Source organism: Merops nubicus, unplaced genomic scaffold, assembly GCF_000691845.1.
Source record: "Merops nubicus isolate BGI_N331 unplaced genomic scaffold, ASM69184v1 scaffold1603, whole genome shotgun sequence".
Taxonomy (NCBI): Eukaryota; Metazoa; Chordata; class Aves; order Coraciiformes; family Meropidae; genus Merops; species Merops nubicus.
This window is the reverse complement of record NW_008596709.1, coordinates 1-55346: the sequence shown is the minus strand read 5'-3', so window position 1 is coordinate 55346 and position 55346 is coordinate 1. Positions and strand designations below refer to the sequence as shown.

The following is a 55346-nucleotide window of genomic DNA, read 5'->3' as shown; positions in this document are numbered from 1 at the left end:
TGTATGTGTCTGCATGGAACTGTCTACACCTAAACAGAAGTGGTTTTAAACTGGGATGGTGTCTCCTCCATAGCCTTGCTGATGGATTGTAGCTGCATGACCCTTGTAGGAGTGTCCCTTCTGAAAGTGGACAGTGGGAGCTGTGCAGCATTTCAGAGGAGTGTGGAGTGTGTGACCTTTAATGCCCTGGTCAGATCCCTGGGCTTTTGGTCCCTCCCCACAGGGGGAGGCTAGCACATGGGGTAGGGCAGGATGAGAGACCTTTTCCCAGCAGGATGCGAGCTGGTATGACTCCCAAACTGAGATGAATAATCAGACCCTTGGTTCTCATGAGACACATGACACTTCAAGGAAACAGGAGACATCATGTGAATTTTGGAGTCCTTAAGATAGTTTTCCAACAAAAAGGCCTTTTAAGAGCCAAATGGCCCAGTTGAATGAGATTAGTTATAGCCTGGAGCGCTGACAGGGGTGAGCTCTGCTCCATTCATCCCATCCCTCCATGCAGGGGCTTGGAATTGACTCTGTGGCTTGCACTGAGTTTGTCCATCCTCAGCTCTTCAGCCCAGCTTCCTCTGTAGTCCTCGCCTAATGAGCGATTGCTCTGATTGTTGTACCAGGCTCTGGAAGGCAGTTTATCTAGAAAGCTGTGGAGCAGGGAACAGCACTGAGGGAGACCCACCAGACCTGAGCCCAACAGAGATGCAGCTGGGCTGAATCCTTCTCCAGTGTCCCAGCTTGTATGAGCAGATGGTCTCCTGAAATCGGTCCTCTGGGACTGATCCTGGAGGGTGGAGAATTCCAAATGTTTTCTGATGTTGTATTTCATGTCTCTTAAAGAAAGGGAGGTAAGGATTATGTAGGGGAGGAAAGAGAGGTCTTCATAGGATGGCTTAGGTTGGAAGGGGCCCTAGAGATCATCTAATCCAACCTCCCTGCCATGGGCAGCAACTAGCCCAGGTTTCGCAAGGCCTCTTCCACCCTGGCCTTGAACACCTCCAGGGAGGGACATCCACAGCCTCTCTGGGCACTCTAGGCCAGAGTCTCACCACCCTCATACTGAAGAACTTCTTCTTAAGACCTAGTCTGAACCTACTCTCCTTCAGTTTAAAGCCTTTTCCCTTTGTCCTGTCACTGCACACTCTTTGTGAAAAGTCCCTCTCCAGCCTTCCTGTAGGTTCCCTTCAGGTATTAGTCTTCGTTCCCACCAGGGCAACTCTGACTTCAGGTCCTCCTGAAGTGGACAAGGAGTGTCTATATTTGCACTCATGGGAAAAGAGAATGTAGCTGTGAACGTGGTTTCTGTCATGCACTGCCCCGCGGGTCAGGCTGGCTGATGCTCTCTGCCACCACCTTCCTGGACGTTGCCCCTGCCATAACACTTCCCCTTTTTGCCGGGATGTCTTTGGATGTCTTTGGGGATCTTATTTTATTTTGGGACCTGCTTGAAGTGGCGCCTGAAACGGCTCTGCTTCCGTGACCCTGTGAAGAGCCCCTTGACCAACAGGCTGTGGTCCTGCAGCCTGAGAGGGCACAGCAAACTTGACCTGTAAGGAGACCTCGGCAGGCTTGGCCACTTCCTGACTGGTGAGAGTCCTCTGTGGTGGCTGAGCACCACGGCAGCTCCACCCTGCTGTGGATACCCTCCACAGCCAACCGGAGCAGCCGCGTGATGAGCAGAGGAGGGGCTGGGCTCCCTGAAGAGCCCCACCAGGCGAGCCGGGCAAGGGCTGAGGGGCTGGGCAGCTGCCAGGAGATCAGCACCCTCCAGGCAGGTCTTGAGCTCAAACGAAGCTCAGCTCAGCTCAGCTCAGCTCAGCTCAGCTCAGCTCAGCTCAGCAGGGGTTTCTCCCTGTCCTATGGTCTAGTACATCAGGTGTGTCACCTGCAGCGTGCTCCCCACTCTTGTTTGCAGATGTAGATGCTTCAGGGCTGGCAGGTACTCTGCAAGCAGGGGCAGAAGGTCTCTTGTGACCAGAGTACTAATGCTGGTGAGAATTTTATTCCTACATTTGTTCTGACTAATGAAACAAAGAGGGTCTCTAGAAGAGGATTTCCTATATTTCAGCTGCTCTATAGAAAGCCTCCAGTGTTTCCAATTTGTTAATGATGGGGGAATGCTGCTCCCAAGATAAGCTTTGCATTGAGTGAGTCTGGGAGAATCGAGGTGGAGACAAGGATCTTGAGAGCAGAACCTACCCACTCCCACCTGCATGCTTGAGGAGTCATGCTCCATCTTGTGCTGTTTGTGATGCAACGAATCATTCAAGCTGTGCTAAAAGCCCAGCCCAAATTCAGACGCAGAACATGAACCTGCCCATCTCCTTGTGGTTAGGACATACTCCTGTGAAGTTAGGGAGGGGGGTCCAAAACCCTGAGGCTGATGAAGGAAACTAATTCAAGCATCTCCTTTGCTGGGTGAGTTCCCCAGCTGCAGAGCAAGCATGCAAAAGGAGCAGGCTCTGTCCAAAGGGCCGATGGAGGAAGCACCCCTGCACCACCTCGCTGAGGAACACCAGCAGTTTGGTTAAACTTGGTCTTCACTACTGTTCTCTGCCTCTGCTGCAGGGTGGTAGTTTCCACATTAATCTCTGTCCTCTGAAACTTAATAAGTAACATTGGGTTTTGGTTCACTCTCTTGGATAAAGCAGTTCCCTCTTTTCCTTAACAAGGGCACTGCACGAGCAGGGAAAAGCCCATGTCTGTTATTGGCTCTGGAGTGCCATCAATGCTTGAGGGACATCTGTGCTGTCCAGAGAGGGTGTGGTTGTCTTCTCTAGAGATATTCAAAGCCCACCTAGGCGCATTCCTGTGCAACCCACTCTAGGTGAACCTGCTCTGTAGGGGGTTTGGACTACATGATCTCCAGAGGTCCCTTCTAACCCCTACCACTGTGGGATCCTTCCATCCTTTCTATGTGGGAGGAGGTGACCTATGACTGGTCTTTGCATGATACTGGTGCTGGTTCCTAACCCCTTCTGATGGTGGAGTCTGGAGGCCTGGGCTGCTCTGCCAGACAGGAGCCGACACCCCAGGCTCATCCTGCCGCATCACTCAAATTCTCTCTTCCTGGGTGGCAGGATCTACATTTGCAAAGTTCTCCCAAACCTCTCAAGGTTTGGCAGTTCTGCACACTAGCCCCTGAGGAACCAAGCAGAGCCCTGAGGGGGATACGCTATCCCTGAGAGGAACCAAGATTCCTTATCCCCAGCCAAGAGGCGCTTGGATTGGCACTCCTCGGGCACAGCGCCTGCCAGTGTCTCTGACACCGTTTATACCCACAGGAAAGGCTTCACATGGAACCTCTGGTCAGAGTCAAGCACCGTCTGTAGCACACCCTCATCAAAACATCAGCGTTGCCCATGGGCTCACAGGACCTCAGGACCGCTTCAGGTGCCACCAGCAGCTCAGGAGGATGTGAGCCGTGGCGTTGCAGTGACCACACCCTACGGCCCCGCTGCGGGCCGGGAGAGCCGAGACCCGGCACAGCGCGGTTCTTCCTGTCCTTCCCCAAACTCCAGGGAAGGTCATGGCCACTGCCAGGGCTGCAGGAGGCCGTGGTGCTCGGGGGACACGGGGCAGGGCTGTGCAGTGCCTGGCCAGCGGGCTCCAGCCCCCGGCACCTCGCTGCCCCTGGCAACCAGCCTCCCAACTCAAAGTGTTTGCAGCTGCTCTCAGCTTGACTGCCCTCAACAGCATGGCGGGAGTTGTCACCTCGCTGTCTGCCCCCTTTCCTAGTTACTAGTATGCACTGAACATGAGGGTCATGAAACAAAACTGATTGGCAGATGAACCTAAGTCCCACGCTACTGCATGGGGAGTGACGAGCATCTCTTCAAACGCCTGTGCCTCAAGGCAGAGGGAGGAAGAGCGACTAAATCAGTGCCCGGATCTCCATCAGCACTCTAAAGCATTGAGACATTATGACCCCAGAAACCTCCATCTTATCTTCCCCATCACACTCTGATGAAAAGCTACCAGTGGATCGAGCAGTCAGCCACAGAGGCAATAGTAACAGCTATGGTTGTTCTGTCCATAAGGGGACACTTAGGGGAGTTATTTTAACACCAAAAAGCAGACTCAGTTCCCCTGCCTACAGACAGGCCACTTTGCTCCACAACTTCAGCTAAAAATAGTCCTCTGAAAAAAATCCCAGGCAGCAGGAGAAACCAGAGTGGATCCAAGGATGGACAGAGAGCCGACAATCCCAGCTCCCCAATGCCCAGGAACTCACCCGGCGTCCAGCGGTGTACAAAGAAACTGTTGTACAGCTAAGGCCACAGCCTGACATCAGTAAAGATTTTTTGTAAGAGCATATGAAGGTTTAGCTGCTTGGAACAGGCCTCTGGGAACTTAATGATCTAATAACAAAGTTCTCCCATAACTGACTGGTTCCCATGACAAATGAGTTACCTTCTCAAAGCTGAGCGTCACAGGGAGCAGGCAAGTCATGTAACTGAGAGTGTAAAGAGTGACTGGTTTCCTACAGGAAAAACACAAGACCAGATGTATTTCACACAGTGTTATTCACACATTTTCATTTTGATTTTTACAGTATATACACGTGAAGGTTACATTATTCAATACGAGCCACCTGGAGTCAAACCTAATCAAACTGGTCCATAAACAATCTAGATCAAAAAACAATATTTGAGCAAAAACTCTTAATAGATCTACCCAAAGCCTAGAAGAGTTGAAAGGAAAACCAGGGATTTTCCATGTTCCTGGATGGATTTTATGCAAAATTGTTTTAAGAGAGCAAGATTATGCTGAAGATACTGAAAGCACTAAGGATGACAGTTACAGGACTGTTTAAATTCAGCCATGGCATGAGTGCTACAGGGATGAAGTACTGGGACACGATCAGCTTCTGCACCTCTCCAGGGGAATTTTGTGAACTGCCATGCAAGAATTACTTGGCAATTAGAATTGTGCTTGCTAAAAACAACGAGGCCTTCTATGTCAGGCACTAAACGACGGGTTCAGAAACTGGGTAGGCCAGAACAAGCTTTCCCATTTGCCTATTTATGAGCTAACGCTACCATCAGAAGGAGCAGCGCCTCAGACGTGTGCTCTCACATCTGTGTGAACCTGACAGGGACAGACACACGACGGAATTCTTTACACAAGTTCATGCCACTGCTCTTTTCCTTCCTGACGATCAGAGCCCTGCAGTAACAGCCTCCAGCCAATGCTCCAGACAATGTTTTCAAGCTACCTGGTCGATCACAACTTCAGGCTAAGCCATCCAAATGAACGTCTTACACAAAATACTTACTTCGACAACATACAAAGCACTTTCTTTATCTTTCAGAAACTGAATATACAAAGTAAGCTTTTTCCAAAATATTTCCATAGGCAAAGGATTAAAAAGGATTTTAATTATACACATATGGTCACAATTCTGCCTTAAAAAGATCATTGGGAAATGTACATAAGGCCGCTTGTAAATGTACATCGTCTTTATGGTACTGTTACAATGTCATATGTCCAGAGAAAAAAATTGACAGTATCATACATATTTGCTTCACGCTGGGAGAAGGCTATTCAAAAATACAGTACTCTTCTGTACAAAAAAGTCATGCCACATTTATTAAGATGGAAGAAGCATTGGTTTCTGCGATAACCAAATTTTTCAGTCCATTTCTTAACTATGCTCATTATCCCGACTTAAAATTTGAACAGACTGATTTCCCAAAGTGTCCATATTAACAGAATCGACAGCTATGTTATAAACAAAACATAACGTTTCTCACAATAGATAAAAAGAAAGCCAGTTCATATTTCTGAAACCATATAAAGATAGAATTTAAAAAAATCACTCTTGATTTGCTGAAATAAATTTACATTATACAACACTATATGCCAGGGGGAGAAAAGGGAACGGGGATATGAATATACACTAAAATGCAAATTTTTGTCCCAAAAAGGGGTAAACCAAATTACATTTACAGCATGAAGGTTTACAAATGTACATCTGTACAACCAAGGTAAGCATCACTACTAAATTAGCAGGGCTTGTAATAAACATCGAAATGAGAGATTTGTTGTCAAACTGTAAACTTACACCTATTAACTACACGTATACAATGCATATATTTATAGGAGGCAAAAAAGCTATCTGAATATTTAGTCAATCATGCTTAAATGTTGAGCTATCAAGTTTACTTTTCAGTGGCCCCTTTTCATCAATACCTATTTTTGCACCTACAGTGAGAAAGCAAAATAAATGCTCAACACTTTCAAATCCTTACAATTCTATATGCAAAATAAAAAAATACAAATCTCTACTTTTCCTGCCTTGTAAAACTGACTGTAAAGTTAATACAGGGTTCACTCCTTTTCCAACAGCGTCCTTTACTGAGGGAAGTACCACCACCATTTTAATCCCTCTACCTTGTACAACAATTAAATATATAAGTATATACAGCACTTTTTTCAATTTTTAATACATCGTTAGAGAAAAACCTCAGGGCACCGTGTTTAAAAAGCTGTATTCTCAGCCAGTGATGAAAGTTAGTCTATTAAAGTTTCCATCCTTTTGTTACTCCCTACTTTCATTTGCTGTGCCCTGTTTGTTTATTATTTTGGATAGTATGTTGTGAACCACCAAAATACAACTTAACTTTTCAACATGTTAAATAATGTTTATGCAGCTGATCGATTTTAATCTGGTATAAAAGACTTCACACGAAAGGGAAAAATAAGGATTAATTCTATATACAACTCTATAAACCTGTTGTGCTATGACGCTGGGTAGACCTACCAGATTGCAAGCCAGTGTATTAAAAGAATACTGTACTTTTTCCCTTTAAAAACTATTTCAGTGACTTTACAAGGTAAAAATTTACAAAATATGTGACAGCTATTTTGATACAATTACATCATATACAGGCATTCTGTGCTTTGCCAGCCGTCCAATCTGATAGGTCTCCGGATCAGGGCTGGAGATATTTTTTTTCTTTTTTTTTTTTAATAATTCACTCCCCAAAAATATACACAAGAATAACAATTTTACAAATGGAGAACAAAGTCAATAAATAGATTTAAAAAAATCAGAACATTTATAGTTAAGTTGTATGTTTTGATCATTCACAATTCTTTTTTTCTTCCATTTCCTTTTGTCTTTTACAGCATCCCATTTGGTGGTCCACCAATTGGCCCCAGATCAGCACTGTTCTTCAGGTAATACTTTTCCAGCTTGGCCAGAATGTGTTTGCCATAGGTATATTTACGCAGAGTTGTGATGTGGGGTCGAATCTGTAAGAAGAAATCAGTTATTTTTTTTTTCCCCTCCCTCAAAACATTTTAAGTAGGGATTACTACACTTTAAAAGTAATACGTAAATGAAGTCAGAAGCCTGTATTTCAGAATGTGGAAGTTTCTGGGACAAGGGAGGTAGCTGCTGGAGACTGGGAGCAGCAGAGCTCCAGCAGGAACATGCTGGGCCCTGCTCCCAACAGCCACAGGCAGTTATGGCAACGGCCCTTTTGTCCAGTCTGGCTGTTTTTACATAGAAAACGTGCCCATGTGTTAGGCTGTGTGGGAATCTCTTTTGGGGGAATTGCAGAATGGATTTATACCAGCAAACTAAAAAAGAGAAACTAGTATTTCTTCAGTTCGAGTAAAAAAGATGGCAGATAGTACATTTTTATAAGTCTTCTCATGGAAAAGCTGGCACAAAGAGAAGATATGAAACCCAACTTTTCCAACCTCTCCATAGATCTTTAGCTCAGTGCTCAGAGACCTAAATGTATTCTGCTTTCTCAACTGAATTTCATGTTTATACATCAATGTTCCAGGTTACAGAACTAGTGAGCTTCACCTCTAGAGGGAAAGGGAAGGCACGCTAGCAGAAAAATCAGTCCAGATAGTTACTCTCAGACCCCAGAAAAGGATACACAAGTATACCTTGTGCATTATTATCTTCCGCTGAGCGGGTTCAGCCATATCAATCATCTTCTGAACCACGTAGTTGGCATACTGGTCCTTCATCATGGTGTATAAGGCACTGTGAGGACCATCATTCTGGCAACAGACCTCATCAATAAGCAAAGCTCTTTCAGCACGAGAAGCGTGAGTTACACATTTTTCTACCACATTGCTGAAAAACAAGACAAATGCATTCTGTGACTCCAAATGTACCAGTAAGGAGCAGTGTTAAGTTTATCTCAACAGGTTAAGGGTCTCAGCGGCACTAAAGAGTGCACTGTGAATGCATCATTTAGAGTGACACATTTCCAGATCTACATTTTCTCCTGTTTCCAAATCTTGAGTTTGTCATGATTGAGAAAGTTAAAGGATTGCATGCTCCTACTCATGTAAAAAAAAAAAGTAATTTTCTACTATTTCTTATCTTGTAGGAGAGATTTTCCACTGGACCTACGGTAGATACACTGGACCTCAGGTTGCAGATATATTCTAGTGCATCTACTTTGGTTATGGGCCCTTTTAAGACACAACAGATAAAGCCAGATATGAGGCTTCCTGCTTTTTGAATAAAGGCACTTTTCAGGAGTGTGCCTAGATCAGAGATACTGTCAAATTTGTAGAGGAAGCCTCTGACCTTCCAGATACCTCAGAAGCTCAGAAGGGGCAGCAGCACTTGTAAGACCAAAAAGTGATTCTGGTCCTAAATTTGTGCTTTAGAAATTAAGCAAGTTCCAAGGAGAGGATTATGAACAGTTCTATTTCAGCAAAGTAAAATCCAGATAAACTTGCTAGTTTGTATACAATCATTTTTTAGAACAAATGCCTCTGTAATTCTACAGTGTGTTGCTGCTTAATAGTAATGCAAATACTAGTCTCACTAATCACCTAAAATGAATTCTGAGGTGTATTTTTCTTAGCAAAAGACAATCTATATTTCAGCAAAAAGTACTGAAGGATGAGTTTTAGGTTCTAATTTTAGAGTAGTTCAGGATTCCTACAATAGTCTTTGAGATGTCCTAATGCATAAAACTGTCAGGCTGAACCACCACTTTTAGAGGCTAAATCACCTTTTTATACTTGTGAATTGCTTGGCTGGACTGACAGCCTGTCAGGAAGTCCCAGCTTTTCATCACCTGCGTATTGAGTAAGTTCTAGGAGAGCTTTTCACCTGGCTCTGGGGACCCTCACATAGAATCATATAGGTTGGAAGGGACCTCCAAGATCATCAAGTCCAACCATTGAGCCATTAGGGCTCTAAAGTCCTCTGCTAAAACAGATCAGAATCTGTCAGGGTTGGAAGGGACCACAAGGGTCACCCAGTTCCAACCCCTCTGCCATGAGCAGGGACACCTCCCACTAGATCAGGCTGCCCAGAGCCTCATCCAGCCTGGCCTTAAGGACCCCCAGGGATGGGGCCTCAACCACCTCCCTGGGCAACCCATGCCAGGGTCTCACCACTCTCATGGGGAAGAACTTCTTCCTCACATCCAGCCTGAATCTGCCCACTTCCAGCTTTGCCCCATTCCCTCTACTTCTGTTGTTACTCGATATGGAGACTTGGAACCCATTCCCTGCACTTGTACAAGGCAAACGAAAACCAGCCCATAAACCCGTGGAATCTTTTTTGTTTTGCTACAGAAGAACATTTCCCCTTGCCCTTCCCCAAATCTAGCATAAAATTACCACTACCCTCCATCCCTATAAACCCAGGAAATTTCAGGAGCTGTACAACAGAAAAAAACCCATCATATCCTTTTTGTAACACAGTAAATAAATCCCATACTACAACTTCAAAATATACAAAGGCTGTGCAATACCTGGCAAATTTGTGCTGACTCAGAGCTAGAACTTTTCCTCTTATTTCTGACACTATTTTACTCTTGTCTTCAGGACGACCGTGCTCCAGTACATGTTGAATAACGTAATTTCCATATTGATCCTGAAAATAAGATGACTTCAATTTTCTTTTGCGTTCATACCAAGTAATCCATAGAGCTTTTATCTCTATAAACTTTCAAATTACTATTTGCACAGATATAAGGAAAAATACAATAGTGTCAACATTAGAGAAACAAAATGATGCAAAAAAATATTGCATCAAGAATCACTTAATGGACCACAAACTTTATGTGCAAAATGTAAAAATCAGCATTTTGCTAGGGTACCTTTTAACCTCTTAAAGAAAGAGGTCCTCAAAATTAAGATCATAATTCTTTAACAGCCGTAGTATCTCCCTGAACTTCAGTTCCCCAAGTCAATTATGCTTTAACTAGAGATTTGTATATACAAGAAAGCACTTAGAAATAGAGTGAGTATGTAGCAAAAGACAACTCTGGCCTTTCTCTGCGTGGAAATTCTGACTGACCACAGAGTCCCCTCCAGTATTTTAAACTGATTCCATTTCAAAGCCATTTGTAGCACTCAAGTCTGAGACCAAAACAGGAAACCACGTTGCATAAGGTCTTTGCCTTCTTTTAGAAAAGAAGCTCTTTTTGTGTAAGACTATGCAATGTTTTTACTTTCTACAATGTATTTGTGCTTAGACATTATTAGAAGTTATGTAAAGGACACCTGAGTGAATCAAGATAAACGACAAAGGCAATCTTTCCAATAAAATATATACTACTTCTGTGCATTTACAATGTATATTCGAAGCTACAGTCAAAAGTGTAAGAGAAAGGCTTTTTAGATCTTCTTTGCCTCCCAACTTCCAAATTCATTTTCATTAAAACTATGGAAGGAAAGAAAAACAAAAAATCAATATCTACAAAACTGAAAAGAGGCAAATGCATTTCAACTATTTCTTAAACTAAGAAATAGGAATAAATTATGACAACAACAACAAAAAAAATCTCTAAAATGCACTAAAAAATGAACATAGGCACTAACCTGCACTAGCTGTTCTGTGTGTTGATGCAGTTCTTCTAAGATGGGCAAAGTCTGCTCAGCAGTACAGTGTTCCAGGATACGCTGAATTACTCTACAGCCGTACGGATGAGTTGAAAGTACAAACACCTTCCAACAAGATTGCAAACTGAAGTTAAATCAACTGGAGTTTACAGATACAGTTACATTACCACATTCAAAATGGAACTGAACGTGCCAACTGCTTCTATTTAAAAGGTCTTGTCTGCCAGTAGCAGGATTCCATCCCCAGAAGTAGTGGGGAGAAGATGAAAATGCAGGTTTTGGTCTGTCAAGGACTCCAGTAATTACACAACTAAGAACCCAAGTTTTCATGACAATGTTTCTGGCCTGCTGAGGTGCAAAGGAAAGTGGGGAAGTAGGACCCTTAGTTAAGCACTGTCCATTCACCTTTTGAACTTTCCTTTTCACTTCGTACTCAATTTTCAAAGTTTAGGCTTTTGACATATAAACAAAGGAGTTCAATTATTGTGGCTGATTTTCACTAATCTATTTTCCAGCATATAAAACAGGATCCCTGTTACAGATTAAAGGTTTGTAAATAAGTATTCAAAACATATGGTAAAAAAATTGCTTATTTCTTTTGCTTCCTTCTCAAGAAGCCAGGTTTGTATTTCAGGAATTCATTCAGAAGATTTAAGAGTCAAATATTGATCAGAACTGAACACAGACTCTTAGACATTCGAGTAGACACAGATCCAAATGATGCAGGCAGGTGAAGAAGATACTGCACTTAGGCCAGGCAACAATACGTATTTTTAATTTGCCACTACAGATCAACTTATATTTTTACTATGGAATTACTTGGAGCTGAGGACAGAAGTCCAGTAAATAAACAGTCACATGTTAGTCAAGGGGCTCTATTGACAGTTTAGCAATTGCATCTCAGCTACCACATTCACGCTTTTTGAAGTAAAAAGACTTGACCCCAGAAACCTTGGTATGCCATTTACTACCATGTACAACAATAACTCAGGCTTTGCTGTTGTGTAAAATGTGAGAGAAGGATATTGCAGATTTTGTTAAGAAATACTTTTGGCCACCCATTAAAGTAAAATTTAGTAACACAGCCAAACTGGTAAGACTTTTTACAATTCTTAAGACTATAAAAACTACATGTTTGTCTCCGTATTAAAATCTTATTTAGCTGTAGCATATTCTCTTGCCTGCAGCACACTATCAATGTTATACTAATAGAATTTTTCTGGAAACAAAACAAACCCCCCAGTCTTAAATAAATACCTCCCCCTTTCACTTAACACTAGTCCATGTGTGAGGAATAGATTAGTATTTTTCTTCAAAGAAAGTATTTCCTTAATGATAGATGTTAACTGGGAAACACTGAAAGACAGGCTTGCAACAGAGTAAGAAAACTTAAATTTTAATGAAAAAAATATATGCTAGAGAGCAGATACTTTGCTATTACATCAAAAATGGCCATGTTAAAAGTTACAAAGGCCTGGCTTTAAGTCAAATACCTCAACTGGTATTTATAATACATCCAAACAGGTCTTTCTAGAACCTAATCTCCAACAGATTAATCTTTTTACAGCATGTTAACTGTCTCTTCAAAAGCTTTTCCGTTTTATCATCCCTTTTCAATCGTACTTAAAACAAGCTGACTGCAACGTGTCAAACACTATGCTGTATATGCAAATGATGGAAAAATCAAAGCAAGGCTCCAGAAGAGGAAATGAGCTGTTGACACTACCTGTCCTTTGAACGCGTCGATGATGAACTGGAGCGACTGGGGCTGAACACACTCGATACATTTTTGTACAACATGGTTTCCATTCTGATCTTTCACACATTTGAGAACGTGACCATCCAACTCTTTCACCATTTCATTCTGGAAAGAAAAGATTATCCTTATCTTTATAACTTTTTTTTTTCCTCAAAGGAATATTCCATTTCATCCAAACTGTCCAGTCTTCATGTTCACTGGTGGTTTACTGGTCTACCTCACCCATATTACTTAGAAAACTATTGGTCCCTAGGGCATTTCAGAATGAAAGGAACGATCAATCATTTAACAGATGGGTGCAATAAAAAAATAAATTTTAAAAAAAGTATTGCTCTAACTTACAATTACCTGCTGGTCAGGCGAGATCGACTCAAGTGCTTTCTGAATAACACGACAGCCATACATCTGTAGGGCTAAGGGCAGAACGTGACCCCGAATGCGTGTTGCTAGGGCTAACTTCTGATCCAGGCTTCCAAACTAAAGGAAAACAAATATGCTGTTAACAAATGAAGACATATTGCAGCATGCTGCAGTTTACCTGACAAAGTAAGTACTTTTGTGATGTATTACAGGTTTACCAGCAGCTTTTATATTCTAAATGCAACATTTTGTAATATTCTGCATTCCTGTCACATACCTGCTATCAAATGCAGACCTTGAAGGGCAACAGAAGAGACTGAGGTAGTTTATACTCCGTAGGAATTGGTAAGTGCAAGAATGCACTTACTTTGACAAATTATACCAAGCAAATGAATTACAGATTACTGTAATGTATTAATTAAAATCAGATTTTCTCTGCTCTCTCGGATTTGCACAGGTCAGCATCTCTTACATCTTGTATACAGGAAACAAGCCATGCAGGAAGGGGCAGGGGGGAAAAGATTTCAACCCCTGAAGTAGCTTCTTGGTAACTTCATGTGGCTTGAAGGATCACTCCTACCATGACCACTCTCAGAAATCTAGAAATACTTGGGCTTTGCAAAGCCAAATCAAAATGGGTTTGTATGCTGGTTGTATTAGAGTATAATCCACCAGTGTTTTTCAGTAGTAGCTAATTTCTGCCCATATTATTCCCTCTACAGTGCTACTACAACCTTCTGTGCCACTCCACGATGAGCAGAAGTCAGTCAAGCTTCACTTCCTAGTGATAAACAGAACCCTGTTTCCAAATCCCCACACAAGCTTCTGAGATGGCACAGCACAAGACGCCACACAGAAGCAATCATGTGGACAAAAAAACTGGGTGGCACCAGCAACACTGATGCAGCAGTGCTGAGAACAGTCAAACCCCCACACCCATAATCACAGAAGGCTCTGAGGAAAGCTCAAATAACTCCACCTTCCTACATTAAAATTGAACTAAATCCCTTACTACATCTAGGGCTTAGTGCACTTTTTTTCTCAAGAACTCTTCTCCAGAGTTAAGATGAAAACACTCAATTGACAAGGATTTTGTAACCATCCAACATAACATTATGGAAAAACAAACTGATGACCCTTGAGCACGATCAAGATCTTACATACGTCAGCCACACTCTTCAGAAAGTATTTTAATTTGGAAAAAAGATCAAGTAAAAAAAGTGAACACATTGTTCCACAGATTACTAATTAAAAACTACAGTCCTGTTTACAACAACCATTGTATTTCTTACTGGACGTTTTTCAGCTTCACCTTCTATTCACCTCGATACTTTGATAAGGTCTTTGATTTAAAGTACAATGTTAGATACCTTTCCTATGGGTAACTTCTTTCAGGACTCAAGTATTGACTTTTCTTCTCTCTGTAAGTCGAATCTTGGTGTTTTGTTTGTTTTTTAACTCCATAGTTTTTAACAAAACCCAAAATTATTTCAAATACTAGTTTTGGTAATATTGGATGTATCTTACAACATCCTTTCCTCAAAATTCTTCCGCCTCAATTCATTTTATGTGAGTTTCTCCATATAAAACACTGGATGAAGTTCACACAGCTGTTTATTTGGGTGCAAAAGCATTTTCCAGACCCACTCTTTATCAAGATGCAGTAACAAATAAGGAGTATCCCTCAACTCTTTAAGGTCCCCATCATCTGCTGAAAGGCTCTGTCAATTATGCTAGAAGGCTTGCAGAGGCTGAGCGTGCAGCCTGTACAACCACCAACCTTCACCACTGTATGCATTACCAGTGTAAAGAGAAACTGCCTGTCGTGGAGAAAAACAAGGGATACAGGATAGAAAACGTGCACAGTATGGTAAAAGTTCAGTAGAATTCTGTTATGATGTTAAGAAAAAAAGGTTGAATTTTATCAGATTTTACAGCATTTCATTTGCAGTTCTGTTTATACATTTAGTGTTACGCTTACCTCAAAGAACTTCTGTATTACATAGTTCCCAAACACGTCAGTCATCAGTTGATAGGCTGCTTGCAGGATCTCATTGAAGACCATCTGGCGCTCAGCAGGAGTGGCTCGCTCCAGCTTCTGCTGTATAAACCTGGGGGCGAGAAGGGACGTCACGCTTCACGCCAGCAACAGGGAACCTCTGCAAGCGCTGCTTCAGACACCTCAGAACTCTACAGCAAGTATTCAACACTTATAAAACTTATTAAAGTGAAAGTAGGGCCTTTGCATATAAAAGGAAACGTTTTAGTAAAATTATACCCAAAACCTTTCATTTGAAAAGGATTAAAGATGAAAAGAACAACAATAACCAGGTACCTGATGATGTATTCATGAAAAATGGTTTTACATTCCAGATGCCAGGTACTTTTTCTTAATCAACGCCTTTTTGATGCCTAAAGACTACAGTTTACAAGTCTAGTTATGAGGCTGTTTCTATACTGAGAACTTCTACAAGCAGCTACATTTACACTACTTTTATAATGAAATTTCCTAAAGAAGAGAAAGGTCAGTGTAAGAGCACGTGCTCCAGTTATTGGTGTGCTTTTCATTACGACGACTAGCAGCTCGTTCACATGTTTGATGTTAATATAACAGTATCAAACCAGTAAAATGTTATTCAGCTATTAACTTGACGATAATCATTACCTAGAACCATGCTGGTCTTGGGAAAATTCAACAATATGTCCAACAAGGTCTCTTAGTTGAAGATTAGGGAAACGATTGTTTCTGAAATCTTCCAGCAAGCGACTGCGTCCGGAGGGCATAATGTCAGACCTGCTGTAGCGGAGGCGGGAGGGAGGGAAGAGCTGGCTGCTGGAGCTAAAGAGGCTGGAGGTACTCGCTGCACTGCGGTACTTGGCTTCCGCGCCGGGCGCTGCAGAAATATAGCGACCACTACCATTTGTCAGTCCTCCTACAAGGAAGCAGCTCTGTCAGTACAGGTCGTAAGGAAAAGAAGCAACAGCAAAACACTAAGTGTGCTAGAACTACAGATACGCCCTGGAGCCAAAGAAAACAACAGTGTTGTCGTGCTATTTACCTCAATAGCTGGAGGAGTTGGACAGCTTTATCTTCCAATAAATAAAACCATTCTCCTCCTCACTTTTATTTTACGTGAAGGGCACCAGGAAAAGAAATGTCATTAGAAGAATATAACAAAGCAGGTAAAGTGAGCACCCACTCAGACTTACAGAAACTTTAGAATCAGGTGGGCCTTAGCTTAGTGAGCGGATTTCCACTTCACAAGTAATACTGACTTATACCCGTGTTAGTAGTCTCAAAGTTAGCCAATTGTTTCAAAATAGACCATGAAATCTGAACTACCCTTCAGTCCCTACTGAGGTACCTTTCCAATTTCTAGTGGGAGAGGAACTTTTTGGGGAGGCACACATGGTGTCTCTTTTCCTGTGGCATTTTGTGACTTCAGCATCCCAGGCTTTCATTTGGTACCTCTTGTAAATGCTAAATGTCACATTTCCAACCAGGTAACTAAGAATGCTCTACTTAACTCTAAAACAACCAAAAAAATATCAAACAAATTCCTTTTAGAAACATAAAGGCCTTTGCTTGCTGCAGAAATTCACTATTCTCACTACACTGTCTTTCCTTACTTTTGAAGAACCAAATTGCCTTCCTACATTTACTCCTTTTTGCTAGTGATTCCACCTACAGCTGTCATTTTGTGTCCCCTTGAACTCCCTTCTTCCCTCCACTGTACAACAGGCAGCAATTATCACAACAAGTATGCAAACAACACATCTTCCATAGCTGCAGTGTGATTTTAAAAGGGATACTTACTATTGCTATACTATAAACAGGAATAACCAAAAAAAAAAAACACACCTACAAGCCTCAGCTCCACTACTTAAAAAAAAACCCAAAACACCAAACCAAACAAAAACAAAGAAATCAAACAACCTAAAATTATCAAGTATGAATGGAACAGGGAAGCTTTTTGTTTCCCTCTCTAGAAAATGACACAGTAACCAAAAGGCCTTTCAAAGTCAACAGAAGAAATAGCTACATTTGAATTTAAACCACAATGCAGTATGTGCTGTTTGAATGGTGCTCTATTACAAAATTAATTAAAAAAAAAAAAAAAAAAGAAATCAGCTGACAGTGCCCCAGCCAAGCCTTCTTCTGTTTCCAAGTATTTATAAGGCCAGGCAACAACAGTGTTACAGTGGGCTGGTAATGTATTAATGGTATCTCTTTTGAAAGGTCAAATTGCAATACCAGAATCTGAGATGTTAGTGTTCCGCAAGACATACCAAGCATCACTTTTAATGTACTATATAAAACTATGCCCTAAAATAGAAATAATTAGTATCTATTTTATATAATTAAGTTTTCAAAATTCAGTGGTAAAAATCAGTAGAAGGGATGAGTAAATATATGCGCCAAAATACCTTTTAAGAACTACTAGGTTTTCTTTTAAATTAAAGCCTCCTTATTCTTTACAGCCAGAAAAAATCAAGTTTTTGTAACTATCATTCTTAATTTCCATTGACAATCACTATAACCAGAAAAGAGCCTGACAGTGATGATACTAACAGACAAAGAGAAAAAAGAACGCCAACATTCTGCAGGTGAAGCAGTATGCAGAGTGATGCTTTATAGTAATTTCTCTTCTAGAAATGACCTTCTGAAGAACAAGAAGTTATGGACCTGAAATTACTGTATTTCTCATCTGGATTATTTACATGCAGAAATGACATCCCAGCTTCCCTGTAAATGCTGTGCAGCAGCAGGATTTAATGCCACGAGAGGGCAGCAAAGCCCGTTCAGAAGGAAGCTTTATAGGCTATGTTCTTTTTGTAGCGTCTCTATTGCTCAATTCTGTGCCAGAAAGTAATAGCATAGTTTTGATTACATGCTCAAACTCTGCATGACTAGTTAGCACACACTATCATGGAACTGCACATGTCAATCAGGAATTGTTTCAGGTTTTTTGGTTTTGTTTTTTTTTTGGTAACTGAGCCTTCCTGCAAGTATCACTTAGAGGTGACAATTTATCCAGCAATTAGAAATTAAGAAACTCAGTAGCTTTTAATAAACATCCAATATATGTGTAGTAGAACTGCACGTCTACAATACATTTCAGACTCAGGATAATCAAGCCTTTCTTCACTCTAATTTGGGAACCTTCCATTTTAAGATGACTATACTACAACTGGGAGACTCCTGTGTAGCCTGTGAAACTGCTTCAGACAATCACGTTAGGCAGGATCATACTGTAGGAAGGCTGCAAACACACCCACTCTGCCTAGGAGAACCTGTCACACTTCAAAAGTGCACAGAAAGCTGAACCTTGTAGTGCCTTGGACGCTATCATAAAAAAAAAACCAGTAGTTAAATAGGTCATTAGCTTTTCTTCTCATTAACCTTTTATTATAGCAGCGGTGTTATAGCTCAGTGGCAACTTTGTAGGTGTGGAAAACCAGTAAAAACCCCAAAATAAAAGTATCTTGTCATAGATACTTACTATATGCAGATATACTCTTGTACACAGTGCACTATTTTCTCAAATATTGTACTTATTGCTTTCTCAGTCCAAGACTACCAGTGTATCAGAAAACTGAATTCTAGTAACCCAAATCTTCCCAGTTAACCTAGCGCGTCCCCGTGCTCTTTATGAACTCAGGACACTTCCTATACAGATCCTGATTCCAAACTAGAAATGTAACAGCCTGGGTCTTACAGATTATTTGGGGAACACACTCTACTGAATAAAGCACCTGCTCTAAACTGAAGGTTCAGTGCAAACACTGATGTTTTAGAAGACTGTTCTAAGGTGTCAGTACAGCCATGCAACCACAAACCACTGGGGAATAATGTGTGCAGCTCATTCTTCACATAAACACTTAGCTGTCACTTCTCATCTCCTAAAACAAAGATCTCTGGTGCAATGAATAATATTAAGTTATTTTACAGTTTAATTGAACCTAAATCCCTCTGGATGCTCTAGTCCATAGGGAAGAACAGGCACAGAGATATAAAGGGGATACAGACCATCTAAATCAGAGCCTTGCTAAGCCTCAAGGGCACAAAGCATGTTAAATTACTATCTCCTTAACACTGATAGCATATTTAATATAAAGGAGATGATGAAAAAATATTAATAACTAGATCTAGTCACATTTTGGTAGCATCAGTCTGTTAGTACGTATTATCAAATAACTTCTTCAGTCCTTTCTAACAAAGACATAAACCAGACTTACTGCACAATGACTTGTTTCAATCAGCCAGCAATATTATTTTCTAGTAAAACAGGTACAAGTCCATAAACACTTTAAACCATTTCTACAATGGATTTGTTCATCTCATCCTCAGCTAAAAATTCCATCTTCGTATGGAAAAGAGAATGAGCACGCATCTGCCCACGTACACGTGCATCTCCTGCGGCCTGGGCCTGCCCTGGCCAGGCCCCACAGAGCAGGCAGAGGGCAGAGCACCGCCCAGCTCCCCGCGCCGTGCTGCCAAGGGGCCTTCGCGCTTTCCCAGAGCGACCGCCGCTGAAGACAAAACATCAGACTCTGCTACTAACAAGCCTGCCTTGCAACACACAGAAAATAATTACCTCCAAAAGCCCAGATTTTAAAAATCCTACTCTACAGCAAATCCTTAAAATGCTGCAGCGTACCGTGAGAGCAAGCACCTCCAATCTAAAAGGATTTTTAATGACATCAGTAAAGTACTTCCCCTTGCAGTTTGTTGTCCCTGGGAGTGAAAGGGTAGTTCAAATTCATGACCTCACTGCTCCAACTGATTACAGTAAAGAAGCAGTTACAGACAACTGACAAATGCCTTCAAAACCAGGAAAATGATGCTAGAACAAAGTAATTAGCACATTCTTATTTTAGGATGTTGGATAAGAGTTGGTGAGAAGAGATAAAACCAGTAAAATATGACAAATTTCTTGTAAAAGGGAAATTGTTTTTTTAAGCTACAAATTGCAGCAGTGTCTGACAAAGGGGTTATAAAACCATGCACCCTTGCCCAGTATTGTGCTCTAGTGTTCTGGTGGCTGAACAGGAGCAATTGAGTTTGATGCCCATTTTAAAACAGGAGTTAAACTTGACTGAACCTGTTGATATAAGCAGGCAGGACAACAAGTTTTGAAGGTGGAGTGAGAGCTGCATTTGACAGGCATTATCAGAATACCAATGGAAACTGCATGTGGACATGAACTCACAATGTTGTTCTACTCTGAAAAGTGACTGTGTGATCATCATACCCTTCTTAAAATATATTCTCTGTGTGATTTCAGGTGTAACTTCTCATGTGTGAGAAAGCTTTGCCTTTTTATTTTCTGTATATGAGAACAAAAATGCTTCCAATAGTGGTTGATAAACACACCAGAATAAATTTAACAGGACAATTAACTGCAGAAATAGCATCCAACTTTTTGCAGTGGTGCACTTCGGATGTAACTGCACACAGATATGATGCAGGGTAAAGTGCAGGAAATGCCCAAACCAGAAAATTATTGGATTTTTGTGAAAGCAAAAGTCCAAAAGATCTCAATTTCTAAATTTCAGATTGATTTGGTCAGGTAGTAAAAAGTTGACCTGTAATCAAGGTGCGCTCCGTTTGGAAGATGAAGAGGTAAATACATCTGGAAGCCAACGTGGTTGTGTCAATTTTCAGAGTACAACTGCACATTCTGGCCTTTACACACTGATCTAGCACACGATTTTATAAAACTATTATGCTCAGTTCACACTGCCAAACAGTCCAAAATAGACTAAAATCAGTATTTAGCAATTTCTGCTGATAGAGGTAATCCTCTATACTGATTGCAGCTTATTTTCTCAGACCTGAAAAAATTCTTTTAACATTTATCAAATGGGAAACAACACAAAACTTTAAATGGTTTGAATTTTAGATAATGCCTTCCAAAATTTTGTTTAAGTATAGTTTTCAGTAAGATGAAAACTATTGTGAGAGTACTTTGAAAAGAAAGAAAGGAAAAGATTTCCATGATAACCCCATTGTCAGATGTTCAGAACTTTCTCAAAAGCCTCCATTTGGGCTGAAACTTTCCATGCTTGGTCTCAGCCCAAAGGTGTACTTTGTAGACCTGAAAAAGGAAAAAAGGTAAGTAAAAAAAATAAAACGTGCTGAAACATCCCCTTGCCCAGTTTTACTTTGGGTATTCAGCACTTAACCGTGAAGGAGATACTGAACTGTAAATGTAATATATTTAAATTACTTTTAACCTTGTTAACAAATCACTCATGCATTCCTCACCTGCTGAAGTGCATTTTGGTAGGCACTTCGAAATTTTTTCCTGTTTTATTTGCACTACAGAAGTACAGGGGATTAGGTTGCCTATTACATACACAAAACTGTGTACTGAACAGTTACTGGAGCAACAGGCAACTCAATCTTGAAACTACATCCAGTTTCTTTGTATGATTTTAGCATACAGATTAAATAACCACAAATATTTGCAGAAAAAAAAGGGAACGTTTATCAAGCAACCTCAAGTAAACATACTGTAAGTTCTGGTGGGGTTTCCTCTGACTTTTTATTCTTTTTTGAATTTTATTATTTTTTTTTTTTAAAGGTTGAGCTCCCATGTCATCTAACTCAAAAATTTTCTGAAATATTACTATCATCATTTCTTGAAAATCACATCTGATAAGAGAGCCACCACCGACAAACTCTTTGCTACTTCTTCCACAAATTAATTTTCTTTTTTCTACCAGCCCAATGATAAAGTGTTTTCTTCCTGGCAAAGAATTTGGGCCACGAGGTAGTAGGCTCACCAATTCAAAAATCCCCTTTCCATACGTTTTACACCGAGAGCCTTGCTCACCCTTCTGCTTCATGGTAAGGGGCAGCAGTGAAAGTCACTTCACTGCTAAACACATTATCATCTTCAATTGTCCTTAAAGTGGTAACACACTGAAGTAGGAACAAAAATAATGCACCTTTGCTTGTCATACTTAGAAACATAATACAAAAAGGACCAGTAAATCTTACTGGGCTCTCTACTGGGCTTCTGCAAGGGAAATGAATCAGTTGTTGGCCTGATCCTGCAAAAAGCTGAGTGCCCTCCACTGTCAAATCAACGAGCACTGCAGCATGCTCTTCACTTTTCAGGAATGGCCCCCTCTTCATTACAAAACTGTTTAACAGCAAAGGTAACGTGACATCTCTTATGCAACATATATTTTTACACATAGAAATACATACACACATACAAACAAAAAGTGGTTTGTTTTTGGTTTTTTGTTTTTGTTTTTTTTACCTAAATGCAAACTGGATGAGGATCCATGTGATGAAAGTGATGGCGGTGGCGTAAGTGAATGTCCTGGCGTTTGGCTTGGCAGAGGCATGCCTATTGGACTTGGAGAGGAGGAAAATCCCAGACTATTGTAAAATGGCTGCCCTATGGGTGCTAGGCTGCTACTAGATCTTTTGTACAAGTCAGAGCTAGTAGATAGAGAATCTCTCCTTGTGGCACTACTACTTGCAGAACTGCCAACTGAAGAAGAAATAAAAAGACCCTAATTACACAGTGTCAACTGAATAAAACCTATCCCCAACTACAGCTGGGCAATAACAGATGCGACCACAATAATTACAGCAATCGTTAGACAAAGACAATCACTGTGATAACACACATGCTTAAGTAAATCTAAGTGGGTATAAACATACCACTGATAATAAATTCACCAGTGCCCGTGTCTTTCAACATTTCATTCTAGACTTCCCACAGAAATATTGCAGTACTCTGATTTAACCACCTGGCTTCAGGCTTTGGGGCAAATATGGAATTTATGAGATCAGGTTACACTGACACTTTATAGTATAGATTATTCTGAAAGTATTTCCACTAAACTCTTTGATCGTTTTTTTCCACCTTAAATTATCTGTCAGACAGTAATACTTGATTTCAGGAAAATGGCTAGAGATGGCTGTTGTTGCTTAAGGGTTCAGAAAATAATCTATGTTGCTGTTCAGCTGTTTCTGAACTTCCTCTTGTTTGTGAACCCCTCACCTGTAGGAAAAAAAATTGCTACTTAAAATTCCCTATGAGAATTATGGTTCTCAAAGAAGATTTTTGAAAAGATATTGTAAAGAGGGAATAAGCTAAGAAGATGAGAAGCAGAGAAGAGAGAGGAAAATTAAAGTGAGAAACTAAAAAAGTAATTTTACTGCTAGCAGTATTTCTGAAAGTCAAATTAGACTAGAAGCTTTGGATAGCAGTGTATTAGTGAAGGACTGGTTATCCTGCACAGCATCAATCAGCAGGGCGATGAACAGTCTAGGATAAATTAGGAGAACAAAAAGGTTTTAGAAATGTTAAATTCTAGTATCTTTGCATACTAGTGAAATATGAAACTAGATTGCCTATTTTAAACGCTGCAACATGCTTAGGAACAAAACCAAGATTGTGGATATTTTGATAATGATGCTTTTTAAGATAAATTTGGAAAATTGATTTCTACTTCAGCTTAAAAAGGAAAAGATCAGAATTTATACTTCCATAATCTTTACCCTTGTCAGGTTCCTTCCTAGTAAAGCTGGCAGCATGGCCCAATATAAAGGTTCCCTGATACTTCCACTTTAAGATGCTCATTTGTTTTCTCATGACATCAGCAACTTGGCTAATACTTTTCATGGCAGGTACCTGCTTGGATCACATTTTTCAAAGATATTCTTCCCAAACAACACTGACATTTCAGAAAAACAGGCAAGGAAAGAGGCTTTCTCCTGAACAAAATAATCCATCTACCTATTATTTGAGAAAGTGAATGCGTTTATGAACCGAGGCCAATATGTTAGCAACAGGTGACCTTTATTTTCATGCTCTTTTTGATTGAGCTAAAAATCTTATCAAAATCACAGTACAAGTTCAGCACAGATCTGCTACAGATTCATAGCTGAAAACAAACTCCTGTCCATACATCTGAGATGGCATGAAGGTTTTCCCTGCAACTGAACTTCTAGGCTTCTGTGTGCCATGCCATAAATGGACCCAAACTTCTGTCCAAGATCCCACCTTGTGCTCTGAAGGCCCATCAGGCAGTGTGGAAAAGAAGTTTTCTACTTGAAATGCAGAGGAGACAAAAGCCAAACAGAAGAAACAGACAAGGGAAAAAGGAGGGGGGTGGGGGAGCAGAAGACCTCAAAAAAAAAAAAAAAAAAAAAAAAAAGACAGCCCAACAAAACCCACAAACAACCAGGAGGAAAAAGGTCAGACAAAGGAGCCAACAAGGAAACTGCAAGAACAACTGGCAAGCATCTTCAAAACCAGTGGAACTCAGGATGAAAAGAAAGCAGATCTGAAGAAAAATTAGGCTGCAGAAGGTATATGCAACTGTGAGGCAAAAAGACTGGAATAGTAAGCTGATGATGGGAACATCACAGAGTACAAGCAGAAACAAACATATTTGGGAGGAGGAGGGGAAGAGGGAGATAAATGTTGCCTGGAAACTGGGAAGGAAGACATAGTAAAGGAGAAGCCAGAAAGAAAGGATACTGGACTAACTAGGCAAGGAGATTGAGAATAAGAAATCAGAAAAACAAATTAAGTCAACAGTTGAAAGAAACCTCAAGATTTGAGACTAGGTCTACAGGTTCTGGCTCGGCTAGTGCACCATGTGCATGTCAATACAATGCTACATGAGAGATTATTATTTTTTTTTCCAACTATGAAAAAAGCTAGGTAAACTTTAACTTTCATTCAGGGCTTCCTACTCAGTTAAATTACTGCAGCTTAACAAGTCACCATGAACCAGCTGAGCTGCATTTTCAGACACACACAAGCAAAGCTCACAAAACACAGAAGTTAATTTGAATTAGCTTACCCCTCTTCATCACTGTCTAAACTCGTGCAATTACTTTACCCTTGTTACAAGCCAGAACCAGGCCCCTGGAAAGCTGCTGTGGTCGATCTAATTCTTAGCTACCTGTTAAGCTGCAGTAACTTAGGTACCTAAACCTCTAAAACTGAGTGTGAGTAACTTTCCTAATAAAAGGGACTGTAAAGTACATACAGCTGCTTATATTGCATGTGTGCCTCTTCTGTTTTTACTTTGTTATTCAGTATTCAGCTAGACGTGCTCACCTTTGCATTTTTTGCAGAGCTTTGTTTTTTTCCCCTTCAACAACTGAAAACATAAAGGGCCAGACCTGTATTGCCATCTGTCAGTCATCATGGCTATATTTAAAGTGAAACTCTGAAACTTTACAACGCACTGAGGGGAGTTACAAAGAAGCTGAAACTTTGGCAGATAAAAAAGCTTTTGGGTTTAATTTGCCTCAACATGCATTAACACCATTTGTGTAAATACTCATCTGTGTCATTCAATTCATATAGACATACAGCTCAGGAACTCCTTAAAAAAATAATCAGGAAGCATTTTTTAAGTGGCTATTATGGCAAGTACAATTTATACTTGGCAGAAGGGCACTTTCAATATACTTTTATTCCAATAAGCACCTTTCATCAGCACTTCTCAAACTGCAAAAGCAAAGGCTTCCTGTTTCCCCAGGGAAAACACCATGCTAATGTAATCTTCTAGATCTCAGCATATGCTGTCTATGCTGAAGGCCTTCAAAGGGGCTTCCAGAGCCTAAAGAGCTCTGGGCCTTTGATACAAGAAAAAGGCTTAATATCTGATGCCAGACAGAACTATGCTGATTCTTCTGAAGTAGACACACAACTAAAATTTGTATTGTATGGAGGTCCTTGTGATAATGCTGGATGAAGACTTCTGTGACTTAACACTACACTGTCTAGAGACTTAAAATGGGTGCACTGCATTAAACATGAAGATATACTGGTCATCACTAGCTGTCAATAAAATGAAACTGCACCTACAGCAAAACAAAGCTACTAATAATTCACTGAAATCCTACAAGTAACTCAGGACAAACTATATTCCAAAATATAGCACCTGCATAGCACAATTACTTTATAAGTAAGATTACCCTCCTGTGATATTATGGAAAATTAAGAAACCCTGCATGACTGAGTAGCCTCTATGTTTTTAATTTATTTAGTTGTTAAAGATATTTAGTCACTTACTACACTCTTTAAAAAAATCAGCTATTTTTGAAAGATCAGTCTAAAACTTTCTAGCATTACTTTTAAGTAATTTTTCAGATTAATTTATGAAAAATACTGAGAAAATATGTTGTTATGCACTATATTTCATATCACTATTCTCTACCACTTAGCTACCAAGTAACAGGTATCATGTTTGAACAATGAAGAATGTGGTTTTCCTTCTGTTTTTCTGTATATTAAATCATCTTGTAATAATCTTCATGTTTTACATTTCTTTCAACATTTAATTTTTTTTTGCCATTATTTCCCTTAAAGCATTTGATTTTGAAAAGAACAGTTACAGTACATAAATTTCCCCCACTTTCTAGCCATCTGCAAGACACATAAGATTATAAACATGCCCCACTGATTTAATTAAGATAATAATAATAATAATGGTAATCGATTCAGTGCTGTAACTTGGGGATGAATAGCTAAAGGAAATATCCTTTAGAAAAGAGATTTTGCTGGCTTTACTAATGCTGAATCTGAAATACAAGAAAACCTACCTTGCATGTTTAAAAACTGCGAGTAAGGAATTTCTGCTATAGAGCAGAAACGTGATGGCAATGTTGGCTTTGTGGTTTGTTGGGTTTTATTTTTTCTTTTTTTTCCCCCAATACAGTTTGATAATATTTAGGAGCATCTGTTGACAGTAATTTAAGGCCCCAAACTTACACAGAACTATTTAGGCCTAACTGTATCTAGGATTAAACCTACTAGAGTTAACAAGGACTGTCCTTCGGTATTAAGTCTTGCCATTTTATAAATCCTATATAAAAATGGTATGGAAATAAACACTTCAATATTAGATCAAATTTGGAAAGTCACATGCTACTTAATTATTTTTTTTTTAAATTAGGAATTTTCCTGACATAAAAATTAACAAAAGAATGCAAATATTAAACATCAACAATTGTTATTTTAAACATAGAATACTTCCTTGAAAGAAAAAAAATAGCTTACTGAAAAGTAAAACAAACTTCTGGGGCAGAGTACAGTGCTCAATATGTAAAAGTATTCTGGAGATACCTATGACTACAGAACATTCTTCAGAAATGCATCTTGTACACAGAGCCCAACCAAGTGAATTTAAAACACCCCTTTTTCTTCCCCTATAATTTGTTTTAAACTTGAATAACCTAGTTTTGCATTCTTTTAAGAAATGTGTGCATCTAAAATATGTCTGGACACAAGTACATTTTTTTGGCTTAACACAAAAGTCTCACAATTTCCTCACTACATCAACAACCTACCTGATGAGCCAAATCCACCAAGTGCAGAGCCGATAGCTGCTCCTAAAGAGCTGCTACTTCCAAAGCCAAGAGATGTGCTTCCTGGCTGGCCAGGACCATGTGAAAAAAGGGAACTGCTCTGGGAGTTATTGGTCAAAGAGTTACTGCCATAAAATGAATTGGATTGCAGGCTACTATTTGTTTGCTGTTGCTGCTGTTGTGGCTGGGCACCGAGTGGCCGGAACAGACCGTTTGTGGCTCCCGGGAGATTGTTTGCTGTTCCTCCAGCTGAAGCTGCTGCAGCTGTAAAACACACGTTTGCAATCAGAATTACTCTCCCAAACATTTCTGACTGAAAATGGACTATTCAGATCTAAATTGTATTTTCTTGAAGCTGTTTTTAAGAAAGCAGAAATTCACATATTCAAGGACTAAAAGAGACGTTTTAGTATTACACAGTCTTAATTACCCGAGAAAAACAAAATGAAGATAGCATTATGTTGGAGGCTAATCAAGGCTGTAGAACTGTTAATGTAATTAAGAGAATTTTCTGTGTAAATGTATAAGACAACTGTTTACTAAACTGTACTTTTATATCCAAAGTTGCAAAAGGAGTTACAGCCAAGAGTCATTCAAAGACATCTTCAGCTACTAATGTCAGAAGTGAGTTCTGCACAGAGAAAGAAACTTCTGGATTATCTCAAAATCTAATTTTCTGAACAGATTAATTAATCTGGTGTATTTTGGATTTTAATTTAACAAATGCAGTAAATGCAATGGTTCAGTTCAGTAGTACTAGACCTTATCACTGAAAAAAAGAAAACTGGAGACTTTTGATATTCTCTCCTGCTGCCCATTCAATAATTTTTTTTTTCCCTTGCCACACCTTCCAGGAACAAACACTTCCATGAGAAAAGCACAGCAAGGCCCCAGAGCATTCCACAATCTTCTGCCATGCCAAAGAAATAAAATGATGGTTCCTAGAGGACATCATTTAGGGGACTGATGAGAGGCACACGTTACATGCATGGGGAGAGGAAAGAGGATAATGTTCCTGCCTGACAAGCAACAACATTTTCAGAAACACGCCTGTCTTTGTATGGGTAGAGGGCTGTAAATGTGAATTAAGAAAGGAAACCTACATGTCAGAAACAGCAGTGTCTCTCAGAGAAAGGGGAGGTGACAGCATGAAAGAGCACGTATGGGATATCCTTCACGACTGGGGAACTCCACAGATGCATGCAAAACATCAACAGGATCAAATGCTAACCAACCGGCATTATTGGTACGAACCGTACGGAAGTGGAAAAACCCCCGTGCAGGATCAAATATTTACCTGCTTGTGCTGCTGCAGAACTGATTATAACAGGAGTTGAGGCCACCAATCTGACTGGTGCTCCAAGGCCAGTTCTTGCTCCAGGGCCTACTACTAAGGCACCAGTCTGATCATAATAGGCAGTGGGAGCTAATACTTGATAGCCTACACAACACAGAATACAAGAATTAGTAGTACAGAGTCCCATACAGCCAAGATTCCTTCTCTCCTTGAAACATTCTGACGACAAACTACAAGGGTGAAATTTCTGCTGTATTGCCTTAGAACATCAACTGGACAACAAAGAAAAAACAGTGAACGTTGTAAAACAGTGTGGTAAGATCTTATTTAGGAATGTTCTACATAATTTTTAACATTAGTATACCGAGTAAATTTAGTAGTCTAAAGCTGAATTTTATTTTCAAGGTTAACAAAGTAAGCTTTAACACCACAGTGAAAAGATACAGGAACAACACAACTGGCCATGTTTGGATCATTACTGAATCAACTTCACCCAGCAATTTAAAATATTCTGCATTTCTCCCATAATCCTTTGTACATACTGTACTGAAATCTGTACAGTAAAAGGGCTGAACTGCAAGTTTGGCAACTCCATACATTACCTAGCCACATTTAAAAGTATATCCATAAAAACACATTAGGAAAAGAACCCTGTATGTGCAGAGAACACCCTGAACCAGGACGCTTTACAGGAAAAAAAAAAAATAGGCTATAATTCAAGTATAATTTCATTCAGCTGACAGTCGGAACTCATGGAGAAAAATGGAGGAGGAATTGAAAAAGAAGAAAAGCAAGTAGCAGGAAGGAAAGTAGGGTACAAGATATGAATGAAGGAAAGCAAGAGACAGAAGAGCAAACTGGAAAACTTCTATTTAGGACAAGAGCAACAGAATTAATTTTAAAGCTCTGATATTTTATAATAAAGTAGAAGAGGTGGAATAAGTGCCTAAAAAATGGAAGATGAGCTAGGATCATCTAAGAAAGAGTGCTGACAATTATCGTTGATGATAGTATCATCTCATTTTTAGCTTGACTGTTCTTAAAAAGCAATAAAACAACCCATGAGAATTTCAATATGCCTCCCATGTTGAAATACATAGCAACGCTATTATGGAAAAAAGATTGAAAAAATCACACATCTATTTTTGTACATGTAAGAATATAGATTTGGTACACTATTTTAAGTCCATTTCCCTGTATGTTCAGAGCTCAATTTAGCAGAGCTCTCTCTGAACATAAGGACCTGGGCCTCTAATTCCAGCTGTCACTAGACTTCCAAGTCCTATTTTATCCTCCTCAACTTCAGTAACATCTGTGTAATCCCTTCTGCCCAGATGCCTTGCTCCAAAACCAGAGCTGGAAATCCCACCTGCCTACTGGCCTGGTGGTTTCAGGGAAGCTGGAGACATAGGTCCAAACTCTCTCCTTCATATTTCCAGATCTTCTTAGTGTGAGACTCAGATGGCAGCAGGAGAGGAGCGATGAAAATCCAGATCTGTACATTCAATTCATGAATGTACATTCATTCTGGAGATGAGTGCACCATACTGCTTATTGCCTTGCTTCAAAATCAGAGCTGGAAATCCCACCTGCCTACTGGCCTGGTGGTTTCAGGGAAGCTGGAGACATAGGTCCAAACTCTCTCCTTCATATTTCCAGATCTTCTTAGTGTGAGACTCAGATGGCAGCAGGAGAGGAGTGATGAAAATCCAGATCTGTACATTCAATTCATGGTTCTGGAGATGAATGCACTACACTGCTTATGAAAAATTGTCACTACTATCACTCCAAACCTGTTTGTTCTCACTGCTCGCTACTTGTTTTGCATTCCATGTGCATCTACATTCTCTTTTCCACCAACAGCACAAAAAGACAGCTGTCCTCCACAGAGTTTGCCTGCAAGTTTGGCTAGTTAAAATCAACCAAAACAGGTTCTTACACAATAGAATTGGTTAGGAAACCTTTGCTAGAGGTGTTAATGCCTCTTTGACCTACAAAACCATGCTGTGCTGCTCTACCACTTGACCACCCAGAAAGACTGCTACAGTCCCAAGACAGGTGCAAGTAACTGCTGTCTGTTTTACTGTAGCTCTGCAGAGAACACAGCATAGAATACTAGATCAGTGACACAGCAGGAAAGCTCTTTATAATACCACACACATTCCTGCATACATTAGCAATATTTAGTTAGTAGTAGCTACACAATTTCTGCTTTTACTCATAGCACATCCAGCTGATGACACCATGCTGGTCCTGCCATTTGTTACTGCTGTGTTGTACAAAACCACTTTTCCAGAACTCAGAACTGGCCAACACCAATATTTACTCTGCCCACATACACTCTTCAAATGTTCAAATCCATAGACAATGCTATAGCTATATAAAGGACTGATCATATATTTATGCCCTTGTGCTCATCTGAAACTAATACACAGCATTTTATATGACTTCAGGCCCACAATGTAAAGAAGCCTATTTTCCAATGCAAAGTACTTGAGGCTACACACCCTCAAAAATTAAATTTACCACCATTAATTCTAATGCAGTTTAATACAATAATTTTATATTTTCTAAAATAATGACTAGTATGACTACTGAATTAAAAAAATGGAAGCAACTTACACTGTGTGTTACAAAATGCTCAATTTCTCTTGGTATTTCCTTACCACCATCTTATCTGTGACGCCGTCACCCACAAACAGATCATTTAAAACTAGTAATAACAAGCTATGTAATCAGCATCAAGATACCATCCATCACAGAAGGCTCAGCATAAGAACTGGGGTGCTTCTGTGTTCCTAATCTCAAAAATTAATATATTCTGACCTGGAATATGAGGCATTTCTGCTTTCTTCTCAGATCTTCTGAAACAAAGCAATGTAGGACTATTTATATAATTACTAAGACTTTGCCAAGTGCATCTGCAGCCTCAAATGTATGAAATTATTTACTTTGACATCAAAAATATTATTTCAGAGAGACCATCACAGATCAAATAACTGATGACTAGCTCTCATAGCAAAACTTAAGTCTTCTGCTTCCTCTTCCTTCACAGTATTCTACAAACGTTTCACCTCACCCCAGAAAGGGGAGCACAAAGATAAAAACTATTTCCCAAACTTCTCTCTTATCAAGGATCAGACAGTGACTTGCCAGACCTTCTAATTCCCTCTCTCCTCCTGTTTCAGTTTTTATTTCCTCTCCATTACCTCATCTCCTCCCTGTGGCTGTGTAATTTCCCCTCCAAATTAACAACTATCAGAGGCTCATTTCTGTGCCTTCAAGCTTACTGTCATCTTCCACCACAACCAAAAAACTAAAATATACTCTCTGCCTGCTAAACAGACCTTTGATTTTAGAATTCATCTGCCCTAGCTACACTCACTGTCTCCAGATCAGCGTGGAATATGACAGTAAAACAATCAATCTGTTTTACCAGGACTGTGCTCTGATGAAATTTTTTCTAAATGTCTTCGACAGTACAGATTTGGAAAACTTTCTGGATTCTTCACACAAATCCTAAATGTTCTTAAAGAATGAGAGGAAATCTGTTCTTTTGGCTCATGCAGCCCATTCTTAAGTGTTGCTCTTATCCATCCAGTAATTTCTTGTATCTTTCTCTGGATATTTCACACTCTCTTCTCACAGCTTTGCATTTAATACCACAAAGCTCTGCCCAGATCTCCTACTCCTTTCCCTCTGTGCAACTTCCCTTGCTGATGACACTCAGAGGTACTCAGAATTTGTCACCTCTCTCTACTCAATTTAAGTTAGCAGATGTGACACTTCTTACTGCCAACTCAGCTAATGCCCCTTTTAGCAGTACCATCTTCACACCTCTCCTCCTCCCCTCCACTCAGGAGCAGAACCTGCAAGTCATTGAAAAGTCCTCTCTCCCTAGGTAATAAATGTAGAGCTTCACCCTTCTTAACATTTCCAAAATCCAATTATTTTCCTCTGCATACGGACTAGAAAACTTGTTCAGCTCTCAATCTTCCATCTTTCCTTAAGTGGTGCAGTCTTCACTTCAGTCTGCTAAGCTCACCACTATAACTTCTCATTTGTTCTCACAAATCAAATTCAGAACTTGCTATCCTACCAGTAAACAATTTATTCTTTCTATAATCACTTTAACTTTGTCAGTAGTGTAACTCCCTGTATGTCTGCCACAATCAAATTTTGACTTCTGTTTCATACTACCTGGAGACACAGAATGCACAACCCACTACAATGCCACACTTCAAATTGCTCTAGCTGATAGAAAAAATGCAATGCTACTAGATGGGAAGTGTTGATTTTAATGTTTTATGTATCTTTTTCAGACAATTCAATTTACATGCCTACCTGCATGCTAAAAGCACCATTACAGTTAGAACAAAGAGCTTCACTTGGACAAGTTCAATAAAATTAAGTTGCATCTGATCTAGCAACACAGACAATGAAGCCTCCAGAAGAATTCATCTGACTGGTGATTCCAGATGCCTATTTTAGAGTAAGTGAGCAGCTCTGCAGCCTCTGTACAACTGCACTAGGGAGACCTCCACTGAGCACAATGGCTCCTTAGACAACTGAGGTCACATGCAGATTCTTGAATTTGGATGATTAAGCCAAGTCCAGCTATTGACTGTGATAAGGACTGGTTTTATTGGTAGAAAAGAATGTATACTGATAGTATTATGATGCAATTGGGAGTACCATCTGAGTTGGTCTTGCACATTTATTAAATCAGGAACTATCTCTGTTTTAAGAATCCTTGTTTCTGAAAGACTTGATAGATTAGACTGGAAGAATTTAAAATGTAATTGCACAACTCCAGTGCAAAATGTATTTAACTTCTGATGATTTTAAAAAAGAATCTGATTTTTTTCTGAAAAAAAGACTTATAAACATTGTGAAAAGCAACCTGGATTTCAGACACTTTATGTTTACACTTAGGATGAGATACGTGCCTTATATGCTACATGAATATACCTCCCTAAATTTATGCAGAAATATCTGAAATACCCAATTTGAAAAAGAAAACCCGTAGCTGGGATAGTTTCTTAAATTCATCCAACATGAAAAGCTGTGGCAAGGAGAAAGCAGCTGAAACACTTTAAAGGCAGCAGTACAGATGAGCTGAGTAATATACTTTCACTTATTAGCTTGCAGAAGCCAAACTACAAATATTCTCTCTGTAAAGAATTTCAAAACCTTGAAACTCTATTTGGACCCACACTTTCCTGCAAAACTTGGAACAGGAATTCCACACATTTTCTGCTTGTTTGTTACATTATATGTCTCTCTCAGTGGTTACTACCTGGATTCACGTAATCATATTTTGGTATCCAGATGTTACTGCATGATCCTGACTGCATTTTATAGTAAGTGAATAGAGGGCCCCTTGGGAACAAAACCCATTTTATCCCTAAATCAGGTAAATGAAAAAAGAGAAAATCAAGATTAAAAGTTCCTATTTCTCTCACTAGCTATACAAGGAGCCTTAGGTATCTAGCTCAAATACAGACATCCAAACCAGCACCACGATTCCCAACTAAAATGGCTTCTATTCATTTTCTTATCCTACCTCCTTTTCCTTCTCCTAACTCACTATGAAACCAGCCTGTGACTACTGAGAAAATAAGTACCCTTTTTCTTTATATTTTGAACCCCATTCCTTGTAAAAGCATGGTCAGTAAGGCTGAAAGCCTGTTCCACACAATCCCTATGATAGAACTATCTGAAATAGTCACATGAACAAAGTTTTTCTCTGGCCATCCAGGCATGCAGCAGATGGGACAAAGAAGCAACCTACAATGGAAATGGGATAAAAAAGGTTCCTGCCCTCACAGAAAACCTCTTGGGGCTTGTGGAGGAGGAAAAACAGTTTCAAGTTCAAGCTTTGCAGGGCAGGCTCTCACATTACTGAGTTTATGCATGTGACCCCACAGTAAGGACTACTTTCTACCATCCATTTGGAGAGGAGGCCTTTTTGTGGGTTTTAAGAACTACCCTTGAATTAAGATAGATACTTCCCTTTTTGAAAATCGTGCTCTTCTTACATCTTCCTGTAACGAATTCACAAATCTGGGCTGGATCAAGGTCTTAGATGTTGATTTGACCTAAGCTAAATGTCACACACTTTTGACAAAGTACAGACCACCCCACAGTTTTAGAGCTCCACATCCAAAGCAAGAACTAATAAGTAACTGTAAACAAATATACACACACAAAAAGGTATAGCTAACCTTTGATGTTTTTGCAAAGATGCCTATACCACCTCTGATATGCCTCACTCTTGGCAGCCTTCTCCACTGCTCTGGTGAGGTGCAGAGACACCACCTGACAGGTGTTGTGCCAGCACACCTTGCCAGTCCCTCATTTGAGTTAAAAGAGAAAGGTGCTAAAAGCTGAAGATACTACTGCATGAGAATAAATAAAAATGGCAGTGATAAAACCCAACAGAGAAGCAAAAACACAAACAGCCTGTTCTGCAGCTAGAGGTGTAAAACCTGTGTGGCAAAGCACACAATGCAGTCCCAGAGCACCCAGCAACAAACTATCTGTGCCTTCTGCAGGCTGTGAGCTGCTTCCCCACCATGCTGACTGAGAACTGCACATCAAAAGCATCTGCAGCTACCATCAATGTTATTTAACTTCACTATGTAAAATCTTAACTTTGATACCAAGGAATGGCCAAGTATACTTAAGTTGTTCTTGCTCAGGTAACTGTGCCAAACACTTAAAACCAGTGCTGAGCTTCAAGCTAAGACATTGTGCATTTATGAAGCCACTGAGACTCAGAGGAACCTCTGCCCAGGCGGCTCAGAGGCTCTGTACAATAAAAGGATCCGAGGCTCCAAGCTTTGGATGTGCTTCCACTTCACACATATTGCAACCTTCAGAGATGATTAAGCAGTAATTTTCTTTTAGATTTCCTAATTTTGGATTCTGATTTTTAAATTTTATTACTATTATATGCTCCAATTAAAAAGTTACTTCAGAAGGACAAATTAATACTTCCTGTTGCAGAGTATGCAGACAACTCATGACCTTTGAGAGGGTATGTAGTTGCTTCATTATATATGAAATTATCCTGCAAAAATCCACAGTGCTCCTTGTGTATACATGTGTAACAACAAACACAGAGAAAACGTTCCTATATAAAACTCAGTTTTAATCATTTACCATAAAATTAATTTAGCTTATCATAAAAAAATCAGCTTATCATTAACTGTTAAAATCCTGTTAATTTTATCTGTTATGTAATAACACCAATATTTTAGCTTTCAGTGATTCTCCTAATCCACTGCTAACATACATACCTGGCATGCCTGTAGCAAGACCCTGACCAAAAGCCAAAGCTGGATTTGCTGCTGCAGCTGCTGCCAGTGACTCTGCCTGCTGCCCCTGCTGCCCCTGGTTGGGAGTCAGCGGGCGCTGAGTTGCTCCAGCACGCAGAACCTGGAAAAGATTTCATTTTGGGAATACTCCACCTGACTGGTTTCAAGAACATACACATGCAAAGAATAAAAGGCATACACTCTTCTGCTGACGAGTGTGGCAATAAAATATCTGCCCTGCTCTGGACAGCAGAACTCATGTATGTCCCATCAGTGGTAACGAGTATAGTGTTCAGGAAGAAAATCTGTTAGTGATCCATTTATCATCTGTATTATTTACTAACTGAACACTTGTCCTTCCCCAATCAATGCATTTGCTTACATTATTTTCAGGCAACTGAATGATATAAGTCTGATTACTTCAGAGCTTGCAGTAACTTATCTAAGTAATTAACACTACACTGCCTGAACAGTGCTGTAAAAAATGCACCCACTAAGTTTTAAAAACTCACATAACACTCCATCACCACGCAGCATGGGATTATTTTATTATGTTCTGGCAGAGTACCTCTGGGAATCTGACTGAAAAGCCATGTGAATTCTTGCAACTACTCTACTCCTCTTGGGTAAAATAATATTTTCCAGGTCCAAAATAAAAGGCCAGTACAATTTACAGTATATCCCCACAAAACATCTTATATACGATTTGCATAAATTTTATATTAATTTTATAGAGAAAGTGAATAAAAAACACTGAAGAGATGGTTGACATTCTGTTACCAATGCAGTCAACTGACAATTAATAATCAGGAGGAAAGATGCACCTGAATATCCAAGCAGTGTTGTAGCTACTCTGGAGCTTTACAGTAACTAAAAAACACTTCTTAAATGTATAAGAATGGCATTGAAATTAACCATATTGCTAGTAAAAAGAAAAAAAAAATATATGTATATGTTTACAATCATTCATAACATCATGAGAATATTTGGGTTTTTCCTTCACGGAAAAATATAATTTGTTTATACTGAAAATCATATAATGGTTTTTGAGGTGTCCAGAGTAAAAACAGAAAATCAGCAAGTTTTGTAAGTTACTTAAAGAAATGGAAATTTCAACAAGTTGTTTTAACAATTGCATACTCTTGATTTACTAAGGCAAAACCAACATATGGCACATGGTGATACTGTTAACAATTATTCTGTCACAGAAGAATATGTAGGGCAATCTCTCTTCCCCATGAAGCAAAGAAACTACTGATAACATTTCTCCGATTTTTAAAGAGACAGAAAAATGTGTAATATCCCCTTTTTCAGCTAATTAATAAAAACGCAGTTCATTTTTTTCCCAAGCTTAAAAGAAAATATCCTCATAGAATTACTACAGCATCTCTTTTCATCCCCTTGCACTGGCTTTTTAGGTTAGTTTTTAGCTGTACATTAATATTTGAATAACCGTACAGGCTGCATTAACTAGACACAAACATAACAGCACATTAACCTGAGCTAAAGGAACTAATTTTAATGTGTTTGATGTTAAAAATTTGGACTGTGAAATAAGATGAATATTTAGTATGCAATAAGGGAATTTGTAAAGACAATGATAGTCTTTAGACAATCATTAGACAATGTAAAGAAATTGAGAATTTTTAGTATTCATTTATTATTTGACAGAACACTAACATCTCAACTATGTAAAAATTTCTAGAAGCTCATCTTTTATGTTGAAAATGTTAAAGTAAAGCTTTAAATGCACATCTTTTTATGAAAAACATACCGGTTGCTGTCCCTGCTGTGCCTGTGAAGCTGCTTGCTGATTTGCTGTGGTATTTGCTGCTGCAGCTTGCTGCTGAAATAAATTGGCTGGATACACCCCCCACGGAACACCATAATACTGAGGTGGAACCACAGCAGGACCTAAAACCAGAACACACGATTATTCCATCTATAGTTAAAATAATTCTTTATATTGTTTGTAGCATCCCTCATTGATCTATCTTCTGAGAATCAAAACAAATCAGTACTAAAAACCAATGAATCCCCACACAGGCCAAAATGAGACAGGAACACAAATGGGTTAATTTAAAGGATTCACATCACACCATAACTTCTCCATGAAAGAATAAATACCCTTGTGAGACTCGGGTGAGACAAAGGAAAAAAAAATTAATCAAAGTCTGTATACCAGAGAACATTCAAATCAGTTTCCACGGTTGGAAAAAAAGATCATTTCAGAATATAGCAGAATGAATTGAATTCATCCTCCTGACAGTGATATCCTGAGACTTTGATCATCTGTTATTCCTCCTTTATAAGCAAAGGAAGCACACGGAAACACAACTACTGCCTCTGCCTCCCCTGCCTACTACTGCACACCCTTTGCAGTGGGCACACTTACCTCTTCCAGTCTACTCAAAAAGAATCTGTAGACAAATGAGATTTCTATCTCATTGTACAGCAAATATAAAGCATTCTGTACACATGTATTTTAGTTCTTTCTACTGCCTTTCCTGTGAAACCACCAACTGGAGACTTTTTTCAAAGCATCATGCTCAGGTCTCAGCACTAGCTGGGAGGTGAACACTCAGCAGTGTTGTCTCCCAGAGATATCTACTTGTCCAGGCCTTTTAGCGTGCTGGAGACCATCTTTACTCTCATGCCCACTAGGAATGAGAAAACCTGGAATTAGAAAATTAATGCATCGAGTAAAAACATACAAGGAAGGGCAAAGCCACCTTGCCTTCTGGAAATACCAGTGATGTCAGATGAAAACAGATTAAGGACAGACATTTTTAGAATGGAAGAAGCCTAACTCCCATGTAGCCCAGTGTAAAGAAATACTCAGAATCCATATATAACAGCAACTGAATCCCTTTCCATTCTAGTTAAACTTTTAAACCGGCAGTATTCATTTTCTTGCCAGTCCCTCCTTCCTAGAAGTACATTTATAGAGAATAAAGAGGATGGATTTCAGCTTTTAAAAAAAAATAATTCAGTAAAATCATCAAGACAGACACCAGAAAGAAAATTACCTGCTAGGGTAGCTGCTGCAGCTAGTCCAGCTGCAGTGTATGGGTCAGTACCTGGAGGAGCAGCACTGATAATGTATGGGTTTGGCACAAAAGCAGCTGGAGCCAAGCCTGCTGAGAATACGCCTGCTACAGTAATAAACAGAGTTTAATTATAGCTAACATACTTAGCAAGCATCACCATATTCAAATCAATCAAATCACAAAGCATATCTGTTAAAATCAGAGCTGCCTGTACTCTGGAAGTTTCTAAGAGCAGGTACACCATTACAGAAATCACCACTTCTGTGTCTTCTCACCAGTCCTTCCTTACTAACCCCAAGGCCTAACAGCTTTGTTTTGTTGGATCTACAGACTCCAAGGGAATTGGTCTCATATATATATGTACCCACCCTTATTCTAGAAGGGATTATTTGAAGTGGAATTTACTTTGCCCAACTTTAACTATCTAAAGTTACACTAGTCTAACCAAATCTGTATCAGACAGATCATCTAGAGCCTTCAGTGAATGAGCCAGATAGAATGAATCACCTGCTAGAGATACAAATCTCTTTTCACTGATACTAGGGAAAAAAAATCTAACCAGATAGCTTAAATCAGATACCTGGCTTTTAAGCAGCCAGTTATAAGACACTAACTTCAAAAAAAACATAAATCCAGATTCGATACAAGGATTGTAAAGGAAGGAGGTAAGTGAAGAAACTCTGTCATCAAACAGACTCAGTCAGGGTCACATACTTTCTCCAGCACGGAGGCAGCAACTAGGCCAGCAAGCAGAGCACATCAAACTATGTTCTGTTCCTCCTTCCACATAGGAGGCTTCTTGTTAAATTTCTATTAATATGCCTATCAGAAGAGACTGCATTTCACTGGGGCAAAATACAGCTGACTGCTCACTCAGCACTCTGTATGAAGTAGGGGCATCTCTGCAGTTCAGAAGGCACACACAGGCAGAAGACAGGACCTGTGGACTCACAAACATATCAACCTGCCATGCTTCCTGCTCCAAGACTGTATTAGCTACACAACAATAAAGAGCTGCCACTTTTAAACCCTAGCTATAGGCTGCTGATCCCTGACTGAATAGACCTCACAATCTAGCTAAACAAGGCAATGGGAAAAATTTAAAGTCACCATGTTGCAGGAGAACACAGACACATCCCTTTGGAGAAGCTACTTCCTATTTCTGCTTGTCCTGATCCTGAGAGCCCTTTTTCCCCTCTAAGAGGAAGGGGACATGCACACACCTCAACAACCTAGTGGTGGTGTACAACAAGGGCATGGACCTTTAAACCTTAGTGTCAGAATCTGAGGAGCTCCCTTCCTTAACTAAGGAATTAGTTCCATGTGCATTGCAGCCTCCCTCACCCTAAACACACAGTTCCCCAGAGCAGCAGACAGTGCTGTCACTGAAATGCAGCCTCCTTGCTGAGCTGCCAGCACACTAAGAGCTATATGCTTTTAATTCATTCATTTAATCACTTTAAAGGGACAGAAGAAAAAATGCTTGCTAAAGAATTAACTCCACCACAAGGAAAGGTACCTGCAAGAAGAAAGAGCTATCTGTTTAAAAGGTGCCACTAACAATGAAGAATGGATTAATCAACACAGAAGTTTGATTTCAAAATGTTACTATAGAATGGTTAACTGGATTATGAAAAATACTAAACTGCAATGGAAAAAGAGAATTGCATATTTTTGTTCTTTTAGGAAATAAAGCTGGTGTTTCTATCAATAGTTCTAGCAGAAAACTTTTTTTACTGTTTTCTCCCATCAAAATTCAACTACTGTGCTATACGAGTAAAAACAATTTTATTTCTTTGTATACAACAGTTCAAAATAGGCACAAATTTACACAACAGAAAACTTTCTCTAAGGACAGGACAGTCTTACGCAGTCATTCCGAGTAGTTTTCAGGAAAACTGCTAAAATGGGCAAATTGACCAGTATCCATTTGAAGCAGAAACCCGTGGGTAGAACTGAAAGGGTTATACCCAAGCCACACCCCCACATTTTGCAGGGACACCTGCTGTACCTGACTAAAAGCTCACCTATATGTGGCTGCTGAGCTGCAGCCAGTGCGTATTGCTGCTGCTGGGCTGCTGTTAACTGCTGAACAGTCAGAGCATTAGTCCTTGGGAAAAGCTATTGGGAAAGAAAAAAAGATGAATTTCAAAAGTCAGGGCTGTAATATACTGGGTTTTACTTACAAAAAAATAGTTTTAAAAAAACATCTACCCTAATAAGATATTGAATTCCAAAATTATGCACCAATATTATTGTAGATTAAATACACATTCACTTGCCTTTGACTAAGTCACAGACAAACAGAATTAAATGCATTCTATTATCAAAGAGGATAATGCACAACTTAATTGACCAGTTTGGAGTGTCTTCAAGTCCAGTACTAACCTGCTGCTGAGAACTGTAGTCAAAAAGTCCTACAGTAGCTCCTGAAGAGTCCATTTGTACTTGATTGCCAGGATAGTCAAACTGCAGAGAATCAAGACCAACTTGTTCCATGGCATCTAGATTCTGATTTTCTGGATTTGAAAATTCTTCTACCAGAGGCTTGTGGGCTGCAGGATTGGGAAGTGGACCTAACCCTTCTGTGGCGTTGGGATTGGGGCCCAAGCGTTCAGCTACTTCTGTTGGGGAGGCTTGTCGGCTTCCAGGGGTGCGACTGTGCAGGAGAAATGCAAGACACACTCTTCAGTCTCAAATAAAGCTCTCCATGGACAGAGCACAGTGTTTCTATTTTAAAAGAATCTCTGAACTCAGAGATTTTACAAAAGGGAAGTGACAAACTGATTTTAACAATTATAACCAGCATGCATTGATGGCTCAAGATAAAGGACACATTTCATTTCAAAGCATAGTTTTATTTTTTGAAAACTTCAAGACTACACAGCTCTTCAAATCACAGTGAGAAAAACAAACTAATCTTTGAGGTGGTTCTGAGTGAAATGGAGTGAGCTCTGGTCACCTGTAACTTGTGGAATGGCTCTTTACTGCATCTTGGGAATGACAGGAGTTATTAGAAAATGTATTGAACAGAAATTGGGGGGGGTAAGAAGAAAAAGGAAGGTAAGTGCATTCTCATGCCAAAGGAGAAAAACAGACAATAAAACTTGCAAGTGAAAAAGACAAACAAAATACAGCAAGTACCTTCCACACCTCAAAATTACGTAAAATGGACTCGCAACTGCCTCGTTTAGAATTTGATTGAAATATTTCATTTTCTACACAACCCATTTAATAGACTACACTACACCAGGTGACAAGCCATGGAGAGAAAAAAAGCATTCCTGATATAAACCCTTCGATTCCATCTTGGTATCCCTAAAAATAAATACAGCCTGCTTTTGCAGAAGATTATCTTCAGGATGGAGCAAAACAGAGGTGTTTGGTTTCTGGGACAATAAGAGAGTGATATGGAGCTGGAAATCCTGCACTGTGCCAAACACCTGGAAGTTCATTCTCCAAACATGAAGGGCTGCTGAGATGGAGACAGCTACACTTCCACATCCGTGCAGGGGATGAAAATGTAGTCAAAGCCATCGACAGAGCCTAGGCAGCAACTCAGCTGACCTGTCACTAGGTGTCTGCTTCAGGGTACAAGCAGAATTGTTCTCTCACCTCCACTGCCTGCATTGATTACCTCCTCACTGACTACAGGGGAATTTCTATGTGCTTACAAACACTTACAGGAAAACACCTTAAGTGAGATGTCAACAGGTTCCCATCCTAAACAGATTCCCCATCCTGCATTCTGTTTCATTTAGGGTACCTTAATTAGGACTGGTACCTCACCTTCTGTGTCACAGATTTTTGCCAGTAAAAATTGGTAGGATAAACAAAGTCAGCTACTAGGAAGGAGCTGGGTGAGAACCTATGATCCCTTAACAGCATTGTAGTGTTGGCAGAACTCAATAATTATACATTATTTCTCAGGAAACATTCAATTTCCAGTTAAACTTGCTTTATTTGTGTAAACTGTGCTCAAATACCAAATGCCCTCTTGTAGGATGAAACTACACTTAGTCCAGCAGTACACTGCCAGACCAGTATGGTACACTGCAAATTCTAGGACAGGGACACAGCCTTAGTACTACTACCTGTTCTCCTCCCTCTTCAGGGCTCCAAAGCTGAACTATCTCTGTTGAGCAGAAGATTAATGCAAAGAAATCTGCTAGTACTTATGTATGTGTTGATACCAATTCTACAGACTGTATAGCTAGAAAGCAGCTGTTCAGTGAATTTATTCAACAGTACCGTGTATCTATTACTTTAACAAAGTACTTCAAATATAAAACAGTTACACTATATTTGTTTTATTCCAACCACCAACCTTATGGTCATTTCTAACATGCTAGCTACCATCTAAGCATCCCAGCTAGCAACTACATCTTGCTCAACGCTTCAGCATAAAGCCATTTAATGTTCCTTATTCTTCTCAAGTGACATGCAGTATCAACAAAATGAAGAACAAAAGGGAGAAAAGGCAGTTATTTCAGTACACATTTTAGTTTAAAAAAAGCTGTAAGTACAATAAAAATACAAGGAAGAGGACAGGACAAAGTTTTCTGTTAATACTTATGTTTACCTAACATAGGTTGCTCCTTATATTAGTGCTGTTCTGTTGCTATAGTTAAAGTTGTGTCAATACTTCAATTATAAACCTCTGTTTGGAGGGCTTTATACCACCCCTTTATACAGCCTATATAAATTAGATGGCCTTACTTATTTTTTGAGAGGTTTACTGGCTTTGGATGCTTTTTTGCACTTGCATAATTTTTTTAAAAATTTCTCTCTTTAAATAATACAAAAGGCATTTTGCAAGCAACTATTTCAAAATTGGTAAAAAAAAAGTGGGATAAAATTTATTCTGCATTTTCTACACAGAATATTGAAGGTAACTTTATTGTGCATATTGCAGCATGCATCCAAAAGGAGCTAATTTGAGCTCTTCAGTATGCTTGATACTGTAATTTCTTCAATAATATGCCTTGACTGGAGGAATTCCTCCTTAGCCTCAGGTAAACACATTTTTTTTTAAGGATAGGAAATACATATGGGATTCAAACATGCACTTCAATATACTTGTTCAGTTATGAACTAATTAAACCACAAGTATTCTGTCATGTTCATCACATTAAATTACAACCAGCACACTAGTTTTCTGATCTTGTCAGTTCTTCTGTATGACAGTTACAAATGCATCACAGTCATTTAAAAACAAAGATTAGTCTTTTTAAAAATATCCAATTTAAAAAGCAGATTGGTATTAAGAAAAAACAGGGTGGCTGTGCTGTCACACAGGAGTTCATAGTTCAAAAGCTTGAGCTTGGTGCAATTTTTTTCCCCTAAAAAACAAATAAACCAACCAAACCAGACCACCACTCTCTACTGTGAATAGGGGACATTTTACTATGTGAATAGGGAAATACATTGTTTCTCCTTAGTCAAATAGTCTCTATATAGACTTTTGTGGGGAAATAATGTGTTAGGCTGTGGTATCGACTCGCAAAATCAGAAGGAAAACTAAAATTCCATAGGACTACTCTCTACAACAACAATCAGACGTAAAAGTTATAGAGTATTAAAAAGAAGCAGAGAAAAAATAATTTAGTTTGAAATTAAAAGGGTTAAAGTTTTCATCCCTCTAATTCAGCACATTTTGAAGGTACGCATTTACTTCGAAGAATTACTATATTCAGATGAGTTTGTCTCATGAGAAGTGACACACACATTAATGACATCCTACGAAACGTGGCACAGTGGGAAAGGGAGGACGTGAGGGAGGAAGAATCAGTCTGCAGCTGGGTAATGTTTAAAGCTGACACACAAACCAGAACTGTAATAATGCCCTTAAGAGACATGCTTGTCTTCTTGAGAAACAGTTAAAAGCTTACTTAAAATCTTTGCAATCGGCATCCATTCCATTTGGCAAACCTCTGCCATTTATTTTAGTAACATCCTCATCATCTCCTTGTTTAAGATCTCTGTTTTTGTCCTCCTCAAATGGAGAAGCCTTGCCTTTCTGATCTCCTTTCTCAGGTCCATCTGTTTCAGCATCTCTAGTGCCCTGAGGAAAAAGAATCTGTTTGATTCTGAATATTGAACAGAACACAATAGGAGCACCACAAGGTGACCTAATTCTACACTACAGTGCACGTAAACAATACAAACAGTTTGTTTTCAATGAAATTGCATTTGGTGGGTAACTTGGTCACCAAGTTTCAACCACATGCAATTAATAACTGCCAAAATGTGAAAAGGAATGCCAAGATTTATAATGGAAGAGCTAACTCAACCTTAACTATAGCCGTGCTGTTAAAGCAGTAACACTTCAAATCAGATAAGTTTACTTTTTACTATTAAAACATCTTGCAGGAAAGAAACCCGTATGAAAACAGAATAGGAAGAAGTAGAAAAAGCTCACCACACATTTTAAATTAAACTATTTGCAATCTTTTTTCCTACTTTCATTTAAAGGTGTTAGGAAAGTACTTTAAGACAGCTATTTAGTCAAAATTCCCAAAACAATTCCCTCTTCTGCCCCCTCCAGCCAAGGAAGACAGACAGATAGCAACGACACACCTCCTCTTCTAAAAAGATTTAAGAAAGAAAAATGGAGAAATAGAGTAGAAAATACAACCACATCAGACAGTAAGAGCACAGTAGGAAACTAGGCAAGCTTAACACACCGCATTACTTACAAAAGCTCCTTTCCTAAACCGGGAATCCAATTTATCAGCTGGAGAGGAACTTAACACATATTCTACCATGCTCACTCCAAGGCCACCACTTTCTGATCGTGGAGACAACACAGCATTTACTTCACTGTTTCCATGAAAACCCTGTCCAGGCTTTCTCTGTACCATAATAGGTTGGGACATAGAATGGTCTGTTAAAAAAAAAAAAAAAAGAAAAAAAAATTAAATACAACTTGTAATGGTTTTGCATTTCATTAGAGGCAATATTAAAGAATTAATAAATATGAATTCCAAATCTCAGTTTCAAAAGTTTTATTGGCACACAATCACCAGTCCAGTATATGTTTTCACAATTAAAATAAAAGAAAAATCAAATTTAAAATTAAAAATGTATAATATTCATTTATGTTTAGTGAACATGACTGATTTATACATGGAGATACAGACATATCTCTCTCTCGTTCACTTACGAGGAGTTCCCCATGCAGTCTCTCTCCACTCATCACCAAGGAATATCCCTTTTTGTCCATCTTTTGCTGAATCATCAGGTTCCCAAAACTTTTTGGCAGGTAAAAGCTGTTCCAAAAGACAAAACTATTTTATTTAAAATACACTTACAAATCTGAAAAAAAAGAAAGAAAAAAAAAGAGGCAATGCTATTTAGAGAATTCAAATAATTCATTTCAGACACCAAAGTCAGCTTTACATAAGGAAGCACGCACTGCCAAGGAGTAACCATAAACACTTAACAGTTATGCTGTTACTGAAGCTGCTGCTGTATAAAGAAATTGCTCAAATGCCCTCAACAAGACTGAGATTCTGAAGTTATGAGATCTAGGATACAGAAATAGAGGCAAGAAAATCTCATCAAATGAATCCCTGTGTTAAACCAAGTCAGTCCTCTCAGGAACTTTAACTAACACTGCCTTCTCTCCACCTGGCCTTTAATGTTATCATGATAACCAGAAACAGCAGCAGTTCACTGTAGAGTTCTGTTCACTTAGAAATGCAGCATCTTCCAAATTTTAGAGAGTGACTAACACAGATCCTGGTAAGTCAGACCTTTTAGGATCACCACAATCTGCTGGCTATAACTCTGACATTCAAATGTGAATTCCTCATACCAATGATTTCATTTAGCTGTATGATTTGGTTTTTTGGTCACTACTTCAGGTTAGACCAGTATCACTTCTTGTGCCATCTTTGAGGACAGAAGACTTAGTGCAACATGACAGAAGCAATGCACCAACAAAAACAACCCAAATGTCAGCACTCTTTTTGCTTTCATTTTACTACTTTGTCTAACTTTCACCCAACTCATCTAAATCATCTCTATTTGTCTAAGTTTCACCATCAGTAGCAGCACAACAGCCAAAATCTGCACGACATTCTCCCTTGAATATGTAATGAAACCCCTGTACTCTCAGACTATAACATACTTCACAAGGTTCATCAACTGAAGACAGCATCATAATGCATCATTTTGCAAAATGTAATATTCAATTAAAAATTTTGTGAATTTATAAAAAAAGCTATCAGATAAAAAAAACTAAAAAAAATCTTCTCAACCCCACATGTGCTTAGTTTGAGCCTTGAGGAAACTAACAAGACGGTTGGGTTGTGGGTTTTTTGTTTTTTTTTTTTTTTTAGGTATTTCTTAATGTATCATTGAAAGAGCTTGTGAAAACAGCTTAAAGAGGAGATGAGGTTGCAATTAACAGCCCACAATATTAACACTGTAGCAGAGGCAACAAGAGCTCCTCTGGAGTAACCTGGGGGTTGCAGATTGTCCCTTTTTCCTGTGCTGCCCACACCTCTTACAAAAACAAGTATTTTCACTAACTTGCCGAAATCCCTGGGTTCCTTACACAAATTCATAAACACAGAAGGACTCAGGGTGGAAGATGATCAAACAGCCAAAGCTCTGCTGAACTAGAGGTGAGCCTTATGCTTGCAAGAGTGCTGTACTGTTATGACCTGCCCTGAAAGAGATGCCCATGTTCTCAATGCACGGGAGAACCACCGCCCATATACTTATCACATACATATAAACAACCCAAACAACCTGGCATACTAAGGGAGCATCTTGAATGTTAAGTTTACCCTGAATTTAAGGGATGAAGTTAGCCATCAGAGGGCAGAGAAATAGATTAATGGAATCTTGCTATTCTGGTACAACTACAGCAAAAGATCATATATTTCAGTTCAGCCTGTGCAATCTACTCATCCTTTTTAGCTTTATATTGCAAATCTGTGATGCTACTTCTCTTTAGGATAGCAGTAGAAGAGAAAGCAAGCATTTCATGATATCTGTGAAGCCTTGGTTTTGAGAAAGAATATCACATTGTTTTAAATGCAGCCTAAGATAATTCAAGTTTGGGTCCAGTTGAGCTAGAAGAAATACAAAGTGAAGGTGTCACAACCTCACACAACCTTGTCAGAATAATACAGATCAAGTAATACTAGTGTCCTGCATGTCATAAAATGAGCAATACCTTGAAGCACACTTACCCTGAAATGAGTAAATTCCAGTATCAGACAGGTGTTCAGACAATACAATCTTATCAACAATAAGCTAAATTAGAGCAGAACACACTGCAATACTGGGTTTGACTCTGAAACTCATTTGAAGCATTTCTATGAGAGGAAATAAAAAACCTCTCCACAGGTACAAAGCAGCAATAATCCTCACTGTGAAAGTACAGGTTGCTCTGAGGGGATTTTGTTGTTGGTTGTGGGGTTTTGTTTGTTTTGGGTTTGTTTGTTTGCGGGTCTTTGTTTTCTGTTTTTGTTTGTTTGTTTGTTTTGTTTGTTTTGGTTTTTTTGTGTTTAACTACATACCCTCAAATTCCAAACAGATATGTTCAAATGCTTGCCATCTTCATATACTCTGGTACACAAAGAATATAGAATATCTTCAACAGAAAACATAACACATCATCTCTATCTCAAAAGGTTCAGTTTAAACTGCATCCTACTCAAATATCCAACAGGTTTGTACAAAAAAAAATTTCCACACAACAAAGAAGTCCCACAAATATTTAAGATTTCTTTTCAAGTTTACAATTTTACACCTCCTTGAGGGCCAGTAATTTATATTTATTGTTTATTTTTGACAGGTGACAGATATGACATACACTATGCTCTTTTTTGAAGGGATATTTTAGCTACTGGCTTTTCATATAAATGAGCAGCCCTGGCAGCTGTCAACTATTTCATTGTGGAATTAAAAAAACAAAACAAAACAGAGCACTTCTGAGAAAAACTGAACAAGTGTGCTCCTCTTCAACAGACAAGAAAAAATAAAAACCCACAGTTAATTAGTCCTACTGAAAAAGACTTCATCAAGAGGTCATCACAAATACATACAAGTAGCTAAACCCATTGTGCTTCACCCTTTGATAATGTGCATTTTGCTCAGTATTTCCTGTGTTTAATCCAATAAAAAAGAAACTTCAGAGATATATCCAATCCCAACTCAAAATAATGGAAAAGATTGTCATATCTCTTATTAAGCTCTTCCAACAGTACACTAAAAAGTGTCTTTCTCAGTATCAGCACTGATCCTGTTATGTCTCTGCCAGAGGAACAAAGCCCTTTTCTATGCATAGATAATAACCATTTATGCTAAAGCTGCCTCTTAACCAGCTCCCTGATAAGTAACAGCACAGTCTCAATTACTGGCTCTTGAACTAAGGATTCTTTTATTGTTTTTTTATTTCTTTTTAAGATCAGAATTTATTCCTACAGGGGAATTCCTACAAGCTTCTACAATTTCTCTGAAAAAAGTTTTGACCCCAAAATGGATACAGTGTCCCCAGAATGAAAGCTGTGTGCGCTCTGGCCTTGTAAGTTTCTGTAAGAACAGACATTATCAGAAAGATTTTGTTTTACATATTCTGTTTGGCCATTAATTTTATGTATGCCTGTATTAGGTCACATTAAAGGTTCTGAAGCCCACAGTGGTGGCCCCAAATCAGCAAACCTGAGAAACCAGCAAGCCTAGAGAAAAGAAATAGCATCACGTGTCAGCACTTCTGCAGAATATTGTCAGGACCTTAAGGGTCACGACAGCTTTAGGAAGCCAGAGCCAGTAGCATCATCGGCGTTTAACCATTCCAACAGCTAAAATTTTAGGAGACATTTAGAGAAAGACACCTGCAATACAGCAGCTCTCTTGCTAACAGAACTCTAGTCTGTTTCTCTGCAGAATAAATTAGAAAACTGCAAGAGAAAGAGATCAGGAAAGCCACAGGTCTGGCTGATGTTGTGCTGTCCTATGGCTGACACTGACTGACACCAGGCTCCATCCGAATGCAGCTTGGATGGACAGCTTTACAGGAGGATTCCCAGCAGGTACTATTTCCAAAATGGGTTATGGTACAATGACAACAGATCTCATACTGTATTCCTTTACATGAGTGCATGGGAAGTAGTACTTGCTTGAGGATTAATAGTCTTGATTTAGCAATGATGTGACAAGACCTAACAGGCTCCTAATGCCAAGTACTGATTCCCAGTCAGAAACAGGGGGAAAAATAAAATCTATGAAAAAGAAATTAATTTCAGAGAAAAATCTATCCAGACAGAGAAAATGAGGAACAGAACAACTTTCCAATAGCTAGAAGCAGATCAGCTTGAGACGACCTTTCACACCTTCCAAAGCAGAGAAGGGGCAGCACGTTAAGACCATACAACTACCAATTCCAGCTTACAAGTGCATTTACAATTACATTTCCTTTAATATTTTGGAAGGTTATAATCCAAAATAACGTTAAAAAAGTAATGGAATCTATTCCAGAACTACTTTATTGTTGTAGAATACATTAAGAAAATTACTGAGTAAGTCAAGCTAGCTAAGTGATCCTAATAATCCTGTTATTACCTCAAAATACCTGGAAGATACCATTGAAATGAAAGACATGATAAGCTAGTAAGTGCAGGGTCACAACACAGCATTGATTTCTGATGCTATACAACCCTACCAGAACTGCCTTTTTGTCTGTGTGGTTTTCCAGTTGTGCTTTGTTTGTTTCTTTAACATCTTCACAGATTCACATAATATCATGAAACCAAACAAAATCCTAAATCTATCTAATCCTTCCTGAAAGGATGATCTGTATGAGCATTCATATGTATCTCCATTTAATTCCCAGGCATTTGTGCCATCCTTCACTTGCACTGCTTTCAATCTCTCAGAGTACTTTGTGGGTGGCAAAAGAACAAACATCAATATGAATTTTACCCATCCACTCTATCACACTGATGGAACCTTACTAAGATCTTTACCCTTCTAAAGCTTTAAGAGCCTGTTTGCAAGAACACAGCTTCATCTATTATTGCCTTTTCAAATGGGAGATGGTTCAAACAAGTCAACATGGAACTCTGGATGAAGCAGAAATTGCTGAAAATCCAACTGATTAGTTAAATGCTTCATCAAAGTTAAAAAAAAAAAAAATAGTAAGAATAGCCATGTCTCAACCCAGAAACATTCAGCAACTACAACATGCCATTTGTTTTTCATCAGTAAATCATGCTTTCCACAGACATTACAGTCCTAATATCAATTTAAGAAAGTTAAGCTGAAATACGGTCACTGGTTCAATTATTAACTGAATTAGGTAAATATCCAGCAAGACAAAAGAATATTTGAAATCTCAGTCCAATGTGAGCTTACTTCATTATCATGTCCTGTTAGGGCAAGTAACCCTCATGCATGGTGATTACTTTCTTAACAGTTGAGAGAAGTGTTTTTGAAGGAGCTACATCATCCTCCGTGACCTTAACACACACACACACCCCAAGTACACTGACTTAAAAAAAATTAAACAATCTGAAACAATTTTTAGAAGTCCTTCTTCCCTCTAGCTAAATTATATAATAGCACTCTTCACTCTGGTTAAAATAATCTTTTAAAGAATAATTATAAGTTAAGAATAAGTTACTGCACATTTCTGCTACAGTATCCCACTTTCTCTGGACCCAAACCTTTGTCAGATCCCAGCCTCCTTGGCTTCCCAGAGGTAGTAAACAATCATTTCACTAGCTTAAGTACCATGACACTGAAAACACACCTCCTTTAATTGAAACTGCACAAGCTTTCACACAAATTACCCTGTCACTTCCCCAAGAGCATCAGTCATTTAGTAAGACTGACAAAGTAACACAGTAGAAGTCAACACCTATCCCAGAGTTCCTGCAAAGTACTTAGTTTATCTTCACCTTGGAAGAGAAACCTTCAGATGCCTGAAAAAAACAATTTGGTATTAAGAGAAGCTGTGTGCTTTAACCATATTATTTTAGACTTCTGAAATTGTATCAACATTTCCAAATGATCAAGTGTATTTTCAGTCCCAAATATTTACCTCTCCCATTCCCCGAGATTCTAGGGCAAGAGCCTGAAACTCATGATTCATCTCATCCACAGATCGGACCTGCAGGGGGGAAAACAAAAGAGCAATCTGTCAGCCACATATATTTTCAAAAGCTGAGTTTGTTATGCTCCACAAGATTTCTGATGATTGAAAGCACTCACAAAATTTGCTACTCAGTCTAGGCTGAACATGAGTTTATATTTTGTGTACAGATACAGTGAGTGACCAGTTTAATGAACCATGCTAATATAATGACATGGAAGAAATTCTGAGACTTAAAAATTCCCATCTTTCTATATCTGGATGGATATCACCCACTGTGGACACAACAACCCAGATTACAAAAAAAAAAAAACAACCCTGAAATTCAGTACTTGGCTGTACAAGATCCTTTGGAAAGGAGACGAGCTGCTACACACACTGTTACTGATGACACTTAACAGCAAAGAAAAAGCTCCCAAGGCAGGTCACAGAAGCTACCAGCAATGTGTTGCTTTTAAAACCTAGACACAAACTGTGCTTCTCCTGACTTCTCCCAGGAAACTGCACTCTTCCTTCCTCGCCTGCTGCCTTGGTTGGTTTGTGGGAAATGTGAAAGGTGTATTATTAAAGCCAGAGTTGCTGTTCCAACAAACCACCTGGTTTTCCATGGCAGGCAGGCACGACGCACTGGGAGCATTTTTGCCTGAGAAAATGGTTTCCACAAAGAATTTTCAAAGCCATGAAAAGCTTAGAAAAAAAATAAAAAAATAAAAAAGGGAAATTCAGAGTTGTTTCTTCCCTTCTTTCACAACAGTGAGATGCAACATGGTAAAGTGGTAAAGTTATTCATGTTCAAAGTAAAAGTAAAGTTTCCCTTGCAATACCAGTCTTTCCCGATGAGTTAATTTCACCTAGTTATCAACAAATAAACCAAAGATCACTTTTCAAAAAATACTCAAGTATACTCAAATCCTAAGCAAAGAAAGAGTCTTGCGCTATTAATAGTCTGGCACAAGCAACCTCTCCAATTCCTCCTTAGCATTGAAAAAGTGTTAATTACCTGTTAACAGATACTGTATTCTCAAAATTCTACTCTCCAAATGTAATTATTGTCCTATAATAATTATAAACCATTTAACTGCTGGCACTGAGTGTCCTTAATTTTGAGGAAGAAATTTCACAGATAAAAAAATATTTCCTTAGAAAGAAAAATATTTTATTTATGGTAGATTATGAAACCAATTCCCAACAACTGCAGTGAGCTACTGAAAAGCAAATTTAGTTTCACAATGAATTACAGGGAGGGGGGTGAATCAGCTCCTTGCCCTTTTTATTTCCAGTGTTGCCGACATTAAAATCAAACTAAATTACTTAATTCTTTTAAAAACTGAAAGCAGACTTTCATGTTTCCTTCAAAAAGCTAAAGACTTTTCAAATGAATTTCAAAATTATTTACAATTTCTGTGAAAGAAGCCTTTTTAAATCAGCTCAAATATGATAATCAAATCTATGTGCACGTACATAGAAAAGTTAATTGTAGAAGAGGAATAATTTATGAAGAAAAACTGGAAAATCGAAATTCAGAAGTCTTCAAACCTTTATTTCAATTTCTGAAACCAGTATTTCTTCCACAGATGGCTCAGTGTTATCTTGCCATAAGCCACTGCCCATGCTGAAGCCATGCACTTCAGTTTCAATTACAATCAAATAGTAAATTAGGCCTCAACAGGTGGTTTTGATCTAACAGGATCTCCAAACAAAATTTGTAGCTAAAGTTTGGCAAACAATATTTATCATAAATACTACCCAAATCGATGTTAGATAAAAACCAAACAAACCTGAAAGACTGAGAAATTTTGCAGTGGTTTTTTTTTTTGGTTGGTTGGGTTGTTTGGGTTTTTTTGGGGAGGTGGGGGTTTGTGGGTTTTTTTGCTGTTGCTATAGGGTTTTTTTTTAAATGTTTGGTTGGGAGGTTTTGTTTGTGTTGCTTTTAGTTTCCTTTTTTAAATCTTTGGTAGTGATTTTGCTTGGGTTTTCTTGTTTGTTTGTTTGGGGGAGGGGGATGTCTGCGGTTTTTTGTTTGTTTTGGGGATTTTTTTGGGTCTGGATCCAATACCAAATGCTTACTCTTCACAGTTTGGCAAATTTCAAAAACACAGCCACATGCACTTCCAGTCTCTAAGAAAAGACAATGCAAGAATCCAGGTAATAACAGAGCCAACTCCTTTTTCTTCCTAAGCATCAGAGCCAACTCCAAGAAACTGAAGTTTTCTGAAACAGTAAATAGTCCTTAGTATACTGAATGGTTTTGCTCACTGGCCCCTTTCTTAAAACCATGAAATTTAAGTTAGTGCTATCTATTGCTACGAGCAGCAAGAGAAATAATATAGCCCTTTTACTGTGGCAATGAGGGTCTCCATTTCTGTTTCCACCCAGAAGAGCAGCCTGCAAAATCCTGCCCCATATCACTAATAGATGTTTCAGAGATCAGTTTACAGACTGCAGAAAACACAGGCAGCACTAATATCATCTCGAGCAGCTCAGCTCAGCAGTGGTTGCCCTGTCACTACAACAACAGAAGAAAACATCCAGGATGACAAGCAAGCCAGATGCACTACATGTAACGGCGTGCCCTCTGCCCGAAGGAGAGCCTTTGGTTGCAACCATCTGTATTACCAGGAAGTTTTATTTTCTCTAATTCAATGCCAACATTCACCTAATTCACATACTCCAGAAATAAACTTTTCTTAATACACACCTCAGATCCAGAACACTAAAATTCTCTGTTTTCATTCATTCTGTGCCATGTGGAATAATTCATAAATCAAAGAGGCCTATGAAGCATACTGCTCAGCATTCACAATTTTTCCTGGTTTAGGTTGATTACATCTTTTTTTCTTGTTCCTCCTTCCCTCCCACTTTGAAGATTCCTCTTTCTCCATTTACCACCTACCTGCTTTTGGGATTAGTTGCAAGTTGAACACTAATAAAGTCTTTGCAACTAAGGGAAGCTGGCAACAGTTCCAAACTTTTGATACACATCGGATCATTCCACAAAGCTCCCAAATTACGCACAAATGGATACTAAACACCAAAGAAGTCTTTGAAGTGTAACAATTCCTCACACACTGCTATTAGATAGAATAGCTTAAGTGTATCCGTGAACTTTTCCCCTTTGACACAGTGATAGAGAATTCTGATTTTTTTCCCCTTCCCACAGAAACTAGATACAACAGCATGTATTACTCTATTTTTCTTCACAGTATTAAGAACGAGATTTTAACACACAGTAAAAAAAAAAAA

The 55346-nt window shown here is 39.0% G+C and overlaps 1 protein-coding gene across 5 annotated transcripts; it reads right to left on the bottom strand.

Moving 5' to 3' along the window:
* Positions 1–6975: 6975 nt before the first annotated feature.
* LOC103769261 (pumilio homolog 2) lies at positions 6976–52121 on the bottom strand. Of its 5 annotated transcripts, none has more exons than XM_008936441.1 (20): positions 52053–52121; positions 46158–46263; positions 45691–45878; positions 44884–45056; positions 41381–41651; positions 41020–41113; positions 38972–39097; positions 37717–37856; positions 35925–36063; positions 28621–28764; positions 27306–27587; positions 22240–22476; positions 15627–15894; positions 14943–15072; positions 12950–13078; positions 12569–12706; positions 10822–10947; positions 9750–9871; positions 7912–8104; positions 6976–7260 (listed from the first exon to the last, which is right to left on the bottom strand). In XM_008936441.1, the coding sequence occupies exons 1-20, from the start codon at positions 52101–52103 to the stop codon at positions 7129–7131; spliced, it is 3189 nt and encodes a 1062-aa protein (XP_008934689.1). In that variant the 5' UTR covers positions 52104–52121; the 3' UTR covers positions 6976–7128. The 5 variants fall into 5 exon arrangements, with proteins under 5 accessions (XP_008934689.1, XP_008934690.1, XP_008934692.1 ...); XM_008936442.1 differs by having other exon boundaries at positions 38972–39094; XM_008936444.1 differs by having other exon boundaries at positions 12944–13078; positions 38972–39079; positions 46158–46281; positions 52053–52118.
* Positions 52122–55346: the final 3225 nt, after the last annotated feature.

Coding starts and splice junctions, on each gene's coding strand:
- LOC103769261 (XM_008936444.1), bottom strand. CDS start 52,103: ATGAATCATGAGTTTCAGGCTCTTGCCCTAGAATCTCGGGGAATGGGA. Junction 37,857..38,971: donor TGCAGCAGCTACCCTAGCAG/GTAATTTTCTTT, acceptor TTCTGGTTTTAG/GTCCTGCTGTGGTTCCACCT. Junction 15,895..22,239: donor CTCATCCAGTTTGCATTTAG/GTAAAAAAAACA, acceptor GCTTCCTTGTAG/GAGGACTGACAAATGGTAGT.